Genomic DNA, 72,089 nt, shown 5'->3' with positions numbered 1-72,089 from the left:
TAGGAACTATAGAAGATAAACTTTGATTCTCAAAGAATGCACCTTGGGGCATAGATATTATAAGAGTGGCTAAAAGAGGAAGATCATGAGCTCATTTAAGATATCTTCAGGGATGACATCTGCAAGATGGTGGAATAGGAAGTCGTAGGCTCCACTTCTCCCCACAGAAAATTCAACTAGCAACTATCCAAAGACCAGAACAACTTTTTGAAAACCCCAATGCAAGGAACAAGCCTGAGACACCAGTGTGGTCCACAGAACTGAATGGAATTAAATTAGAAGGGTAAGGAGAACAGCCTCATTACAGCTGTGCTACCTCTCCCTCAATTCAGCCCAGTGCTAGACAGAGAGGATTTCCATGGGCCCACAGTTTCTACTGGGAGAAAAGATACTCAGAGACAGTTATCCAGCTTTCCTAGCATTCCAGGAAGCCCACTCCAATCTCGCCTGACCTCACAGGGAACATTGGGGATAATGGCATGGTTAGACCACCTTGGGTCACATAGAAACAAAGAAAAGAGGCAGAGGTTGTAGTGACCAGCATGCAGATCTTGGTGGTACTTCTATGTTCTGCCAGCTGTGGCACCCTATTAGAGATATCAGCCAACTTCACAGCCCACCTGCAAAGCTGAGCTGGTTGCCTTCAGAAGCATGGTGGGAGTTCAACCTAACTTGAGTCCCTAGATAGCTAGTCTCCATGCCAACCTCAGAGCCCACACTACCAACCTATACCAAGTAGGGAGATGATGCTGGCCTTTGCCTATTTTGGACAAAGCATAGGGGTTAGACTTGCTTGACATGGGAAGACAAGCAGCAGTTCCACTCAGCCAAAAGCCCACTCCTTGGTTCCACCCTGACAGGGAGGCAATCCTCACTTGTGCATTTCTAAGGAGCATAGACTCTGGTCCTGCTCATCTCAACCAGTGACTCCACCTAACCTCAGAGCCCAGTCAGCATCCCTGCCCAACTAGAAATCCCAAATAGTTGAATTACACAGTAGGGACTACATCTTGTGACCTGATTAGAAGCCATTGCCATCACCCACCCAACAGCTCCACCTCATAGCAGAGCCCACCCAGTGGTTTTGCCAGACAGAGCCCATCCAAAAGCTCCATTCCACATCAGAGCAAAGGCAGTGGCCCAGCCAACTCCTACGACAAGCTCTACCTGCTTAGGGTCATCACTAGTTGGTCCTTCAAAAACCACAGACTGAATAGTGAAGGTCTATCTCTGCTAAAGAACATCTGCAAAGGCCAGAACAGGGACTGTCTTCTTAAATGCAAAAATGCAGGTACACAAGATCATGAGGAGCCAGGGAATTGTGACACCTCCAAAATAAACTAATAATATTCCACTAATAGACCCTAAGGAAATGGAGATCTATAAATTAACTGACAAGGAATTCAGAATAATCCTCTTAAAGATGTTCAGTGAACTACAAAAACATATGGATAGAAAATTAAATACAATTTGGAAAACAATACATAAACAAAATGAGAAGTGTAACAAAGAAATAGAAACAATAAAAAATAAATAGAAATCTAGAGATAAAGAATATAATGACTGAACTGAAAAATTTGATAGAAAGCTTCACAAGCAGACTTGATCAAGCAGAAAAAAGAATTAGTGAGCTGGAAGACAAAACATTTGAAAATATCCAGTCAGAGGAGCAGTAAGACAAAGGAATGAAAAAAAAATAAAGAAATCTTGTGGGAATTATGGGACACCATCAAGAGACCAAACCTTTGCATAATGTAGTTCCAAAAGGAGAAGAAAGAGGAAAAGGGCCAGGAATCATATTTAAAGAAATAATTGTTGAAAACTTTCCTTATTTAGGGATAGATGCCAACATTTAGGTTCAGGAAGCTTAGAAGTCTGCAGTCAAATTCAACCAAAAGAGGAGTTCACCAAAGCACATATTAATAATAATCAAACTATCATGATTCAAAGACAAAGAAAAATTCTAAGAGCATCAAGAGATAAGAAATACACCACATAAAAAGTAGTGCCAATATGATTATCAGCAGATTTCTCAGCAGAAATTCTGCAGGCCACAAGAGAAATAATACAATTGACCCTTGAATAGCATGGGTTTAAGCTGAGCAGGTCCACTTATACATGAATTTTTTCAATAAAAGTTACCCAGTTTGCCTGCCTCTCCTGCTCCACCTTTCACTTCCATTTCTTCCACCTCTGCCACTCCTGAGACAGCAAGACCCACCTTCTCTCTTCCTCCTACTCTTCATACTACTCAACAGGAAGACAAAAATGTTGAAGACCTTTATGATGATCTACTTCCACTTAATAAATAGTAAATACATTTTTTCCTCTTTATGATTTTCTTAATGATATTTTCTTTTCTCTACCTTTATTGTAAGAATACAGTATATAATACACATAACATATGAAATATGGGTTAAGAGACTATGTTATTGTTAAGTTGATAGTAAGCTGACATCAAAAACAAAATGAGATGGAGGAGTAAAAGTATAGAGTTGTTGTATGCAATCAAAGTTAAGCTGTCATCAGCTTGAAATAGGCTAAGTATAAGGTGATCTATGTAAGCTTCATGGTAATCACAAAGCAAAAATCTTAGTATTTTTATTTTTATTTTTATCTTTTAGACAGAGTCTTGCTCTGTCACCCAGGCTGGAGTGCAGTTGCGTGATCTCGGCTCACTGCAACCTCTGCCTCCTGGGTTCAAGTGATCCTCCTGTCTCAGCCTACTGAGTAGCTGGGATTACAGGCGACCACCATAATGCCTGACTAATTTTTGTATTTTTAGTAGAGATGGGGTTTCACCATGTTGGCCAAGCTGGTCTTGAACTCCTGACCTCAGGTGATCCACCTGCCTCGTTATTGCAAAGTGCTAGAATTACAGGCAGGAGCCATAGTGCCTGGCCTGCAAAAATCTTTAGAAGTACAAAACAAAAATAGAAAGGATTTAAAGCATACCACTACAGAAAACCATCAAACTGCAAAGAGAGCAAGAAAGGAAGAAACAAAAACACTTTTAGAAATTCCCACAAAAATTGAGATTTGAGTAAAAGTAGGAGATACTGGAGTTGGTGGTAGATACAAGGGAAATGTGGCTTTCACCATTAACGTTGCCCCATTTGTACCCAGCCGCTAATCAAGTTAGGAGAAATATACATTAGATTGAAATAACTTTTGCAGATGGGCTTATATTTAGTTCTTCCGTACTGTGGTTAGCAGGATAATCTGTTTACATTTTAAAGTATGTTTTCCCTCCATCTCTGTCCTTTGCATATTCTATAAATTTGCATCCCTATGGTGGGTGTCCTGAAAACTTTTTGTGCCATGACCCCCTTTGGTAATCTGCTAAAATCCCTCTCAAAAAATTTTAAAATGCATAACAAAAATCAAAGAAAAACTGTAATATTAAAATGCTTTTAATATTATCAAAATATTTTAAATGTGCCATTATAAAATATATACTCCTTCATTAATGCTTTAAATAAAATCTAGTGGTGGGGGCCACTAATCATCACATTTTTAAAGTTGTTGTGGATAGAATGCTATTTTCTAGTTTCTGCAATAACTTTGACATGACATAAACTTACTATGATTCCTATTAGTATCAAAATCACAGGTACTGCTAACACTGCTGAGGTTGTTGCCCACTTTCATGATTAAATATTAAATTTTAGTTAAAGGATAGTGAAAATAAAGATGTATTTTTACAATTCAAGTTTATAGACATCCTGAATTCTATCCACAAACTCCTTAAGAACCCCTGCTAGGATCTCATCCTTTCTCTGTCTGAAACAGAAATAAAGGCAGCATGAGACTAAAATTCTCAGATGTATAGTTTCAGAGACATCTGGTCTACCTCATCCCAACTTCTCCCTTTATGCCCCAGAAGATTCTAGATGAAGAAGAATGTTCCCAGGAGGAAGAGGTAGAACTACCCCATTTTGAGGAGATTGGAAGAACATTCAAGGTGATTCCAAGAGACCCAGAGAGCCGACTCAGCTCCAGCCTTGCCTCAGAGACATGGCTGTGGAGGACACCCCGCTCCCTGGCTGCAGCATCCATGGTCAGCTTGTTGCCCACTGAACATACAGTTTGGAGACATACTCTCTGGTCAATCCCCAACAATCTCCCTTGCACCCCTTCCCCCTTCTCCCATGGAGAACCCACTAGAAGAGAGAGTTCGAACATTTTCTAGGATAATCATGACATGAAGAGAGAGTCCAAACCTTTGACTAAAGTTGCACTAAACACAATGTACATATTTAACTACTTTATACCCATGATAAGGTAAACCAGTCGCCAAGCAAAAGATGCCTGGGTTGAAAAGAAGTTGAGAGAAGAAACTAATGACAATAGTTGTAGAAAATATCTGAAAATTAATCACAAATCCTAGCCCCCAAATGTGTTCTAAGTTATTTAGAGGATTTACAGTAGCTGCATACATTTACATATTCAGATACTTCCTTCCATCTTCAGCAATATTCCAGGATTCTAGACAGTTAAGCAAGTTTTGGAAGTATTTCACAGACTCAGTAGGTGCTAAGGTTGTAGGCACAGGCCTGAAGAAAACTTGCTATATCAACAAGATGGGAGACTGGTTCTAAGGCAGCTCCCTGGGCCATATTAGGCCAAGCAGTGAATAAATGGTAGATGACACCATTTCAATGGCTTGATCTCTAGGTCACTCCTGTGATTCCAGAGAAGCCACCACTACCTGAAGGGGGAACTGTGGTTCTACCAACAAAGTTGAAAATAGTTCATATTTTAAAGCCAAAAGTCAATAAGGACAATGAAAAATATAGTTTTAAATTCATATTAGTCCCCTTAGTTATCTCTGTCCAAGTTCTGGGAGGTTCTAAGAGACAACTGGAAGATAGGGGGAGATAAGCATGATGGGCAGCAGGGTGGGGCCTCTTCTCTGGGCCTGGCCTCTTTGAGTCCCTGTGGTGACAAGGGACTGTTATAATAATAGACATTTGAGATCCTAGGCAAGAGGGAAGGACAGAAGATTCTGGCCCAACTCTTCCATTTTATGAAAACGATGACTCAGAGACTTGAAATGATTTGCTCAAAACAAGACAGTTTTAGATATATAATCTAAGACTAAATGCAGATTTTCTGACATCCGGCCATTGTGCCCTCCTAACATTAAAGAAAAATATTCTAAGTAAACGAGAGACTATTTATATCTTGGCTTTCATTGCCCTGTCTCTGCAGCAGAAGGGGAAGTGGTTGGCATGGTTTCTCAATGATGAATCTTGAAGATGAAACCTGGAATGAGTAGGACAAGATGCCAAAAGAACCCAAACCTACTAGGTAGACACTGAAAACGGGATCATTTAAAATCCACTCACATCCCATTCCATGCTTTCTTCTGTTATACTAGAAAGCTAAAACTTACCTTCCCAGACTTTTTTGCAGCTAGCAGAGATAATGGTAGATCTGATGAATGAAACAGTCTCAAGTTGGCTGGGCTTCTTCTGTTGCTTCTTTCTTCTTGACTAGAATTTGAGCTTGATGCTGGAGGTACATCAATCATCCTCAGGGCAGTAGAGCAGGAAGAAAAAATGCTCAGTTCCCAGATAGCATCCTTGAGCTACTGTTCCAGCCGTAATCTACTTTAACCCAGACTTCTTCTCACATGAGGCAGATAAATCTCTTCCTTGAGTAAGTCCATGTTCATCAGATTGTAAGGTTCTTGTATTGAACATAGCCTTACCTTATATTTCAGTCTGAATCAAAAGTGGAATCAAGAATGGCAAAGTCAGGCCAAACTGAATTTCAGCCAGGTAAAGTTCACAGGCTAATCTGAGCTCAAAGCTGACATGAGTCAGCAAAGAGGTCCAGTTGAAGAAGATAAGAAAACTGTCTAAACGAAATACTGAGTTTGTATGCGGTGCTTTTAAAGGCCCAGAATGTGATCTGTGGATGAGCCTTAGTTATTTCATTGACATTAGCCAGGACAGCGTGATTCAAGGAAGTTACTACTGTACTTCAGGCCACCTATCTTAGTTCCTCTCTTAAAAATAAAATAAAATGGCCATCAGAGGGTGTGAGAAATGGAATACTGAGGCAAAAACATACCAGCAAACCAGATTGTTCTAAGAATATTGGCACAGTGGAGCCTGGAGGCAGCTTGGGGTCTGCTGGAAGAAGCGAGGATGAGAGGCAGGCATCAGAAGCAAACTTAGAAGAGGCTGGAGAGCTTTGGTTTCTTGGCCTTGTTTCATCCCGCTGGAGACAATTATCTTGCCAGATAGTATTGCTGTAGCATTGAAATTTAAAGAATAATATTCTCATGAGTAGGCTGCACTGTGTTTCCCAGTCAGAGAGGATGCTCTCAAGATTTGGTAAAAATAGCCAAAGGTGCACACAGTATGTGCTTGATTTAATTATTCCTGAAGGCCATCTCATGTAGGTGGTTTTAAATTATCTCCCCCAGGACCTAATGAGAGAGGGAGAAAAAAAAAAAAAAGAATTTGAATTGGAAAAGAGTATTTGGGCCATGCGCAGTGGCTCATGCCTGTAATCCCAGCACTTTGGGAGGCTGAGGCAGGTGGATCCCCTGAGGTCAGGAGTTCAAGACCAGCCTGGCCAACATCACAAAACCCCATCTCTACTAAAAGTACAAAAATTAGCAGGGCATGGTGGTGGGTGCCTGGAATCCCAGCTACTCAGGAGGCTGAGGGAGAATAGCTTGAACCCAGGAAGTGGAGGTTGCAGTGAGCCAAGATTGTGCCACTGCACTCCAGCCTGGGTGACAAGAGCAAGACTCCATCTAAAAAAAAAAAAAAAAAAAAAAAAAAGAAAAAGAGTCTTTGAACAATGAAATAAATGCTTCCAAATGTAAAATCAGATACTACCTTAATTTATCAAATAAGAATAAGGGTAATAAAATAAAGAGTTATCAATATTACGCTTTGACATTCCCGGAAAGCTAACAAATTGACCCATCCTTAAGATGCCCAAATACATTTATAAAAACCTAAGTCATTACTTCCCAATAGTACAAAACCATTAGACATGTAAGGGGAAATTTTGTATTTCAAAATTTGAACTTTGAAGTTGTTTCAAAATGAAAATAACTTTCTTGAACTAACACTGAAACAATTAGACCCATGGGTATTTGGAAAAGAACTTCTGGTGAGCTCATCAGCATTTTAAAGGTCTGTAAAAAGAGGCTTCCCGTAACCCCTATAGTTTAATAGAAACAGTAGGAATTCTCCATCCTCATTATGGGTCCATTTATTAACTTGCTCTTCCTGTGGCTCAGTTAGTTTTTACTTGCCTTGGGTTCTAGTCCTATTATGGAGCAAAGATATTTTGAGCACAGACATGGATTTTTCACTTTGGAAAGGGGATCCCTTCCATCTTGTCCTGAGGCCAGATGGGGGGACGAAGAATTTAAGCAGACACATTCATCTTCCTATCTTCAGGTACCGCTGAAGAAACTCCTGTACCTCTTCCATAAAAGCACACACCCTCTTTGGGGAAACACACTCTCTCACACATTATTGATACATCTCTTGGGAGGAAAATTTGGTAAGAGCTATCAACATTTCAAATGCATGCTTTCTTTGACCAAGAAACTCCTTTTCCAGGAATTCAACAGCCACATGCACACATCAGCAAAGACAGATGTCCAAACTTACTTCTTGCTACAATTTTTGTAATAGGTGGAGACTAGGGAAAAAATTAAATGTACATCAAAAAATGACAGAGTAAATACATTTTAGAAGAATTTTCACTCCTGGCTATGCTAGAGTAGCTTCTAACAGATCGTCCCTCCCGTCAAAACAACCAGAAAAGCTGGACAATACACATAAAACATTGTTGAAGGCATTTGAATAGCTGCTAAGGCAAGCAAGGGAAAGGGGGACAGCCCAAGTAGGCAGATATCCTGGAAGTTGCTTTCCCTTCTGGGGCACTTGCTGATTCTTGGTGCTGGCAAGAGAGTGAAAGTCAAGGCGGAGGGCAGCTGTTAAGGCACAGAGAAACCTGCAGAACTTTGGGGGCTCTCAGAGAACTGAGGAGACAAAAGTTGGAATTGGGGGCCCTGTGCAGTGGCACACGCCTGTAATCCCAGCACTTTGGAAGGCCAAAGTGGACAGATCATCTGAGGTCAGAAGTTCGAGTCCAGCCTGGTCAACATGGTGAAACTCCAGCTCTACTAAAAATACAAAAATTAGCCAGACGTGGTGGCCATGCATGGTGGCTGAGTAGCCCAGCTACTTAGGAGGCTGAGGCACAAGAATTACTTGAACCTGGGAGGCAGAAGTTGCAGTGAGCTGAGATCCCACCACTGCACTCCAGCCTGGGTGACAGAGCGAGACCTTGTCTCAAAAATAAATAAATAAATAAATAAATAAATAAAATAAACAATAAAAAATAATAAAAAAATTGGAGCTGGGTGTTGCCAAGGATTTCAGTTGTTAAGATCATGGTGAAAGAGGAGATGTAGGGAAATAGCCCAAAAACAACTGGTTTCCCTCTGAATGAATTGGCAAATTTTTTGCTGCAGAGGGCAAGAGATGAAGAAGCTAAGTGGAAAGCCACTGAGAAGCAGAGCAGAGGGTTTTTGGAAGACTGCCTCACAGTCCTTAGAAAATAAAAAAAATTGGAGTCCAGGACCCACCAAAGATGTCCATTTGCCGACCTAGTATATGCTCCAGATCTCAGTTCTGAGATCCATGTGTTATCCAGGAGGAGATGGTAAAAATATAGTTTGTATTTGACTGTATTTAGTATAGAATCTCTAGGGTAAAAACCAAAACAATAGGAAAATAATATAGTAACAGCAGAAGAAGAGAATAACATAATTTTAAAATTGAATTATCCAAAGGCAAGAAATTTTTAAAAATGAACATAAAACATGATGACAAATAGAAAACAAATGGAACATGATAATTATAAAACCAAATTCGTTAGTAATTACATTAAATGTAAATGTACTAATTGGCTAAATTTAAAGACAAAGATGGTCACTCTGGGTGGGGGTGAAAGAGTTGTAGGCTGCTTATGAGAGACACATTTTTAACATAAGGACACAAAAAAGGTTGAAAGTGAAAGAACGGGGAAATAGATTCCATGAGTAGAAGACACTGTGAGTGCCCTGCTTCATCTCTTGGCATTTGTCATGACTTTCCAGATGTCTTTCAGTGGCATGTAGCACTGGGTCTTGCCTGAGGACATTCTTTAACCCTGGAAGCAGGCTGGTGGGGAATGCAAGCTGGTGGGAAATGGGACAGAGTAGAAATTCTGAGGAGCTGATGCCCTCAGGAGCAACCCTTGTCTAGTGAGGATGTGAGTTGGCAGTAAATACTCCAGCTTGCTCACCTTCAGGTGGAGAAATTCCAAGGTGTTTCCATGCAGTCTCCCAGCAAAGCCACTGAGGAGCCTAGAGGAGACTTCCAAGAGGGGAAGTGAGCCCTAGCTGTAAACAGCCAACAGCTCACTAGTGCATCCAGTGTCAGCTTCCTTCCCTTCTGTGTCTACTCAGGCGACCTTACCAGTGTTCCTAGGTTTACTTCTCACCTTCTGTACTCAAAGTCTGCTTCTCAGGGACACTGGCTTAATACACCATGCAAACATTAGCCCTCCAAAACTAGTATAATTACATCAATATACAAAGTAGAATCTAAGGCAAGAAGCATCACTAGAGAGTAAGAGGGGTGTTTCTTATATATAAAACGGCCAATCCACCAACAAGATACAATAACTTAAAAATACATGCACTTGATATTATGGCTTGAAAATATATAAAGAGAAAATTGACAGAAATAAAAAAAAGGAAATAAATCTATTACCAAAATCAAATCTATTACCAAAAAATGAATTATTACCAAAATGCAAGTTGATAAGACAGTTCTCTGAATAACTAATAGAACAGGTAGGTGGAAAAAAAAGGAAATACATATGTAGATTTGAACAACACAATTAACAATTGAATACACATTCTTCCTAAGTGCACGTGGATCATTTACTAACACTGATATTATGTTGGGCCATAAAGCAAATTTCAGAAAATCTCAAATGATTGAAATCATACACAGTATGTTTTATGACCATAGTACAAGTAAACTTAAAAAACACTATTTGGAAATTATACAATAATAATGGTAGTGCATGGGTTAAATGAGAAATTCCAATAAAAACTAGAAAATATTTTCACTTGAATAATAATGAAAATTCAATATATTAAAACTCATGGGATGTAGCTAAAGTTGCATTTGGGGGTGATTTATGCAATAAATGCATATTTTAGAAAAAAAGATGTTGAAATGGCAATTAGCTAAGTATTATCAAGAAGTTAGAAGAACAGCAAATTAAACCCAAAGTAGATGAAAGTCAATTTAAAAAATGAGAAGAAATTAATAAATAGAAAATGAGCATGAAAGAGAGGAAAAAAAGCTAAAAGTTTATCATTTGAAAAGATTAGTATGATTAATGGACAGCTACAAGGTCAGATAAAAAAAGAGACAAGTCACAAATTATCAATGTCAGAATGAAAAGGTGTACATCACTACAGACAATAGAGATATTAAAAAATAAGAGTGAGGCTGGGTGCAGTGGCTCACACCTGTAATCCCAGCAGTTTGGGAGGCTGAGTCAGGAGGATTGCTTGAGCTCAGGAGTTTGAGACCAGCCTAGGCAACATGGTGAAACCTTGTCTCTACTAAAAAAAAAAAAAAAAAAAAAAAAAAAACTTAGCTGGATGTAGTGGTGTGTGCCTGTGGTCCTAGCTACTCAGGAGGCTGAGGTGGGAGGACTGCTTGAGCCTAGCAGGTGGAGGTTACAGTGAGCTAAAATCACACCATTGCACTCCAGCCTGGGCAACAGAGCCAGACCCCATCTAAAAAAAAAAAAAAAAAAAGCAGATATGAGGAACTACTTTATGCCAATAAATTTGGAAGTGTAGGGAAAACGAGAAAATTCCTGTGAAAATAGACTTTACCAAAATTGACAAGCAGAAACACAAAACTTAAATAGTTCTATATCTAGTAAAGTAATTGAACGTATAAATTAACACTTTTCCAAAAAAATTTCCTCAGCCCAGATGACTTCACCAGTGGATTCTTCCTAAAATTCTTCAAGATAAAAGAAAAAGAAGAAACACTTCCCAACATATTTTATGATGCCAGCAAAACTTTGATATTAAATTCTGAAAAGAACATTACTCAAAAGGAAATTACTTGCCAAGCTCTCTCATGAAATATATATAAGAATTTTTGTAAAAACAGTAAATTAAATCCAGTGATATATAAAATGGTTACTACATCATGACTAAGTGACTTTTATTCCAGGAATGCGAGAGTGTTAAAATTTGAGAACGAATCAACGTAATCAGACACATTAACAAAGTGAAATAGAAAAATCACATGATTATGTCAATAGATGCAAAAAAGTATTTGATGAGAGTTAAAATCTATTTTTTTTTCTTGTCAGATGGGTAATGTGCTGATGGTGTAACAAACTTTAAGGAAGGCATATCTCACACATGAACGTGAAAAAAACCAATCATCACACTTACAAACTACAAAAGGATCTCAAAATCTATTTGTGATAAAATGTCTTAGCAAATTAGAAATAGAAAAGAATTTTGTTAATCTGGAAAAAAGTATATACAAAAAATATAAAATATGGTTAAAATAAAATTTAAAAGTTCTAAGCAAATGGAGAAAAATACTACCTACACCTTCTATATAGATATCCAATTGAATCAGTACCATTTATTTTAAAAGACCATTCTTTCCCTTCTATGTAGATATCCTACACCTTCTATATAGATATCCAATTGAATCAGTACCATTTATTCTAAAAGACCATTCTTCCCCCCTCTATACAGAAACTAAGTCATAATTGAGTCATTGGATATGAATGGATATGTTTTTATATTTCCTAGTATCAACTCTACACTGTCTTAATGACTGGAACTTTATAATAAGCCACAATGTCCTATATGTAGAGTCTCCAGTTTTTTTCTTCTTAAGGTTATCTTGGATATTATGACCTTTGCATTTTCACACAAATGTGAGAAACAAATTGTTGACTTCTTAGAAAAACTTTGCTGGGTCTTAACTGGGATTGTATTGAATCTATAATCAATTTGGGTAGAATCTTTTCAATATCAGTACTTTCAATCCATAAATATGTTATTTCCCTTCCTTTGCTTAGAATCTTAAAATTTTCTTTCATTTGCTTAGAATTTTAAATTTTTCTCTTAATGATATTTCATAATTTTTGTGTAAGTTATGGCATAAGGATGGGTAGAGAGTCTTTTTTTTTTTTTTTTTTTGCTGTAAGCCTTTTCTACTAGTTACTTTGTTTCTACTGAGCATGCTGCTTTTTCACTAAAAAAAAAAGGAAAAAATATTAAGTTTAAAACACAAAACGAAACCCACACAAACTATAACCTGGAAAGTGACCCTGTTGGTTGCCTAACAGCCATCCTCCCATTCTTCTTTGCTGTCACAGCAAATTTTTTTATTTGGGTTTACTCTCAGGGAGAAGCGAATCCATCTTGCAACCCAGGGTAAATTCTGACTGATTGAATTCAACTCCTGAGCTCCCATTCCCCTTGCTAGAGAATGGGTTAGGCAGAAGCTCAAAAGCAGGAAGGCAGGAGGAAGTGGGCACTAAGAGCATCCACACAAAGTTCTAGCATTTGTTAAAAAAAAAAAAGAAAGAAAAATCACACAGAAAAATGCACATTTTGGTACAAATATACAGTTAGAAGGAGTTAGTTCTAGTATTCAATAGTACGGAGGGAAACCATGGTTAATAATTTATTGTATACATCAAAATGGCTAGAGGAGAAGCTTTGTAATGTTTCCAACACAGGGAAAAGATACATATTTGAGGTGATGGGTATCCGAAGTACTCAGATTTAACCACTGTTCATCATATACAGGTATCAGAATATCACACGTACCCCCTAAGTATGTAAAACTATTATATATCAATAAAAAATGCAAACCTTTCTTCAAACGGATGTTGGTGTATCTGAATGAAACCAAAGTTGGGGACAAACATTTAACAACCCCTCAGGGAGCTAATCTCCAAGTCAAAGCCATCATGTCTTGATGACAGAGCAGAATGGTGGAGAGAACCTCTGCCTTGATGACATAATTGAACAGCTGAATTAACTTATAACAGAGATGCCCTATCTTTGGGCTTCTTATTTGGGGAGAGAGTTTTCCATTACTTGCAGCCAAGCCATCCTAACTGTCGTGACACTCTTGCTGTGAAGTGAGCAGCCTTGGAGCAGGAAGATTTAGTGGGAGTTCTTGGACTCTGCACGCTCCTTCATGCTTCCAGATGCCAGCTGTCCTTCCAATGGCACACATCTCTGAGAATCATGCCCTAGATCTCCACAGGACCATTTTCTTCACTCCAGCAGTTAAAACGGGCCCCTGAAAGCAGTTGGATGAGGCGTAATGCCTTATAGAGGCCTGTGTTTTCCATCTCTGAGACTCAAGAGAACCAATATAACAGTGTTTCTCCCATGGTCCTGCTATTGCTCAGAGATCTTAGTTTCAGGCCTCAGAATCTATTCTAGTTACTTGAAGCAGAAAGAGACTTATTAAAGGGTAGAGTCTGTAGGAGTGGGTGGCAAAGATGCAGGCTCTAGGTTGAGCTTCGAGAAACAACTCCGGAAACCTCACCGCAGAACCAGGCTGCCAAGAACACTGCCGATCCTGCCTCAGTCAGGAAGTTGCAGAATCTGGAAGCTTCCACCAGGGCCACCTGCTCCAGGCCACACTGCCTCTGCCTCAGTTTGGGCTAGGAAGAGGATGCCCACAGCCTGTTTCTCTCCTTATATAACTTACGCCTTTCATAACTCAGAGTTGTTAAAAACTTTTTTTAAATGCTTAATAGTGTACATGGAGAAAATGGGACATTTCATTAGTGTTATAATTCAATTTTGAATCAAATTCCCAAGCAACTGGATCTGATCTAAATCACATCTGAATTCTATCAGCAAGTGAGATTGGGAAAGTGATGGTGTCTGGAGTCCTAGGAGTCTAGAAGTACCTTTCAGCGGGTCTTGAAGGACATCCAGTCCACACTCTCCACACCAGTCTTTAAAATTAAAATGATACATCCTCATATCAGAGCCTGAACCGTCTTCAAATCCAACTTACCAGAAGAGAAGACAAGACTCTTCAATAAGCCTACAGGCTCGTCAGTGCTGTCACATGAGGTGCAGGTTGCTTTCTGCAGCATTTGTGTCATCTACATAATAGGAAGTCAGTATCTTCCTAGAAAGTCTGCCTTCAATGTGGCAAAATGAACTTGTCATTCCCAAAGTCACCTTTAATGTTTTATTCTCAGTAAAATAAGGATTATTCTATTGTATAGGTTGGTAAAACTAGAAGTATGGGACACGTGCTAATAATAATAGAAGACAAACTGTAACTGGTCAGAATAACACAAAGCCAGTCTCATTTCAGCATGATGGGTGCTATTTCAGAATCTTCAGTTTGTGCCTGCACATGCAAAGTGGAGGAGAGAATTGCAGCTATTATCAGAATATATTCAAATCTAAAAAATATATTTTTTCCTGCAATTATATGGATGTTTCAGGTAGATTTTGAGGTAATTTTGGTCCAAATAATCTTTGTAATTGCCACAGTTCTCTTGTACATGTACTTCTAGATACTGCTAAAAATACATAGCAATAGAAGCAGTGTTATCAATAAAGTCTTTCAATTTCACAGATTCTCTGTGAAAGAAAAGGCAGGATCAAGAAATTTCCCTGCTTCCAAATCTAACAAAATGCACAAAATAAGTAAGAATAGCCAAAGGGGAAAAAATGTTAGGAGCTTTCAAATTAAGGAAGGAGTACCACCATACTATAAGGGTTTAAAAATATCTACAGAGAGCAGATTCTGGAAATTGACTGTAGCTTATGCTGGACTCCTCCGGAAGCAGTACAGTGGACAAAAATATGAAGAAACAATGACTGAAAAAGCTCACTGATACCCTTTAATTTAGAAGGAAGTAGGCTAACTGAGAAATGGTAGTTGGAGAAGAAGCTCAAAAGAAAAGATTCAGAATCCCTTTAAATGATTGCCTCTCTATACCAAGAGAGAAAAGTAGATATTCATTTATTAGAGATAGGAAGAACTACTAAGAATTGGGATTGGTTTGTTTCACTAGCTGGGAAAATAAAACACAATATGCAAGCAGAAAAGGGACAATAGAGACGAACTCTTTATTCATCCATTGTTTTTCATAACCTTCCTACCTAAATCCCAGAAAGGAGCAGGAGAAGCAAGCAGGGAGAGGAGAGGGGAAAAGAATTACTGAAGACAGCTTGTCTTTGACAGAAGAAAAGGCTCTGAGTTCACCTGGGACCTGATGAACAGCCTGAAAGCCACGGGCTTTTATCACAGGATCAGAAATAGCTCCAACTCTGCAGAGTAAACCTCAGTACAGGATTTTTAACTAACTAATAGAAAAAGCAGTGTCAAAATCCCCCAACTGTGATACCTATAGCCCTGGTTCCACACTTTCTCCCAGACTTCACTCCTTGCCACCATCTCAGACAACAGAAAAGCAAATGTAACACAACTCTTGAATACAGAAGGCCTAAGTTAGCCCTTATCTTTGAGATAAGGATCCAAGGAGAGCCCAGATAGCATGGTAAGAAAACAAAGGAAAATCTATTATAAATAGAAAGGTAAAAGTAAGGCCCAAGTAGAGATTTCTTTTATTAAAAAATAAATAACTTGAAAATAAAAAAATAACAAAAGTAATAGAGGAAAAAAGTCAAGAATGAGAAGTAGCTTGTTAATTAGGAATGCTTTTGGCTGCAAGTAGCAGAAAACCCAGCTATCAGTGGCTTAAACCATATGGTCATTTATTACTTAATGAGACATCTAAAGGCTGTAAGTCCCAAGACTGGCTTGGCATCTCACTGATTTTGTCAGGCACCTAGGCCCTTTTGGTCTTTGCATTCTGCCAGCCACAGTGTACTTTCAATATTGCTCTCATGACCATAGGATGGCTACCACAGCTCTGAGCATCACCTCCAAAGTATCATCTCCAAAGCAGGAAGAGAGGGAATTATGGCAAAGGACATGCCTCTTCCTTGACAGAAAGAAAACTCTTTTTTAGAAGCCCCCAGCTGACTTATCCTAATATTTCATTGGCCAGAAACAGGTCAGAAATTCAACAGTAAACCAATCATTAGCAAAGATGAGAGAGTTACCATAATTCAGCCCCTTGGCTGGAAATACAGATATCAGGGACCTATTAACAAAGAAGAAGGCAGGAGGAGCTGGGAGCAGTGGCCCACGCCTCTAATCCCAGCACTTTGGGAGGCTGAGGTGAGTGGATCACTTGAGGTCAGGAGTTCGAGACCAGCCTGGCCAACATGGCGAAACCCCATCTCTACTAAAAATACAAAAATTAGCTTGGCTTGGTGGTGGGTGCCTGTAATTCCAGCTACTCAGGAGGCTGAGGTTGCAGTGGGCCAAGCCAAGCACTCCAGCCTGGGTGACAGAGCGAGACTCTGTCACACACACACACGCACACACACACAAAATAAATAAATAAATAAAGAAGGCAGGAGTAGCGACTAGGTGGGCAGACAAAATAACCATTGTTCAGTTCAAATTACTCAAATTTGTTAAGAGAAACACTAGCGGAAATAAAACAGATTATATGCTTTCCAATTGCCAAAATAACAAATAAAAAAAAGATCATAGATCTTAAAGGATAGAAAACAAAGGAAACACAAGACTACTAAAATAAACCAAAAAAGTAACATAAAGGAAGGTGATGAAATATTAAAAGTATATTCAGCCTAATGAAAAATTACTAGAAAATCAAAAACACTGAAAAACAAAAAAGAAAGAAAGAAAGAGACCAATGATGGCAGATGTGGAACAAGCCTTAACTACATATTAACCCATATTACTAAAGCAGTGTGGTTCTTATACCTGTATAGGCAGAAAGACCAACGGAATAAAACAGAAAATCCAGAAATCAACACACATAGGAATTTATTACTGTATATGCTAAAGGCGGCATCCCAAAGCTGGCGGTCGTGGGTGAGGGGGTGGGGGAATTATAGACTTCTCAGTAAACAGCATTGAGAAAACTAATTGTCAATATAGAGAAAAAAACCTTGAAACTTTAATGTATTCACTATATCAGGACAAATGCTAAGTTTTCTTGTAAAAAAAGAAAAAGAAAGCAAAAGGAAAGAAAAATAAATTAATCATAAAATAAAAGCACAAGAAAAAAACATGAAGAAATTTACTTTTTACCATAGAGCAAGGATTGGCAAATCTTTTTCATAAAGTGTCAAATGTTGTAAATGTTTTAGATTTGTGGGCTACCACCCTCTCCAAACATCTTTCCCCACAACATAAACTGCTCTAGAATATATAGTATTAAATAAGAAATGTTGTCTACTGTTCTATTTAGTGGTTATACATAGTTCCACCCAAAATATAGTATTTTCTCATCATTCACTGTTATACTGAAAACTTTATGTAGTATGTATTTACCACAATTTCAAAGTCACAACTACTCAATTATGCCATTGTAGTGCAAAAGCAACCATAACAAATGAGTGTGGCTGTGTTCCAATAGAACTTTATTTGCAAAAACAGGTGAGAGACTAGATTTGGTCCTTAGCCCTATTTCACAAACCTCTGCTGTAGAGTGTGGAAGGCCTTTTAAATAAACTAAGAGCTAAAATTCAGAAGCACACAAGAGAAGATTGATACATTCAACTTTAAAACTTCTGTAAGGCAAAAACAACACATTAAACAAAGTCAAAAGATGAGTGACAAACCACAAATTAATTTTTGCAACTCGTTTCACAAAAGAATAAACTCTCAAATATATAAAACCTTCTAGAAGCTCTCTCTTTCAGTGCCACTTTTTCTTTCTTCCTGATCATTCCATCCAGCAGACCAACATGCTCCCTTTTTCCCCATCTTAAAAGACATTTCTCTTGATGTCATTTCCCTCACCAGTTACTGCCCCTTTTACTACTTTCCTTTGCAGTGAAACTCCCTGAATTGTCTCCAATATCTTCTTTTTCTCTCTTCAGTCCTATCTAGTGTCTTTCCTTCTGCCACTCCACTGAAACTGCTTTTCGTCAAGACTCCCACATTGCTCAAACTGGTGGTCAATTTTAGCCAGTGGTCAATTTGACTTTACTTTTCAGCAGTTGATGCAGGAGTCCATTTCCTCTTTCTTGAAAAAACGTTTGCACATGACATCTAGAATACCAAACCTCAAACTCTTTTGGTTTTCCTCTACCTCTCTGGTCCCTCATTCTCAGGCTAATTTGCTCTTCCTTTCTCACCTTCTGGCCTCTCAATGTCAGCTCACTGCAGGACTTGATGTGGACACCTTCTTGCCTCTTTCTCCACTCAATTCTTTGGTTATCTTATCTATTGTCATATCTTTAAATGTCATCAAAAGGCAAACAACTCCTGAATTTATTTATCAAGGCCTGATCTCTCTCCTTAACTCCAGATTCAGACATACAACTGATATCTCGGGGTCTAATAGACATCCAAATCTTGACATATCTTCAACTGAGCCCCCAATGCCAACCCCAAACCTATTCCCTGTTACTGTTGGGGGCAACCCCATACTTTCAGTTACTCTGGCCAAAAAATCTGCATTCATCCTTGGCTCTCTTCCTTCTCACACATTATTTGCTCTATTTTTAAAATATATCTGGAATCCAACCATTTTTCACCCCTTCCCTGCTACCACTCTGGTCATGCCCTCCTTAGGGTCATCATGTCAGGTTTTACGTGGTCTCGGATGCTCTGCCCCCGTGATTTATGTGGCTCACTCCTTCACCTTCTTCAAGTCTTTGTGACTTTCTGCATAGCACTCATCATTGTCTCACAAACCAAGTCATTTACTTGTAAAATTGTGTCTATTATTCATTTTCTGTTTAAACTGTAAGCCTTGTATGTATTTTGCTTTTAAATATATCCCAAATGCTTGGAACAGTTCCTGGCCACAGTAAGCTCTCAAAATATTTATTAAAAGAATGAATAAAATTGATTTTAAAAAGATCACCAGCCCAGAAAAAAGGTCAAAGAATATTTTAGATATTCTTATAAAATATCTAATATTATATATAATAGAAAATTTTTAAGGAAAGGTAAAAAATGGCTTGTAAATACATGAAAAGATGCTTCATCTCATTTATAATAAAAGAAATGTAATTTAAGATACTTCAAAATACCTCTTCCCCTTCCCCCTTTTTTAACTGTCATAGTATCAGAATCCAAAATGTGACTATACTGTGGTTCAGGCTGTGGGAAAGTGACATCTTTTAGATTGTTAGTGAGAGTGGGACTTTTTAAATCCCCTATGTACAGCAATTTGGCAACTATGTATAAGATTTACAAATGTCTGTTGAACCCACAATCCCACTTTGTTTTTTTCTTTCCCACTCATCTGGGCTGGAGTGAAATGGAGTGCAGATGGCTCACTGCAAGCTCAACCTCTCAGACTGAAGCGATCCTCCCACTTCAGCCCCTCAACTAGCTAAGACTACAGGCTTGTGCCACCACACCCAGATAGTTTTTTTGTATTTTTAGTAGAGGCAGGGTTTTGCCATGTTTGCTAGCTCAGATTGGTCTTGAACTCCTGAGCTCAAGTGATCTGCCTGCCTCAGCCTCTCAAAGTGCCTGGGATTACAGGTGTGAGCCATGTTGTCCAGCCTCACAATCCCACTTTCCTACAAATATACATATAAAAAAAATGACAAATTTATAAAGTTATTAGTTTCATTACTTTTTAAAAACAAAAGACTGGAAACAAAGTGCACATTATAGAGGACTGGTAAAAAAAAAATTACAATACATCTATACAATGAAATCTTTTCTGTCAAAAATTGTTTTTAATAAAGATTGAAGATGGCTTTTAGTTCTAAAATGGAAAGATGTCCAAGAGAGAATATTAAATAATAAAATCAAGATGCCAAGCAGTGTGTATAGCATGTTGCATTTGTTTATAAGAAGAGGAGAAATATAAGAACATATATTCATTTTTGCTTTTATTTGCATAAAGAAAGTTGGGAAAGATATGCAAAAAGTTAATAAAAATGATTACCCCAGTGGGAGGTAGGAAAATGAGATAAATGTTGACAGGGATAGGAGCAAGACTTTCAAGTTCCATCTTTAAAAAAAAATTACTGCCAGGTGCGGTGGCTCATGCCTGTAATCCCAGCACTTTGGGAGGCCGAGGCGGGCGGATCACGAGGTCAGTAGATTGAGACCATCCCAACACGGTGAAACCCCACCTCTACTAAAAATACAAAAAATTAGCCAGGCGTGGTGGCAGGCGCCTGTAGTCCCAGCTACTCGGGAGGCTGAGGCAGGAGAATGGCGTGAACCTGTGAGGCGGAGCTTGCAGTGAGCCGAGATCGTGCCACTGTGCCACTGCACTCCAGCCTGGGCGACAGAGCTAGACTCTGTCTCAAAAAAAAAAAAAAAAAAAAAATTCAAATGATAATTCAAAAAATTTATCAAAAGAAATTATGTGTATGCATTAACAAATTTTAAAATAATTTTTAAAACTACATAATATTAATGTACATAGCATAAACTAAGAGAAAATATCCTCAGATTATTTCTTAAAATTAAACTATTAGATTATCATCCTTTATCATTCTTAAATTTAGTTTAATTTTTATATAATAGATAACATGTGGTCTTCTAGGTTACTAGAAAATATAAATGTTGTGTCCTTATCATCCCTTGCTTCTCTAACATCTAAATTAATTGTCCCATTTCTCTGTCTTATTTTCATAATTCCAGTTCCACTAAGAAAGTTCCCATCTCAAGAGGATGCTGTCTGATTTCTTGTTATTCGCCATCCGTGTGATCCATGGGGAAAAAAAAAAGGTATTAAAGAAGAGAAGCATATTAATATTATTACTCCTTTCTAACTTTACAGAGTGGCTACTCTTTTAAATTCTTTTGAGACAAACACCTGAAAGAAAATGTTGATATGTGAGATAAGCAATAAGCAGTGTTTGAATACATGCATATGTTAAAGGACACCATTAAAATTAAAAATAACTCTAGAAAAGAAACAAAGCATGCAAAATTGCCTTATGTGGCTTTCTAGAAGTAAAATAAATGTTGAAAAACTAGAGTTTGTTTCTTAAAAAGCAAGCAGAGCTAAAGGTATATCTTGCAGTCTATAGTTTACTAGTGACAAACCTTGTATATTGATCTCTATGTCTGACTTCTGACTATTGATCAGTTTCCATGGTGCCATGGTGGTGGCAGGGGTGGTGGTAGTTGTTATTTGTTGGACCCCTAAAATCCTAACAAACTTCAGCTACAAGTCATATATATAATGACACGCCAAGTCTCATGATCATTTAACTCATTTTTATTGAGCACCTACTAAGAGCCAAGTATCTTCCAAGTATACAAGTACGTTATTCTAAGTATGGGGAATTTAATGGTGAGCAAAACAAAACACGTATCCTTGCTCTCAGGGAGCTTACAATTATGAAATATTAGACACATCAAACTAAAAATAACACTTTGACTATATAACTAAATAGACAGTTAGAGCTATCTTTAAAGATAAAGTTCTTTAAAGGATCTTTAAAGGTAAAGTATAAGACATTGTGGGATCATACAATGAGATGAGTTGGAGAGGAACCTAATCTAGATTGAGGGATCATGGAGAAATGACATATAGAGTAAACATGAAGGATAAGTGGGAGTTTGCTGAAAGAGAAAATAGAATGAGGAAGAGCCCCGGGCAGGAAGTAGTTTGGCATGCTCAGGACCCTCAAATTGTCTATTATGTTTACTTACCTATGGTTTATGTAAAATATTTAAATTCTAAATCAACGTTCTGCACACTTTCTATAAAAAGCCAGAAAGTAAATACTTTAGACGTTGTGAGTCATACAGTGTCTGTTGTAACTTCTCAACTTTGTCATTGCAGCACGAAAGCAGCCATAAGCAATATGTAAATGAATAGGCGTGGCTGCACTCACAAAACGTTATTTACAAAAACAGGTGGTAGGGAGGTGGCCCATAGGTTACAGTTTGCCAATCCCTGTTCTATCAGGCCCTTCTAAAACTCAGTTATAAACTTCAGTTGCATAAAGATATTTATTTTGATCAATACATATTTATTGGAAATCTATTGTCTTAATTCATTTGTGTTGCTATAAAAGAATACAGGGTAATTTATAAAGAAAAGAGGTTTATTTGGCTCATGGTTCTGCAGGCTGTGCAAGAAGCATGGCACTAGCACCTGCTTCTGATGAGAGCCTCAGGCTGCTTCTACTCGTGGCAGAAGGTGAAGGGGAGCTGGTGTGTGCAGAAATCATGTGCTGAGAGAGCAAGCAAGAGAGAGAGGAGGGAGGTAGTAGGCTCTTTTAAACAACCAGCTCTCACAGGAACTAATAAAGCAAGAACTCATCCATTACTACAAGGACAACATAAAGCCATTCATAAGGGTGCTACCTCTATGACCCAAACACTTCCCATTAGGCCTCACCTCCAACATTGGGGATCAAATTTCAACATAATATTGGAGGGGGTCAAACAAACCAAACTATAGTATCTATTGAGTGCTGGGAATCATAATAGAGAGGCATTGTCCCTTCTATTAAGTTAACATAACAAAATTTATAGATATTAAACAAATACTAATACAATAACTAAAGAATACATGTAAGATTGAACTGTAAGTATATGTAACTAATGAGAAATTTAGGTCCTGTAAGAGCATATAATAGGGAACTAATCCAGGCTGGAAGACCAAGAAAATCCTCCATAGAAAAGTGATATTTCTTTTTTCTTTTTATTATACTTTAAGTTCTAGGGTACATGTGCACAACGTGCAGGTTTGTTACATATGTATACATGTGCCATGTTGGTTTGCTGCACCCATTAACTCATCATTTACATTAGGTATTTCTCCTAATGCTATCCCTTCCCCAACCCCTGATCCCACGACAGGCCCTGGTGTGTACTGTTCCCCACACCATATCCAAGTGTTCTCATTGTTCAATTCCCACCTATGAGTGAGAACATGTGGTGTTTGGTTTTCTGTCCTTGCGATAGTTTGCTCAGAATGATGGTTTCCAGCTTCATCCATGTCCCTACAAAGGACATGAACTCATCATTTTTATGGCTGCATAGTATTCCGTGGTGTATATGTGCCAAATTTTCTTAATCCAGTCTATCATTGATGGACATTTGGGTTGCTTCCAAGTCTGCTATTGTGAATAGTGCCACAGTAAATATACGTGTGCATGTGTCTTTATAGTAGCATGATTTATAATCCTTTGGGTATATACCCAGTAATGGGATGGCCGGGTCAAATGGTATTTCTTGTTCTAGATCCTTGAGGAATCGCCACACTGTCTTCCACAATGGTTGAACTAGTTTACAGTCCCACCAACAGTGTAAAAGCGTTTCTATTTCTCCACATCCTCTCTAGCACCTGTTGTTTCCTGACTTTTTAATGATCACCATTCTAACTGGTGTGAGATGCTATCTCATTGTGGTTTTGATTTGCATTTCTCTGATGACCAGTGATGATGAGCATTTTTTCGTGTATCTTTTGGCTGCATAAATGTCTTCTTTTGAAAAGTGTCTGTTCATGTACTTTGCCCACTTTTTGATGGGGTTGTTCGATTTTTTTCTTGTAAATTTGTTAAGTTCTTTGTAGATTCTGGATATTAGTCCTTTGTCAGATGAGTAGATTGCAAAAATTTTCTCCCATTCTGTTGGTTGCCTGTTCACTCTGATGGTAGTTTCTTTTGCTGTGCAGAAGCTCTTTAGTTTAATTACAACCCATTTGTCAATTTTGGCTTTTGTTGCCATTGCTTTTGGTGTTTTAGTCATTAAGTCTTTGCCCATGCCTATGTCCTGAATGGTATTGCCTAGTTATTCTTCTAGGGTTTTTACGGTTTTTGGTCTAACATTTAAGTCTTTAATCCATCTTGAATTAATTTTTGTATAAGGTGTAAGGAAGGGATCCAGTTTCAGCTTTCTACATATGGCTAGCCAGTTTCCCAGCACCATTTATTAAATAGGGAATCCTTTCCCCATTTCTTGTTTTTGTCAGGTTTGTCAAAGATCAGATGGTTGTAGATGTGTGGTGTTATTTCTGAGGCCTCTGTTCTGTTCCATTGGTCTATCTCTCTGTCTTGGTACCAGTACCATGCCGTTTTGGTTCCTGTAGCCTTGTATAGTTTGAAGTCAGGTAGTGTGATGCCTCCAGCTTTGTTCTTTTTCCTTAGGATTGTCTTGGCAATATGGGCTCTTTTTTAGTTCCATATGAACTTTAAAGTAGTTTTTCCCAATTCTGTGAAGAAAGTCATTGGTAGTTTGGTGGGGTTGGCATTGAATCTATAAATTATCTTGGGCAGTATGGCCATTTTCACAATATTGATTCTTCCTACCCATGAGCATGGAATGTTCTTCCATTTGTTTGTGTCCTCTTTTATTTAGTTGAGCAGTGGTTTGTAGTTTTCCTTGAAGAGATCCTTCACATCCCTTGTAAGTTGGATTCCTAGGTATTTTATTCTCTTTGTAGCAATTGTGAATGGGAGTTCACTCATGATTTGGCTCTCTGTCTGTCTGTTATTGGTGCATAAGAATGCTTGTGATTTTCGCACATTGATTTTGTATCCCAAGACTTTGCTGAAGTTGCTTATCAGCTTAAGGAGATTTTGGGCTGAGACAGTGGGTTTTCTAAATATACAATCATGTCATCTGCAAACAGGGACAATTTGACTTCTTCCTCTTTTCCTAACTGAATATCCTTTCTTTCTTTCTCTTGCCTGATTGCCCTGGCCATAACTTCCAACACTATGTTGAATAGGAGTGGTGAGAGAGGGCATCTCTGTCTTGTGCCAGTTTTCAAAGGGAATGCTTCCAGTTTTTATCCATTCAGTATGATACTGGCTGTGGGTTTGTCATAAATAACTCTTATTATTTTGAGGTACGTTCCATCAATACCTAGTTTATTGAGAGTTTTTAGCATGAAGAGCTGTTGAATTTTGTCTAAGGCCTTTTCTGCATCTATTGAGATACTCATGTGGTTTTTGTCATTGGTTCTGTTTATGTGATGGATTATGTTTATTGATTTGCATATGTTGAACCAGCCTTGCATCCCAGGGATGAAGCACGCTTGATCATAGTGGATAAGCTTTTTGATGTGCTGCTGGATTCGGTTTTCCAGTATTTTATTAAAGATTTTCTTATTGATGTTCATCAGGGATATTGGTCTAAAATTCTGTTTTTTTCTTGTGTCTCTGCCAGGCTTTGGTATCAGGATGATGCTGGCCTCATAAAATGAGTTAGGGAGGAGTCCCTCTTTTTCTATTGATTGGAATAGTGTCAGAAGGAATGGTACCAGCTCTTCTTTGTACTTCTGGTAGAATTTGACTGTGAATCCGTCTGGTCCTGAGCTTTTTTTGGTTGGTAAGCTATTAATTACTACCTCCATTTCAGAACTTGTTATTGGTCTATTCAGGGATTCGACTTCTTCCTGGTGTAGTCTTGGGAGGGTGTATGTGTCCAGGAATTTACCCATTTCTTCTAGATTTTCTAGTTTATTTGCATAGAAGTGTTTATAGTATTCTCTGATGGTAGTTTGTATTTCTGTGGGATCAGTGGTGATATCCCCTTTATCATTTTTTATTGTGTCTATTTGATTCTTCTCTTTTTTCTTCTTTATTAATCTTGCTAGCGGTCTATCAATTTTGTTGATCTTTTCAAAAAACAAACTGCTGGATTCACTGATTTTTTGAGAGTTTCTTGTGTCTTTATCTCCTTCAGTTCTGCTCTGATCTTAGTTATTTCTTGCCTTCTGCTAGCATTTGAATTTGTTTGCTCTTGCTTCTCCAGTTCTTTTAATTGTGATGTTAGGGTGTCGATTTTAGATCTTTCCTGCTTTCTCTTGTGGGAATTTAGTGCTATGAATTTCCCTCTACACACTGCTTTAAATGTGTCCCAGAGATTCTGGTACATTGTGTCTTTGTTCTCACTGGTTTCAAAGAACAACTTTATTTCTGCCTTCGTTTCGTTATTTACCCAGTAGTCATTCAGGAGCAGGTTGTTTAGTTTCCATGTAGTTGTGTGGTTTTGAGTGAGTTTCTTAATCCTGAGTTCAAATTTGATTTCACTGTGGTCTGCGAGACAGTTTGTTATAATTTCTATTCTTTTACACTTGCTGAGGAGTGCTTTGCTTCCAACTATGTGGTCAATTTTGGAATAAGTGTGATGTGGTGCTGAGAGTAATTTATATTCTGTTGATTTGGGGTGGAGAGTTCTGTAGATATCTATTAGGTCTGCTTCGTGCAGAGCTGAGTTCAAGTCCTGGATATCCTTGTTAACCTTCTGTCTCATTGATCTAATATTGACAGTGGGGTGTTAAAGTCTCCCATTATTATTGTGTGGGAGTTTAAGTCTCTTTGTAGGTCTCTAAGGACTTGCTTTATGAATCTGGGTTCTTATGTATTGGGTGCATATATATTTAGGATAGTTAGCTCTTCTTGTTGAATTGATCCCTTTACCATTATGTAATGCCCTTCTTTGCGTCTTTTGATCTTTGTTGGTTTAAAGTCTGTTTTATCAGAGACTAGGATCGCAACCCCTGCTTTTTTTTGCTTTCCATTTGCTTGGTAGGTCTTCCTCCATCCCTTTATTTTGAGCCTATATGTGTCTCTGCATGTGGGATGGGTCTCTTGAATACAGCACACTGACGGCTCTTGACTCTTTCCAATTTAGCAGTCTGTGTCTTTTAATTGGGGCATTTAGGCCATTTACTTTTAAGGTTAATATTGTTATGTGTGAATTTGATCCTGTGTTTATGATTTTAGCTGGTTATTTTGCCTGTTAGTTGATGCAGTTTCTTGCTGGCATCAGTGGTCTTTACAATTTGTCATGTCTTTGCAGTGGCTGGTACTGGTTGTTCCTTTCCATGTTTAGTGCTTCCTTCAGGAGCTCTTGTAAGGCAGGCCTGGTGGTAACAAAATCTTTTAGCATTTGCTTGTCTGTAAAGGATTTTATTTCTCCCTCATTTATGAAGCTTAGTTTGGCTGGATATGAAATTCTGGGTTGAAAATTCTTTCCTTTAAGAATGTTGAATATAGGCCCCCACTCTCTTCTGGCTTGTAGAGTTTCTGCCGAGATATCCTCTGTTAGTCTGATGGGCTTCCCTTTGTGGGTAACCCAACCTTTCTCTCTGGCTGCCCTTAACATTTTTTCCTTTATTTCAACCTTGGTGAATCTGACAATTATGTGTCTTGGGATTGCTCTTCTCAAGGAGTATCTTTGTGGTGTTCTCTGTATCTCCTGAATTTGAATGTTGGCCTGCCTTGCTAGGTTGGAGAAGTTCTCCTGGATAATATCCTGAAGAGTGTTTTCCAGCTTGGTTCCATTCTCCCCATCACTTTCAGGTACACCAATCAAATGTAGATTTGGTCTTTTGACATAGTCCCATATTTCTTAGAGGCTTTGTTCATTTCTTTTTATTCTGTTTTCTCTAAACTTCTCTTCTTGCTTCATTTCATTAATTTGATCTTCAATCACTGATACCCTTTCTTCCACTTGATCAAATCAGCTACTGAAGCTTGTGCATGTGTCACGTAGTTCTCTTGCCATGGTTTTCAGCTTCATCAGGTCATTTAAAGTCTTCCTTACACTGTTTATTTTAGTTAGCCATTCATCTAATCTTTTTTCAAGGTTTTTAGCTTCCTTGTGGTGGGTTCGAACATCCTCCTTTAGCTTTCTAAAGCATCCTCCTTCTGACTTTCTGAAGCCTACTTCTATCAACTTGTCAAAGTCATTCTCTGTCCAGCTTTGTTCCATTGCTGGTGAGGAGCTGCAATCCTTTGGAGGAGAAGGGGCACACTGGTTTTTATAATTTTTAGCTTTTCTGCTCTAGTTTCTCCTGATCTTTGTGGTTTTATCTACCTTTGGTCTGTAATGGTGGTGACCTACAGATGGGGTTTTGGTGTGGATGTCCTTTTTGTTGATATTGATGCTATTCCTTTCTGTTTGTTAGTTTTCCTTCTAACAGTCAGGTCCCTCAGCTGCAGGTCTGTTGGAGTTTGCTGGCGGTCCACTCCAGACCCTGTTTGCCTGGGTATCACCAGCGGAGGCTGCAGAACAGCAAATATTGCTGCCTGATCCTTCCTCTGGAAGCTTCATCTCAGAGGGGCACCTGGCTGTATGAGTTGTCAGTTGGCCCCTACTGGGAGATGTCTCCAAGTTAGGCTACACAGGGGTCAGGGACCCACTTGAGGAGGCAGTCTGTCCATTCTTAGAGCTCAAAAACCGTGCTGGGAGAACCACTGCTCTCTTCTGAGCTGTCAGACAGGGACGTTTAAGTCTGCAGAACTTTCTTCTGCCTTTTGTTCAACTATGCCCTGCCCCCAGAGGTGGAGTCTACAGAGGCAGGTGGGCCTTACTGAGCTGTGGTGGGCTCTGCCCAGTTCAAACTTCCTGGCAGCTTTGTTTACCTACTCAAGCCTCAGCAATGGTGGATGCCCCTCCCCGAGCCAGGCTTGCCACCTTGCGGTTCAATATCAGACTGCTGCACTAGCAGTGAGCAAAGCTCTGTGGGCATGGGACCTGCTGAGCTAGGTGTGGGATATAATCTCCTGGTGTGCCATTTGCTAAGACCGTCGGAACAGCACAGTATTTAGGTAGCAGTGCCCCAATTTTCCCGGTACAGTCAGTCATGGCTTCCCTTGGCTAGGAAAGGGAAATCCCCCGACTCCTTGCACTTCCTGGGTGAGGCGATGCCCACCCCTGCTTTGACTTGCCCTCCGTGGGCTGCACTCTTTGTCCAACCAGTCCCAGTGAGATGAACCAGGTACCTCAGTTGGAAATGCAGAAATCACCCATCTTCTGCGTCGATCAGCTGGGAGGTGCAGACCAGAGCTGTTCCTATTTGGCCATCTTGGAACGGACCTAAAGAACACTCGGAAAAGTGATATTTCAAGGTAAACCCAGAAGGTTGTGTAGGTGTTGGCCAGGTAAAGAGTAGGGAGAGAGAATATCTCAGAGAGCAGACACAGCACAATGAAGGCCCAAATAGGAAAGTTGATTGGCATATTTAAGGAGCAGAAACGAGGCCAATGGACAGAAATACAGGGAGTGAAGAAGAAAATTATGTTAGATGAGCCTAGGAGGTAGGGTCCAAAATATGTGGGGCCTTATAGTGCAATGGAAGAATTTTGAAAACATTTTAGACTTCATATGATATTAATTAGACATTCATGTTAGTGGAAGCTCCACTTTGATAATCTAAATTTGAGGCCCTTGATGGAGTTTTTCTGAGCTAAACTGGTTTCCAGGTATGAAATCTGAGCTGAAGGGAGAGATTTCAGGATCATAAGCTGTAGGAGTAGATGAGCTTATGTGTGGAGTGGAAAGGTTAAGGCTAAGACTAGGGGTACAGAAGGATGAGTCAGCAAAGGAGATGCTGGTACATTCAGAGAAAAAGGAGGTGAATCAGAGAGACAAGAGAAAGTAATGGTCAAGAGTTGTCAAATATCTGATAAAGATCCATGTGGTTTGCAATTAGAAGGTCTTACTGATAGCAGGTTTATAACTTGATTCAGATAGAACCTAGATCACAGTGGTTTCATGATTACACCTAAGGTGAAGAACCAGAGACAATGAATAGAAACATCTTTTTAAAGAAGCCTTGCTACAAGACTTGCTCTTCTGGCCAAGATGAAGAAACAGGAACTGGATTTACCCTCCCTGCTGAAACAACTAAAACACTAGACAAAAATATATGAAACAACACTTAAAACATTGGACGTCAGTAAAGGACAGTAATATCTTAGAGATAGAAAACAAATGACAAGAGCCATACAGTGGTCCCAGATCACTGCCTGATATGGTTTGGCTGTGTCCTCACCCAAATCCCATCTTGAAATGTAGTTTCCTTAATCCCCACGTGTTGTGGGAGGGACCTGGTGGGAGATAATTGAATCATGGGGGCGGTTACCTACATGCTGCTGTTCTCATGATAGTGAGTGAATTTTCACAAGATCTGATGGTTTTATAAGAAGTTTTTTCCCCTTTGCTCGCCACTTCTCTCTCCAGCTGCCATATGAAGAAGGACGTGTTTGCTTCCCCTTCCACCATAATTGTAAGTTTCCTGAGGGCTCTCCAGCCATACAGAACTGTGAGTCAATTAAACCTCTTTCCTTTATAAATTACCCAGTCTTGGATATTTCTTCATAGGAGCATGAGAATACACTGCCTGAAGGAGTCTTCCAGGCTACAGTGCAGAAGGAAGGATATGAATCATCCTGGCCAAGGAGCTGGGGCTGGAAGTGTAGGGAGCCAGGGCAGCCAGTGTCCACAGGAAGAGTATCAGGTAAAAGAAAGAATACTCTGAAAGTCTGAAGGGTGTCCCCCTTGAGGATTTAGTTGATTATTGATCAGATTTTACACAAGAACAAACCACCTGAGACCACGAAAAGAACCACACAAAAAGATAAGAGTAAACTGTGTCTGATGCTGACCAAGGGCTGGGAATAGTGTCTATCTCAACAGCCAGAGGGGAGAGCTGTGCAATTTGAGGTGTGTGTGTTGGGGGGAAGTCAGTTACCAGTTAAAGTAAAAAGAAGGAATTTTGCCTCAAAGTGTGGAAAGAGTAAACCTAGTCTAAAACCAGCTCTGGTCCCACCTAACAAAACTCACATCCAAGACCTGAATGGATAAAACTGTCTCTAAATTTTTAATTGTCTCAGAACAAGCTCAAGAACAGTCATAGAAATAGAAAAAAAAAAAAAAACAACAGGTAAAATCCACAATATCTGACATCCTATCAAAAATTATCAGGCATACAAAGAAGAAAAATATAAGCCATAATGTGGAGAAAAATCAATCAACCCAAAGTATACAAAAATCACACAGATGTTAGTAGTACAAAAGTTATTATTAATGTATATTCAAGAAGCTAGAGAGAAGAGTGGACGTGTTTAGATATGGAAGATATAAGAAAGATTCATTGCTTTGTATTGTCCTGTAACTTAAAAAAAAGATTCAAGTTGAAACTCTAGAGATGAAAGCTACCAGGTATAAGGTGCAAAATACACTGGATAGGATTGGCAGTAATCAGATATTACAGAAGAAAACATTAGTGAACTCACAGACATAGCAATAGAGACTATCCAAAATAAAATATAAAGGAAAAAATGAGCAAAACAGAAGCAAAAACAGATCACCAACAAACTGTGGGCCAATATACACTCACCATCTGACTCAGCCATTCTGGTTTTAAGTATTTTCCAAGAGAATTAAAGGCTTATGTCCATACAAAGACTTGCATATGAATGTCAAGGCAGCTTTATTCATAAAAGTTTCAAGTGAAAATAACCAAAAATTCATGAGCAGTAGAATTGATTAAAAATTTTGAAGTATATCATATAATGAAATACTGCCCAGCAATAAAAAAGAATAAACTATTGCTACATTTAACAATGTGAGTGGATTCAAAAATAATGATGCTAAGTGAAAGAAGTCAGACAAAGAGTACTTACTGTGGAACTATATTTATGTGCAATTCTAGAAAATGCAAACAAATCTCTAGTGATAGCAGATCAGTGGAGCAGGGGGTGAGGAAGAGGCAAAAGGAAGGAATTACAAAGGTACATGTGGAAATTTGGGGAAGTGATGTATAATCTTCATTTTCTTGGTTTCAGTGATGGCTTCCTGAGCATATAACACACATGCGTATGTGTAAGAATATATCCAGTTGAATATTTTACACATTTGTAGCTTTGTATATATTCAGCAGTATCTATTCATTGCTTCTGCTTCTTTATCTTAGGTTTAGTCATGAAACCACTGGGTTTCATGTGGTCCAGGTTCTATCTGAATCAAGCTATGGACCTGCTATCAGTAAGACCTCCTAATTGCAAACCACATGGACCTTTACCGGTTATTTGACTTCTCTCGATCATTACCTTCTCTAGTCTCCACTGATTCACCTCCTTTTGAATCTCAACAAGTTCAATAGTATCTCAATGTTATCTTAACAAAGCTGTTAGAAATAAACAACTTGACTTTGAAACAAAGGAGAGAAATGGCTCAGCAGCTAGGAGAAGATGCAGGGTTGAGTTGCAAACAGTTGGTTTTGTTTGTATTTTGGACAGGGGATGTGGCTTGGACTGGAGAGAAAGGACATAAGGATGTAAACACACATGTAGGGCATATCACCCCCTATTTTTTATTCTCTAAATCCTTAACCCTGAGAATAAGTTCTTATTCTTGATAATCAATGACATTATCTTAAGCTAAATTAATCAAGCCTCCACAGTGTTCTTCTCTCAACAGTGGTGTGGGCCTCCCTAGAAGTAATTTTTCCCAAATTCAGTGATAACTTTTAAGTTCAGATTTTAATTGATATGAATCTGTGATACACTCTAAAATAAGATTATTTTATTGAAAAGTGGACTGTAACTTTCCCTTATCTAGGAAGGGCTCTAAGTTAGAAGATGTTTTGCACTTTTACCGAAGGCTCTGTCTTGTAAGCACCCCTGAGCAACTCTGAGAGCCTTGATTTTTGTGTCCTCAGCATGTGTTTGTGTAATACAGAAAGAGAAGCAGTTGCCAAGTGAAAGTGATGTTGGGCTCCAAAATTATAGTTTGATCCCACAAATGCACAAACACATACATGCAAAGGATTGTTTGCTTCACAGTTTTTGATATTTAATTCAATGCTGTTGGAACAGCACAAAAACTAAGTGTCAGTTTAACAGAATCACTTGTCCTTTCAGCATTAAAATAACATGCAACTTAATGCTTTAATTTCCCAACATGCCTTTTTATTTAGAAAGATTCAGACTTTTATTTCATTTAGAAATAAAATGCCATTTTATTTAGAAAGATACAGGAGCATTCATTCACGGAACTTTCAGATCTCAGTCCACTGCATAAAATCTTGATCCTGTAATAATAGTTTCTGTATCTTGCATATTCATTCAACAGGTTTAGCGTGATGAGCAAATTAATGTTCATCGTTTTTAACATGTTTCATCTTAATCAGAACCCACATTCTCAATTAACATTAATTGAACGTACGTAGGACTACACAAGGGTTAGTAAATAAGACAGAAACTTGTTCATTTAACTACCGTCACTTTGGACCAAAAAAGAAAAAAATATATATTTTTAAAATTGAGCTTAAAAGAGTCTCTAGAAGCTGGAAGCGTGGCTCTTTTTCAGCAAACTGGGGGAATAGGTTTACCGTGTTCCCCCTCTGGGGAATTTTGAGTCGCCACACTCATGTCTCGACGGAGCCTGGCTCACTGCGTCTGAGCGAGTACTTGAGGAAGGCTGATCTCCTAGAAAAACGAGCCGAGAGAAGGGGCAGAAGCCCCTGAAACCACGCGCGGGGGTGGGGTGGGGAGCGCAGCTTTGGAACCCTCTAGCTGGAGACTTCTGGCAGCTGCCTCCGACTTGTTCTAAGTGCAGGAAAAATCTGCGCCCAGTTGCCTCACTCCAACAGCGCGCAGTTGTGCCCGGCGAGGATGCCGCCTAGTCCTGGAGATGCCCCACTACAGAGGATTCAGGTGCTTCCTACTCCGGCGCGCAGTGGGTTGGTAGTCCTGTTGGCAGGAGACAAGAATCGTCTGGGCTGCTCCTATCTCTGGCAGGACTAGACGGGGCGTGAAGGAAAGAAGGAAAGCAGGGATCGGGCACTGCCCGAGGGCAGATACTTGGGCTTTGGTGTTGTCCAGCGCGCTCGGAGCGCGCTGCCTCGCTCGCCCGGTCCCAGGCCCCGCTTCTTCGGGCAGTGCCTGGGGCGGGAGGGTTGGGGTGTGGGTGGCTCCCTAAGTCGACACTCGTGCGGCTGCGGTTCCAGCCCCCTCCCCCGCCACTCGGGGGCGGGAAGTGGCGGGTGGGAGTCACCCAAGCGTGACTGCCCGAGGCCCCTCCTGCCGCGGCGAGGAAGCTCCATAAAAGCCCTGTCGCGACCCGCTCTCTGCACCCCATCCGCTGGCTCTCACCCCTCGGAGACGCTCGCCCGACAGCAGAGTACTTGCCGCCCAGCCACGCCCGCGCGCCAGCCACCGTGAGTGCTACGACCCGTTTGTCTAGGGATGGGAGCGAACGGGGCGCCCGTGAACTTGCTAGAGGCGCAGCCTCCCGCTCTGTGGAGCCCTGGGGCACTGGGAGGAGAGCGCCCCACTCCCCAGCCGGGACTATGCCGGCTCCGCGCCCCGACGCGGACCAGCCGTCTTGGCGGCTAAATTCCACTTGTTCCTCTGCTCCCCTCTGATTGTCCACGGCCCTTCTCCCGGGCCCTTCCCGCTGGGCTGTTCTTCTGAGTTACCTTTTAGCAGATATGGAGGGAGAACCCGGGACCGCTATCCCAAGGCAGCTGGCGGTCTCGCTGCGGGTCGCCGCCTTGAGGCCCAGAAAGCGGTGCGCGGTAGGAAGGTTTCCCCGGCAGCGCCATCGAGTGAGGAATCCCTGGAGCTCGGGAGCCCCGCGCCCTGCCACCTCCCTGGATTCTTGGGCTCCAAATCTCTTTGGAGCAATTCTGGCCCAGGGAGCAATTCTCTTTCCCCTTCCCCACCGCAGTCGTCACCCCGAGGTGATCTCTGCTGTCAGCGTTGATCCCCTGAAGCTAGGCAGACCAAAAGTAACAGAGAAGAAAGTTTTCTTCCCAGACAAGAGTTTGGGCAAGAGGGGAGAAAAGTGACCCAGCAGGAGGAACTTTCAGTTCGATTTTGAATGTCTAAACTGGCGGGGCCCCCACCTTGCACTCTCGCCGCGCGCTTCTTGGTCCCTGAGAATTGGAACGAAGTTGCGCGAAGTTTTCAGGTGGAGCAGAGGGGCAGGTCCCGGGCAGACGGCGCCCGGAGCCCGCAAGGTGGTGCTAGCCACGCCTGGGTTCTCTCTGCGGGACTGGGACGAGAGCGGATGGGGGGTCGCGGGTAGTAGCAGGAGGAGGATCGCGGGAGGCAGAGGAGGGAGGTGCTGCGCGTGGGTGCTCTGAATCCCCAAGCCCGTCCGTTGAGCCTTCTGTGCCCGCAGATGCTAGGTAACAAGCAACTGGGGCTGTCCGGACTGACCCTCGCCCTGTCCCTGCTCGTGTGCCTGGGTGCGCTGGCCGAGGCGTACCCCTCCAAGCCGGACAACCCGGGCGAGGACGCACCAGCGGAGGACATGGCCAGATACTACTCGGCGCTGCGACACTACATCAACCTCATCACCAGACAGAGGTGGGTGGGACGGCGGGACCGACTCCGGGAGCGCCAGTGCCTGCACACCAGGAGATCCTGGGGATGTTAGGGAAAGGGATTGTTTCTTTTCCTTCCCTCTATCCCAGGGCAGGACAGTATCAGGCACTTAGTCAGCTCTAGGTAAATGTTTGTACAGGGCACACTCTACACAAAATGGGTACCTTCCATTTTGTGCAACTACAGTCACAGAGTCTTGATCCCCAGATTCAGGTTCCCCAGGCTGGTAGGCTGGCAATCTCCTCTCACTCACCTCTTATGGTTTTTTGTGGTTCTTACAGCAGTGAGGCTCTGTCCAGAAATCTCGAAAGTACCCAGTGAAAGGGGCAAGAATGCGCCAGAGAAATGTTGTAGGGAGAAACGCTAGCAAGGTGTCTAGGAAAAACAGAACGACCACCAAAGAAAACCAAACCAAGGAGTAAACTGCAGGGTTGCCACAGACATTGTCAGACTTTCCGGCCTGCCCAGGGCTAATTGAATGACAATATTTAGAAAAAGACAAATAGAGCTATTTTCTTTTCTTCTGTACTGTGTTTTTTTGCAGTCTCACTCCCATATTTGAAAATCCTAGTCCCAATAATTAGAGATTTAGCCTGAAAACAGTTTATCTAAAATGCAGAGATCTCCCTATTTTATAGCTATGAATTCTGAAAAGAAAGTGCCCACTTGGTATTTCATTAAGAAGAAACTTACGTTGGTCCAGTAACTTTAGGATGAATTCAGGGATTACATGGAATCTGAGCAATTGTAAACTTTATTCTGAACATTCAGAAAGTCAAAATGAAATGCCATATTTTCACTCTCAACAATGACAATTAAGGGAAAAATCAAATCCAAACCATTTTACAAATTACATAGGATTTGAATTTTGTTTTCAAAATTGGTTGATCTTAGTTCTAAATCATTTAATATCTTATTTTAATTACTGAGATTAAATGATTTTAGTCATTTGACCATATCTAAAGGATAAGCCCTTTAGAAGCATTAATGGTAGTTAACATGTTTAAATTATACGTTTAAAGTATTGTGGGGTTTATTTATTTATTTATTTAGACCATATTTTTACTGTTTACAAGTCAGGGAGTAGTTGGAAACAATCCAAAAGGGGGAGGGTTTATACTTTTAAAATAAAGTTTGCTTTTTCCTGTTTCATCAAAAACGTATTTAACATCCTAAAAAACTTTTGAAAAAGCCCCAATTTATATAGAATCTGAAAAACATGAAAATGCCGGAATTAAATAGTATTTATTTGTGATCCCTTGAAATCTGATCATTTTAATTAGCAAAAAGCAATAATATTTTATATTCCATACTTCCCAGAAAGTTAATTGATTCAAATTCTTGCTACGCTATGCTGTCATGCAGATCAAAGAGAACTTGTACAAACAAAAAGATATTTTTTCTAGAAAAACCTGTTAGTTATTTAGCTATAGCATTATATACAGTAGAACTCATTTTTCCGAAGATGATTGCTATAAAGCTTTACCATTTTACAAAGCTCTAGCATTTTAAAATGTTTTCCTAGGCATTATCTCATTCAGTCTTTACCTCAAAGATTTGAAGGGAATATAATTATGTCCATTTCACAAATCATGAAGCTAAGGACATTTCATGAAAGCTATTTTTATAGGAATTATGGAATTGGAGCCCTCCTTTGAGTTTCTTTGGATGTTGTCACCACCATCAACAGGCAGTGTTATCTCCAACATGTTTGATGAGAAAAAAACATAAGGGAAAGGGACTTGGGTTTCATGGCAAGAGATTCAGCTTAGATGGCAATGAGCTGGTCTCTGAAGCAGAGTTTCCTGTCTCATCTTCGTATAAACTCCTTCTTAGAAACCAGCAGAGGCTCTTAATGTACATCCATCTTCTCCTTCCCAGCACAGACACCCACTCCTATGTGTGTTTCTGAAAATTACAGGGTCATTTGTGGATGTGCTTTAATTTAGTATAGATATAATCTGATATCATTATCTTTCTTTCCCCCCCACCCCCTTTCCCCCTGCACTCAATTTGTGCTTAATTCCTGTTGCTGTATATATACCCCTGGCTCATTGCTTCTGGAAGCTGCATTACTTATTCTAGAGTGTGGGTCTCCTACGATTTACTTATATAGCCCCCTAAATTAGTGGTTCTCAACTGGGGGTGATTTTATGCTCCCCAGGTGTGATTTGGCAGTGTCCAGAGATATTTTTGGTTTTCACAACTGGAGGTGTGCACTGCTGGTATCTAGGTGTCTAGATGCCAAGGAGGCTGCTAAATATCCTACCATACCCAGGACAGCCCCCATTACACAGAATAGCCAGTCCCGGAGAAACTCAGCCTTAGATTAGTGTTTCTCCTTCCTGGCTGCCCATTAAAATCATCAGGGGAGCTTTTAAAGTACACTGATGCTGGGATCCACCCCTGACCAATTAAATCAGACCCTCTGGGATGGGGCCTGGGCTTTAGAGTGTGTTTTTAACACTCCCCAGGTGATTCTAATGTGCAGCCAGGTTTGAGAATCTTTACTCCAAGGACTCAATCTTTGAAAGTTACAGCATTATAGAGAGGAAGGATGATCCAGAATTAATTAAAGAAGGAAGAAGAGTGAACAATGCTGAACTGGATGCAAGATTATCACTGTGCAAATCCTCCTATTTCAGATTTAGGTTCTTTACTGGTAAATTGGAGAAAACAGTTGGCAGTTCTTTTACTCACTGGAGCATGATGAAGATAAATGAGTTACAGTTGCCCTAGACTTTTATGATTAGTAAAACCAATGGATGGACAGAATAAATAAGTATAAGCAGGTGCCTATAGTCTAATATCGCAACTCCAGAAAACCTTTGAGGAAATCTCACACATGATGGGAGTGGGACAGGGGATTGTTTTGTTTTTGCTTCCCTTGAGTCTCAGCAAAAGAACAGTAATAGAAAATATTTCCAAAAAATTTAGATATAATTTTGCTGGGCAATTAGAATATACCCTCTGTCAGCTTTGTTCAGTTGTTGGACCTATTAACCAATCCATACCAGGCTAATTTATTTCTAAACAAAGTGGCAAATGGTGTCCAATGCCTTTTCTGAGAAAGGCAAAAATGGCCTCTTCAAAAGATGCAATTTGGTATAGACTTGTCTGACCCTTTTGTAGTGTTCTGGAGTGGGGAGCATATACTACCCTCACAGGTAAACGAAACCTTACCTGTATGTATTGTCTCACCCATATCCTGCTACAGGAGAAAAAAAAAAAAAAGAACATTTCCATGGATCAGTTAGATTCCTTTAGACTTACAGGGGGGCTAAAATCACAGCATCAGGAAAGACTTTAGCATTTGGCACCTTGAATGAATATGGAAAATATAAGACCCAGGGTCTGTTGGTAGCCAGAAGAATGGATGCATTTCAACAGCAGTAATTTGCATGTGTGTATCACTTTGTCACTTTGAAAGCATTGTGACTCACATTTCACACTGGGTGTTCACAAAAACTCTGATTTAAGCAGGGGTTGTTTTACAAATGAGAAAATTGGGATTCAAAGACACAGGTGGGTCTTAGATGGCAATCTGCTGATTTTTTTTTCTAGGACTGTCTTTGAAATATCATCTGGTCTCCTTGTTAAGATTTAAACTGCTGTGTATCATCAGAACAATAGCCAATTAACTACTTGTGGAAACATTTACAATCATGCTTCCATGTTTTCAAATTTCCTGTCACCTAGTTATAAAAGTATGTATCTCTATACATATTATTTGTGGTTGTTTAAAAAGGCAGGAATTTGACTAGGAATTTTGGTTTGGTTTAAATAACCTCCTAGATTATTTATTGAGTATTTGAGCAAAATTTAAATATATATATATAAATAATTTGAAATAATATTTATGATAATGTTTCTGATAATATATGCTTCGTACACCTAGCTTGCTTGTTACAGATGAACAACTGACAGTAATGTTTAGTTTTCATATCCCAAATAGGAGACTATCTTCCTTTTTCCTGAAGGTTTTTATGCCTATTCCAAACTTGCTTTAAAAGACTGTTTTTTTTCCAGATATGGAAAACGATCTAGCCCAGAGACACTGATTTCAGACCTCTTGATGAGAGAAAGCACAGAAAATGTTCCCAGAACTCGGTATGACAAGGCTTGTGATGGGGATATTGTTGCAGAGCTCAAGGTGCCCAGGGGAGGGAAGTCAGAGACAGGTGCCTGGTGGGAGCCACCGCCAAGCTTCTAGACTAGGGGAGATTTCGGCAGAAATGAGGATGAAGAAGCAGGCAGAGGAGACCTCTCTTTTCATGTACTCATTGTCAAATCTCTAAACTTCTCTGGAATAATATTTTTTAGCCCAGGTTATTTGGTGCTCCTTTGACAATTTTAAAAATAATTGATTTTTAACTTAGAAATTATATAGAATTTCTAACATTGTTGGAGTCAGGGGAGTATAGAGTGAGTCCCTGACTCTAAATTGAAATGACCAACTGTCCCTCTCTGGCTGGGAAGATCTGTAGTTTTTATACATGTGGAGTGTCCAGATATCCTAGGAAATGTCCCACGTGGTTTTTACTCCAACTTTCCCAGTTTTACATGAAGCTGTAGGTAAATTAGGTGCTCTGGATTACTTTTTGACATATTTTAGTTCAACTTGTGTCACATAGTGATTTATTATATTCAATGAATGCACGTTGAATGACAGTATTCTTAGGAGTTTATCTGTAGTCTCAGGACTTTCTTGTAGTTTGGGTCTGTCTTGGAAAGAAGTGCCCACCAATGTCTAAGTGTTAAACATTGAGCTAAGATTTTCTGGTGCCTCCTGGACAAGGAGTGCTGCTGAAGAGGAGCCTGGTCCTCTTCCATCTTCATAACCTTCTGGCTCTTCAGTCCTTGCTTCCTGTCTCTAACCACAGTAAGATCATAGTTCACAGGGTCCACCCACGTCTGTGGCAGCTTGGCTGCCTTAAACCCAGAGTTCTACAATGTCAAGAACCAAGTTCCCCAGAAGAGGTCACTAGAACACTTGCTCAGTGAGTGTGACTGACATGTGGCTCTCCATCAAGTTCTCCCTAGAGACTCAGCAGGGTGACCCGCTGGGCCACCCACCTTCCCTTCTAACCTCCCTCAGTTCTCTTGTGAAATGGCCAGCCAGCACGAAGGGTGTTAGTATAGAGCTGTGAGATTTGTTTTCTCTAAAGGGAACAACGATTTGAACTGAGATAAAACTCCAGTGCTCCTGTCCCTGGAGGAACCAGCCCAGACTTAAATAGCAAATGCAAGGGAAACAGGCAGAAAATTTGTAAGGGTTACCTTTTTTTAATTAAAAAATTATTATTATTATTATTATTCAGAGACAAGGTCTCCTTCTGTCACTCAGGCCAGAGTGCAGTGGTGCAATCATAGCTCACTGCAGCCTCGAGCTCCTGGCCTCAAGAGATCCTCCTGCCTCAGCCTGCCCAAGTGCTAGGATTACAGTTGTGAGCCATAATGCCTGGCGAGGGTTGTCTTTAATACGAAGCAGTAAATGTCTTTCCATGTTTCACTGACATGCATATGATGTTTGCCACAGTAAAAAGTTTAAGGTAGACTATATCGACTTACTGTTAGAAAAATAACAGCGCAGACCTACTTAGAACCTTGGTTTTTTGTCTTTGTTTTGTGGCCCAAGGTCACACAGTTAGTGCATGAAGGAAAATTAATTGCACCCTGATTGACAGACTCCATCATGTGCAGTTAGAAGGAGACAAAACTTGACAGTCTTGAAGTTGCCTATGAGTGCTATTTTATTAAAAAGGTCTTATTACAGTCTAACAAGTAGCATCTTACTACATAATAAAGCTGGCAGGAAACGGAAGCATATTTAGAGTTGAGGAACAATAACTTTCCTGTTACAGCTTCATGTGATTTCTGTAATTTTGATTTTCAAAAGATTGTGGTGTTCTTCAGCTCCTTTGATACATACAGAGCCTTTCAAATGCTCCCTCTGATGTTTGCCCGAGACGCCTGTCAACATCGTGGAATGCTGCTCAGCTGGGGCTGTGCATATTGTGCCTCCGCCCCGCGATCTGATATTCCACATGGCTTCTTATTTAGAATGCCAACAGGAGACTTTTCAACAGTTCCCGGTCATCTTTCACTTCAGATCTAAATGTCTCACCCTTGCTAATACCTCAGGAAGTTGGGCAGCTTCCCTTACATGCTTTGCTTCTTATGTTTTACAGGCTTGAAGACCCTTCAATGTGGTGATGGGAAATGAGACTTGCTCTCTGGCCTTTTCCTGTTTTCAGCCCATATTTCATCATGTAAAATGAGAATCCACTCATCCTACCAATGCATGCAGCCATTGTGCTGAATTCTGCAATGTTTTCCTTTGTCATCATTGTATATATGTGCGTTTAAATAAAGTATCATGCATTCAAAAGTGTATCCTCCTCAATGAAAAATCTATTACAATAGTGAGGATTATTTTCATTAAACTTATTATTAACAATTAGTCATTATAGTCTCCCTCAACTAGCAGATTCAGGGTTTGTTTCGCTAATATTAAAACAGTGGCTATGAAGATATGATTATTCATGATAACCAAGATCAGCTGTGTGGGTGTGTGTGTATGTGTGTATGTGTGTAAAACATATAGATGCATTTGAAGATATTGATCAAAGGAATGCTAATTTGGGAAATTTTTCTGAGCTCTCCCCCCATTAACATGGAACCCTTGCTAACCTTGTTAACCAGTGCTGTCAGCAGAAGGACTTCCTGACTAACTAGAGCTTCCTGTGGAATGTCCTTTATCCCTCTGTCTAATATGGCAGCCACTAGCCGCATGTGGCTTTTGAGCCCCTGAATGTAGTTAGTGCAAATAAAGAGATGAGTTTTAAATTTTATTTAATTTTAATGAATTTTAACTCAAATGGCCATTAAGTCTCTAGTGGCTACCATATCAGACTGCTGAGGTCTATACATCTATTTTGGTCACTACTGTTAGAATTTGAGTCAGAAATACAATGAGTGGGATGATTATCTTTTCACACAACATGGGGTGTGTTAATTAATTTAGCTGAAACTTATTAAACTTCCTCCTTCAAGTACCTATTTGCATGGGCTTACTTTAGAATGAATGTTATTATATTTTTACATGTCATTTCTAAATCAAAGAAAATGAGTCTCATCCCATAGTGGTACTTCATACCACACTGTAAAAAATATGTATAAATGTGTTTATGTGACATCTTAAAACTTTACCAAAAAATGCATGAATAGCAATATTCATCATGACCTAGGGAATCTTGTAGAATATACAATATTCTCTGCATATAAAAAATTATAACTTTTTTTCAGGCAATGGAGTCAGTGTTGCTGCAAAGTGTAATTTCCTTTAATGAAACTAAGATAAAATTGTTCCACGATTTCCCTAAAATTTCCTTTATTTTTATTTCTTTATTCTTGGAACTAAATACCAATATGTAAAGCATTTTTAAGATCTAAAAAGTTAAGTAAGTCATAATTTATTACACATCAAAGCTATTAACCTAGTATATCTGGGAATTTTCTTTATTAAAATTAGTAATACACAAAGAAAGTTGACGGAAAAGTCCATCTTTCAGCATGAATAAGCTGAGTACTCATTACCACGCATATAGTCATATACCACTTCACTACATTTTGGTCAATGATGGCCCACACACATAGCAGTGGTCCCATAAGATTATGATACTGAATGTTTTCTGTACCTTTTCTATGTTTAGATACACAAATACTTACCATTATGTCACAATTGCCTATAGTATTCAGTACAGTCACTTGCTGTATAGGTTTGTAACCTAGAAGCAATAGGCCATATCATATACCCTAGGAGTATAGAAAGCCATACCATCCAGGTTTGTGTAAGTACATTCATTCTATGATGTTTGCCCAACAACAAGATCACCTAACAATGCATTTCTAAGAAAGTACCCCTATTGATAATTGATGCATGACTGTAGAACTCTTGATTACATGCAGAAGAGCAAACAGGAATAATGTATATGATCCATTCAGAGAGAATCCAGGAATTCGATTTTAAACAAAAATTTTAATCTCTTACCTCATCAAACCTAAATGCCTAGAAAACTTAGCATTAAACAACCGCATTTTACTTAAACTCAACCCAGGCCTTGATCCCTCTGCTTCTTCACCTCATCTTATTAGAAGGAGGACTTAACCTTCACACCGTGTGGGCCCCATGAACCTGACTCAGTGACTTTCAAGCTCTCTGACCTTCAAATTCACTACATGGCTGAGTTCTCATCCATGAGATGGGGATAATTTTTCCTGCCTAAATTTCCATGTATACCTTTATGGGAATCAAAATTCAGGTTAAGATAATGTTACAAGTAATAGAAAAGAAGTGGGTAAAAATGAAGTTCTTGATGACTCCTGTGTTGAATTCTAAATCCCTAATGAACCAGAATTAGCTTTCAGAAATAAAATGATAGCAAACTTTTAAAAAACTGCAAAACTGCATTTCAGGAGATTCTCTATAGTAACATTTCTCAAACGTTTTCAGGTTTAGAATGGGAATAGGTTTGAAATAGGTTTAAATAGGTTTTAGAATAGGTTTAAAGGCACTGGATCACTCAGCTGTCATTGCAAACAATAATAATGATAATGCTTACTAGAGTTATAGTAAGAACAATCTAGCCTTCATTAATGAGATCCCTATGAGCAACATAATCATTATTAAGTAAATCCATCAGCACTTATTAAGGTCTCCTCTCACCCTAGCTCTAGTCCATCATCTATGAGGTATAATGTATGCATAATTTTTTGCAAGTGTCATGTTTTTATTTTGATTCCTGCAATACCCAAGACATACTCAAGCAGATGAATACTCCCTCAATTTTCACAGAAAGGTCTATAGGAAGTAAGTGACTTATCCTACCTCATTCAAGTTAGTGGGACAAGACAGCAGCTCCTCTTTACTTGAAAACTTTGCCCTGCTTGACAATGTCTTCCAGAAGTGAATGCAAGTGGAGATCAGGTTGTGTATGATCTAGTTAAGAGCATAACTCTGGTGTACCACACTGAAAACAAATTAGAGAGTAACGAAGTACTAAACAAATTGTGTGAGAAGTATTTAGAAAAGGAAATTAGTGTGGGCTGACTAGTTGAAAAATGCTTACTAGAGAATGTGGATTGACCTGAGAATAGTAGGTTTTGGGTCTGGGCTAAAAACTGTGTGGATTAGCACAGCTTGTGAAGGGAACCTTCAGAGCTCTACTTGACAGGAACAGAGAGAGAGTAGCAGAGGCTAGATTGATGAACTAGGTCTAAGAATGGCCAAACTCATTCATTCACTTAACATGTTTTCATCACCTAATATGTATTGGTACTAAGCACTGAGGATACAATTGTACTAAGCACTGAGGATACAAAGATTAGTTTCTCAGGGAATTTACCATCTAATGAGGGAGGCAAATAATTACAGTACATTGTTGGAAGTGCGGAGATGTGTCAGAGGTTTGAGAAGTAGTTAGGTGCTAGAACCTTCCCACTCATCATGCTTCCCTTTGCAGTTTCCTAACAAGGGAGCTGTACATACAAGAGTCAGTTGCCAACTAGGAAACAGAGCCAGGTGAACAAGCATCCAATGAGGCCCAAATGTAGGGCTGCCTGGTAAGCTGAGTCAGGGTGCCTGGCTGCCGCCCAAGCCTCTAGAGCACCCCTGTTTCCAAACCAAATCTCAGCAGCCTAGTGAAGAGTGACAGGAAAAGTAAGGTTTCTGGGGAAGATTCCCAAATTCACTTACACAAATAGCCACATAGATCAGAAAGGCTAGCCTGTCACTTCTAGCAGCAGATGGAAAAAGAGAAGCGCCACTTGTGACTGCTCATTACCTTTCAATTGTGTCCCTGCCTGTTAAGACAATGTGGCCTAATGGATCAGTCAGAATAGCAACTGTCTCCCATGCAGAGGGAGACAGGAAAAGAGAAAGAAGAGAGGCCAGAGGTCTTATGGGTTAAGGCTAAAATGTGGACATCCTATAGACCATTCAAATTCAATATGTTGGCTGGGCACAGTGGCTCACAGCTGTAATCCCAGCACTTTAAGAGGCCAAGGCAGGCGGATCTCCTGAGATCAGGAGTTTGAGACCAGCCTGGCCAACATGGTGAAACCCCATCTCCACTAAAAATACAAAAATTGCCGGGGTATGGTGGCACGTGCCTGTAGTCCCAGGTACTTGGGAGGCTGAGACAGGAGAATCACTTGAACCTGGGAGGTGAAGATTGCAGTGAGCCAAGATCACGCCATTGCACTCCAGCCTGGGCGACAGAGTGAGATCTTGTCTCAAAAAAAAAAAAGTTCAGTATGTCCAAAATTGGTATTTCCTATTTCAGGGTAGCAATATCTCCTTCCCTAACAAGAAGTGGGCTGTGCTTTTACTGGGGTAGTGAAGGGCACTCACCCCAGGCTGAGGATAGTGCAGGAGTAGGACAGAATTCCTAGGGCAGCTGACTGATGCTTGAGCTGAGGTTTGAAGAATGAGCAGCAATTGCCAAATGAAGAATGCCAGATAGGAGGTAGAGAACATGCAGATATGACACAGTAATGCATATTTTGATTACTTTTTAATTATTTGTGATTCCCATACTTTGAATTTGATAGTGGTAGGCCTGGATAACTGGGTTATGTTCCAAGGAGAAAACCTCATTTAGGATAAAATCAAGTCTAATCTCACAGTCATCTCAAACTCTTTTCTCCCAGGCATTCCTTATTTTTTATTTTTATTTTTTAAAAAAAAACATCCCATCTGCTCTTCCTACAGACTTGACTCCAGGGCATACTGAGGCCTCTCTACCAATATTTTTCCTTCAGCCAAATTAGGATTAGACTTCTCAGACTGAGATCTCTTAACCATAATCTTATGGACAAATTAACAAATTCAGAGAATAAATGGTGTAGGGGTGGTTCCACACCCAGGGTCAGGAAGGCAAGGATTCACAATTTCTTTGGAATATTTTATCTTGCATCCTCTTTCCCCTGCCTAGACAAGGGTCAGAACAGAAAAACAGATTTAAAGAGAAGGAAAAAACAGCACTGGCTTGGAGTTTGCACACCATCGTGTGATGCTTCCCATTAGGTGAAGTAAAGATGATGGATGCGGCCAGGCGCGGTGGCTCACGCCTGTAATCCCAGCACTTTGGGAGGCCGAGGCAGGCGGATCACGAGGTCAGGAGATCGAGACCATCCTGGCTAACATGGTGAAACCCCCGTCTCTACTAAAAATACAAAAAATTAGCCGGGCGTGGTGGCGGGCGCCTGTGGTCCCAGCTACTAGGGAGGCTGAGGTAGGGGAATGGCGTGAACCAGGGAGGCAGAGCTTGCAGTGAGCCAAGATCGTGCCACCGCACTCCAGCCTGGGCGACAGAGCAAGACTCTGTCTTAAAAAAAAAAAAAAGATGGTGGATGCAAGTGCTCAATATTATTAGATGGGTGCAAAAGTAACTGTGGTTTTTGCCATTGAAAGTAATAGCAAAACCAATTTCTTTTCACCAACTTAGCACACCCATGTGCAGGTCCCACATGTGCTACTGATGACGGGAAGGTAAACATGATGGCAGTTAATTATCTCCTCTCTTTCTAATGCACAAACATTATGCTTATATGGTTACATATTAATATGTATACAATAGAAAATTGCTCTTTTCTCCTCCATGCAGAACATTGGAATCATTTACAATGTCATCAGAACTAAACAAATACCTTTTCTATCATCATAAAGGAAAACAACCTTTTGAATGAGGTGTTTCAGTGGGATATTCTTTTATCATGGTTCTGGGTAGGAGGAATGTAATATTGTCACAATAAAATTATTGCCTTTTCTTCTGCCTATTAGAAAAATTAGCACAGTGTGAAATCACACAGAATCTTTTTCGCTTTTTAAAATCAGAATGGAATAACATATAATTAATCATATGTGTCATCCGGGCTCATTTTTTTAATGTGCTAAGTAATAGCTATCAATTTAAACTCATTCAAATGCTGCAGTATTCAAATGCTGTGCAATTATGGGAAGGGTGGTATGGATATGTTGATACTGCCCTTGTTGCCTGATGCATAGGAGATTCTCAACGAGAGCTGGTTCAGTCTGAAGTTGATTGTAAATACTGAGAATGATCCCAGAGGAGCCAGAACAAGTGCAATGTTTGTTGAACAGCCTCACAAAGGTTTTTTGTGGTTCTTTCAGGAGGTACAGTTAGCATTTATGCAGGGTCTTGAGAAAAATATGAGTTTATTTAACCATAGCTTCGTGGATCTCTGAAAGTTACTGGTTGAATACACAGTTCTTTTCTGTCATCTTAGAAGTTTGATTTACCTGGCATTACCTTTAATATCAAGTTCTTTAAAAATCTTTTTTTTTTTTTTCCAAAAAGTCTTGAATATTGAAGTACCAAAATTCTGTGAAATGCTTTTTGGGTCACTGATAATTTTTTCCTGGCTTTGAATTTAGTGAAGATTTTGGAGTTTTCACCAATTGTTACCACTTATATTGCATACTAATGTATTGGCTCTATTTAGGGAGTATATTTTACAACTGTTTATGTCCTTGGGTAAATTATTTTGATATTTAAACATAAAGAATTTGTTTTTTTTTCCAAACTGTTTTATCTATAAGACATGGATTCCTTTGATTCCCAATCTATTCCTAATTTCAGAATTCTTTGCTTTTCCAGAATTTAATTGAATTTTAAACTTGATTTGTTCAGTGTATTTATCTGAAATTTGACTTCGCTCAGTTTGGCTGCTTTACTATGGTATTATGAAGCAATTTAAGTTGAAATGAGAATCTTTCTACAAAATATAAAAGTCACATTTTACCCTTTCTTCCCACTAAATAACACCTTACTATTTGGGAATTATCTATTAGAGAGAATAACATTATTCAAATAAGTTTTCAATTAAAGCTTGCCTAGAATAATTTGAATTTTATTTATTCTAATACCTGTATCTTTTCTATCACTGCCAAGTCTTCTCAAACCAGAACGGCCTACTGAATTAACTGGTCATGAAATTTAATGCAAGAATAAGCAGTGTTGGCAGAACATATTTAATACAGTCACTCTTTCTAACAGGCTGGATTATTGATCAAGTTAAAATGGAACCAGCTGATCTCTAATGGGTTTCTAGAGTCCCAAGGATGTTATCAATTTCTGAAATATTCATTGAATAGTCTCTCTGTGACTGGTACTCTGCTAGGTTCTAGGGGTGATATAAAATGAGTGAGACAGTTTCCCTGCTCTTAAAAGACCTAACAATTTATAAAGGAGATAGACACATGTTTAAGAAACTATAATGCAAGGCAGATCATGATCAATGTTTAAATAGACGCATAAAGTAAGTGCTATGGGAGAACAGGGGAGGCTGAAATCATTTCCACTAGTGTATGTGAGGAATGGGAAGTGTCATTTGAATTGGTCCTTGGTGGATGACAGTTGTTCAATAGCCTGTGCTTTACTTTTGTGGATGTCAAGGTCATTATTAACAACATCATATTCCTAGAAAAATGGCTGTGCAGTGCTTAATCAAGCTCCAACTGGGATTCTGAAATCACTGTCTGGGGAAGTGGTGATGGACCATGCATCTCAGAGTGAGCATCTCTTGTCTGAGTTGATATGTGTGGGTGGTGGGATGAGAGAATAAGGACCGTGGAGGAGATATGACAGCATCTTATCCTCTTTTGCTGCTTATACCTCCACCCTGAACATGGGGGCCTCATTTTGGGCAACAATAAGAGAAGAGCATGTGATCAGAGCTAAAAATATCATGTTTTTGAAAGATGTGTTTTCTAGGCATAGGATAAGGCACACTGGGGTCTAAGGGATAAAATGTAACAGAGAGGAAATGCTTATTTTATCTCCCTACACAGACACCAGAGCTATTCATCCCTGGGGGCTCAGGTGACTGTCAGAGATCAAGTGTTGTGCCCAGCCGTACAACAGGAGGAACTTCGGCCCCTGGCAGAGCAGGGTTCCGATGAAGCAGCAATGGCTGAGGCAGGCAGATCAGTTTTGGGGTGTTGGCCTGGCAAGTTGACAAACCATTCTGGTTGTCCCAGGACTGTCCTAGACTTAGCACTGAAAGTCTTGCATCCTGGGAAATTGCTCCATTTTAGGCAAACCTGGACGAGTTGGTCACCCAACTTGAGAAACAAACTGGCATTTATGATCTTGTTTTAAGGGAAAACATGCTTGAGTGTCAAGCTGCTTACAAGTGAGCATCTCAACCAGCAGTCAGCATTTACACACCTGAATATAAATTTTCAACTGCATGCTATTTTCCTAAGTAACCTTACAGTACATTATTCCCATTAGATAATTGTAAAAGGTAATGTAAAAATATTCCCATGATGGAGAAACATCAGCTGTGAAGACATTAAAACATCTTATAATTTCTAGACCAGCCACTTTCATATTGTAACATTACAGATACGTTGGTTCTATGAATGCATAAATATTTAATTTCATGGATAATTAACTCTTCATAAGAAAAATGTTTTCTGCTTGAAATCCTAAATAGCTATTTGCCTTCTAAAGTTATAAGTAAGTTTTGCAGGTTTTGTTTGGTGAAAAGAAATAGGGCATGAGGGAACTAACATGTATTTAGAAACTAGTATAAATTGGCCCTTTATTTACTTGAATTATTTTAATTATCACTCAAACCATGAGAGGCAGATACACTGGCCACATTTCACAGATGAGGAAATAGGCTCAGAGAGGTGAAATGAAACAAGACAACAAACGTGGTGGTTGGCGAGGCTGGAACTTTAACCAAGGCCAGTCTGACTATATACCAATGTTCCTTAAGTTATACCTTTTTACCCACAGGTAATTTAAATCATTGTGTGACATCATGCACTATGGTCACAAGGGAGAGGCAGCACTGAGAATTGCTAAGATGTCAGAAAGACCTGGGATCCTTATTATCATGTACCAACCATCCTTAACCTCAAAAACGCATTTCATCTAGAAGTCTAGTGTGTCTAATACTCATAACAGCTATGCTAGCTTTAAAAAATTGATATTTACCTATTTCTTTTATCTATTCACCTTCAACCTTTAGGAGCCATTAAGTTCTAGTTGTATCTTTTGTAACACAATATAGCTATTTGAAAAATGTAAACAAAAAGTTCTCTTAACTAGTAAATTTAGACTATTTACATTTATTATGATTACTGAATATATATGGATCTATTTCTACAACTTATTTTGTTCTTTCTCTTTGCAATGCTTTTTTTTTCTTCTTTTTTCTTTTTCTTGCCTTCTATTGAATAAATCAAATTTCCTAATTCCACTTCATATCTCTGCTAGTTTGGATACTATATTTTCTACCTAAACAAAGTAAGTGCATTAAAATCTGTTCAATTACAATAACCCACTCTAGACATTTTGTTTGTTTGTCCTCCCAAGCTAGAAAGGCATTATTTTTTTAAATGTATAGTCAAGGTTTATTTATATTTACTCGTGTTTACCAATGTTTTGTTGTTCGTTGTTCATTATTACTTCTTTCAATGCATTCCTTCTTTCTGGGTTCAAATTCCTTCTTCCTGGAGTATATCCTTCAGTAGTTTTTCAAGATAGGGTCTTTAAATGCTAAACTATTTTAATCATTTCTGCAAATATATGTTTTTCACGCTGACTCTTGAATGACACTTTAGCTGCATACAGTGTTCTACATCTCCAATTTTCTGTTAACACTCTGCAGCTAGTATTTCAATGACTCCCAGCCTCCATTGTTGATCTTGAGAAGTCTATAGTCACTCATAACTGATTTTCTATCTTTTTTTATCTTTCCACTATGATTGCTTTTCATCTTTTCCTCTATGGTTGATTGTAAGAATTTATCTTCATCTTGGTGGCCTGAATTTCAGGATGATGATGTGTTCAGATGTGGGATTTCTTTTTATTATCCTTGTAGAGATTTATTGTGGTTTTAAATATATGAATTTATGCCTTTTATCTATTCACAGCCACCTCTTTAAATATTGTCTCTCTCTTACTTTCTATATTCTTTTGTTCTTCAAATTCTATTGAGTAAACTTTCTTATTCTATGTTGCAAATCTCTTAATTTCTTTCTATTTCCCATCTATTTTTTACAATCTATGCTGCATGCTGAATAATTTATTCAAATCTTTCTTCTAGTTTCTGAATTTCTCTTCAGCACGTCCTTGAGCCCTTACTACACCTCAGTGTAGTAAGTGTACCCATCTATCTTTTGTGTTCTGCTTCCCTGTGGAAACTCCATATAACTTGGATTGTAGGAATGTTCCTTCAGAGCAGCTTCGTGTTTATATTTGCCAAGTGTGCCAGGGGAATCACCAACCATCTCATATTAATTTCTTGGCTTGGTGAATTTTGGATTATGGCGGTAATAGAAATCTAACTCCCAAACCACCATGATGTTCAGCTAGGGTTTTAGATCCCTATGAAGACACCCTCCCCACTTTTATAGCACAGGCATGGACAGGCAAGCTAAGCCATGGGCATAGTTTTTTCTAGTCCATCCTTTCATTATTTGTTATATCCGTAATAAACCACTATTTGAGGGCTATTTGTATTTATGCTGAAAGATCAGTTCCACCTTCCCACTTAGCTTGGGCTGGAGGCCTAATTTATTACCCTCATGTAAGCATTAAAATCTAAGTTCCTAGTTTACTTGAACTTATTCCTGGTACTATCTTAGAAAGGCTGAAGCATGAGCACAGTTGCTTAGATCTTTGATTTTTTAGTTTTAATTTTAATTTCTGGCACTGTTATTCTTTTTGTGAGCTCTATTTTACATTTTCAACATTGTATATTCTAGTCAGCATTTCTAATTTGTTTGCATCATCTTAGTACTTGAATTTTACTCAACTGGATCTTACAGTCACAGATTCCCCACTCATTACTACGTCCTGTGTGTCCACAAAATGGCAGTCATTCCTTATGTCTCCTGCACGTACACGAGACAGTTACACAACTGTATTCAGGCAAATGTATCAGTAAGGCTACCAACAAAGAGAAACGAAGATGCACATAAATTTATACCATAAATAGTTAAGGAAACCACAGAATAGTGAGAAAATCAGCTCCTATCAAAGAAGTATGGAATAGAAGAAAGAATAGGCACTTTCTTATAACAGGAGTTATAATCTTGCTCCATCACTTACTGCTTGGATGATCTCAGCCAAGTCACATTCTCTGTCTCCCTTAGTTTCAGCTTCTGAAAACATGATTAACACAACCTTGCACAATTGCTAGGATTAAATGAGGAAATGAATAAGATACTTGACAAAATACCTGGCATATAGTGAGTGTTCACTAAATTCTTGTTCTCTCCCTCCGCTAAGACATAGCAAATAGGTGTGTATGTTGTCATACCATTAATTAGGGATGGTTTTACAAAAAGGGATTTCAATAGCTAATTTAGTTATATCATCAACCTGGCCTTTAGAAATCTAGAGTCCTATGGATTCAATAGGGAAAGAAAGGGCCAATAAAGATGCAAATCCTAACTTGTCCCTTACTCACAGCACCTACCACATTGATGACCTATAGCCTCTGAGTGCCAGATTGCGGGATCTCTCTAACAAAGTTGGCAATTAATATCTTTGAAAGATCTGAATGGGGTCATTGCTTTAAATTCTTATTGCATCTGATCTTATCAAGAAGAAATGACTTCGGTATAACTTTATCTATGCATAACTGTAGAATGTTTCCCCGTTGATGTAGCATTCATTCTCCCACATCTCAGCTACTAAAGGGTGAGGGGAGGCAGTAAGTGGGAAAGACAGCCACATCCCAGGCCACTTCTTCATAATGCCAAAATCGATGTCAGTGTTTCACAAGGATCAAGAGATAGAAGGAACTTTAAAAATCATTAACTTGTTGGAAATTGTCAAACCTTGTTCCTGGTGTCAGTCCCTAGCAGCCTTGGTTGGTAGTTTTTCATAACAGAATGATGAATAGTAATTACATCCTGAAAGATTACAATGCAGTTGCTCTAGAGGAACAACTTATACTAGAGAACTAAAAATTGTCTTCTACATTGTTAACATGGTATTTTCTAAGGTTGGGATTTGCCAGAATGTTAAAGATGGACTGTTTATTCATTTATAGCACGGGCATTTATTTGTGGTTCATACTATATCTCGAAAAATTTTTTTGAAAGTAACTTTCCTTGGGAATAAGTTGTCATGGTTTGATCACTATTTATTATATATATCGAAAAAAGTAACTTTTTAAATTTCAACCTTGTGGAACTGAATTTTCTTGCAAGGTACCTTTCATGTTGATGGTGAGAAGAGTTAAACTTACCCATTAAATGTAACTCAATCTCCTCTGACTCATTTTAGGTATATAATAAATTTAAATTTCAAACTCTATATCTGGATTGTTTGTTTCCTTCAAAAGTTTCCCTTCCTTTTTCCAACATATAATCTAAGTGCAAGGAGAAGCTTGGTGTTGGGGGAAGGATTTTTGACCTAAGTGTTGCCCTCCAGGTACTTCTTAACCCCAAAGAAGCAGCAATTTATTGCTACTCATGTCTGGGCAGCAGTAGCCTCTGCCCTCATTCTACCCATTGTTGAAGTGCTCTTGGCTGTGATTCCTTCTCTCAGGGTGGTCCAAGCACGATGTGTCCTGTCTAACTGGGCCTTCACATTGCCTCTCATTATGCTGTTGATCCACTAATCTCTGGCTGTGAATCACGTCCATCTAAGAGGTTGAACACTTACTCTCAATCCTCTGCTAGAGGGACACTGTGCCCTTCAACTGAGCACATGTGGTCCAGCCAGCACTCTGAGCTGCCTCCCGTGCCATACACACAGGAAAGCAGAGGGAATTGTCTTATCCTTTTATCCACCTAAATATTCCATATTGCCATTTTTTTCCTACTCTGGACACCTGTGTTGGAGAAGAGCATCCTACAAACCCCTTCCCTTTTTCTGGGTTTTCTATGTTCTTATTTCTCCTCCATTCCCCATACACACTGAGCTAACCCCAAAGAGCAGCAGCATTTGAACCATAGTCTTATCATGTCTATATGTTGTTTTCTGTCTGGCAAAAGGGCCTCTACTTGTCCTTTCCACCTGATGCCTCTATACCATATCGCTTCTTTTTTCCCACCTTCTTTGTTCTGGGCAGTAATCACCTTCCTCTTTCCTAGAGCCATAAAACAGCATTAATGGTGGAGGGGGCATTAGAAACTAAATTGCTGAGAGGAGATATGCCTAATGAGGTATTTTAATGATATCATCTCTGTTACATACTCAAGGACAAGCCAAAGTAAAACATGTAAAAACAGCAGTGGTACAGGGAAGACAGAGTGTCAAGTAGCAGCTAATGGCAGAGCTCAGCTCAGCCTTGCAGCTCATGTGTTTCAGGAGAGCCTCCTGGGACCCCAGTGGCTGGTGGTGTGAGGCCCATGGAGCAGTGAGATCTTGGTCTCATTCTTGCATCATCTCCAGTACAAGTTCTTCTAGTCCTGGAGCTTTGATAAAATTTCTGTTTTAGGTAATTCTGAGATTTTTGTGTCATTGGTCACTCCAATCACCTTGCAAAGTGAAACATTAATCCAATCTTCACATTTCAGAGGTGAGGAGGCTGAGGACAGCAAAGTTAAGTACCTGTCCAAGAGCAGGGACTCAAATTCAAGGGACTTTTGATTCCAAGTCCAGTGCTCTATATGATTAATGCTTTGCAGGTAGAGCAGTAAAATAACATGAATGGGATGAGGAGGGGGTAGGTGGGAAGGCCCTCTCCAAAATATCTTTCTAATTAATCTGCTCCATACTTCAACACCATATGGTCCTGTTAAAAAGCGGATAACATATACCTGGGTGGGGGTAGAGGGCAGTTTTTACATCATTGTTGAACATTAATAGTTTGGTGTGAATAGTTTATGAGTCCCTTTCCCAGGGACAGCCATCTGAGAGCAGATTTTAATGCATAGACACAGATAAAGCAGGACATGGGTCCTTCCCAAGGAGGGATCTTGGCTGGGGAGTGTAGGTGTTTTGGGTGGAACAACAGATAATGAGCATGAGCGAGGGCAGAGTGGAGCTGGGGAGAAGATTGAGGAAGGGGAGGTAGGAGGACTCCAGAGACAAACCAGACCTGCAGCGGCCATAGGCTATTGCTGGTGCTGGACTGAGGCATGGGTTACTTGGCCTCTGTAAGCCTCAGTTCATAATCATTTCTGCCTCTCATAAGACTCAAGCAAGTTGGTGATCTGAAAGTACTCTGTAAGCACTAAAGCACCATACAAATGATAGCCATTATGACTATTGATGTTGTTATTATTACTGAAGACCACAGGAATCATTTTGCAATATATTTTTTGATGTATTGCAAAATGTCCTTGTAATCTGTAAACTTTTTCATTTGCTGTACATTTAAAAAAAGTGACACGAGAACATGCTAGTTCAATGACTATATAAAATTTTCTTTTTTAAAAAAAAGTGAATATATTTTCCCCATTTATTTGAATAACATATTTTGAGATTTTGGTAAAAACATAATTCTGCAGCCTTTGTTCCCTGCTATTTGGCTTATGAATCTGGTGATGTGTTTAGGAGAAACAAAATGTTACCTGCATGTGACATGAGAAATTTACATGAAAGGCTAAGTACCAAAGCTAATCAATGCACCCAAAAGTTGTTGAGTTTTCAGCTCACAGGTAAGCTGAGTGGCGGGAGGAAAGGTGAAGAGCTCCCTGGAGTGGATGCTGTGGTGTGCTGCCCAGATTTCCCCTTCAGGTGTGAGGCACTCACTTCCCTAAGTCCTGGGGGTGTTGACTCTCGGCTGAGTCTCCCTCTGGGAATTACCCTCAGCTGAGGATGGCTGGTTCACTCAAGGTCAAATCCCCTCTCTAGTGGCAGCCCCCACCCAAGTCTTCTCAGTGCAGAGGTATAAAGACCAAGCCCCCTTGCCCTAATTTGGGACAATTCTCCAGAATGTGAGACAGGACTGTGGGGTCCTTTTCTATGATTGTATAGTAGTTCAGTTTTTCTCTCTCCAATCACAAGAGCACTCCCCAGGGAACTTTCTGACCTCAAATCTCCATCCAGAAGCTGTTTATCTGGAATCCAAACAGAGACAATCCCCCTGCTGAGGCTGATGGAAGCTCAAGAGAGCAGGGAAGCAGGGCTAGTTATTCCAGGTGAGACAGAGAGAAGCTGGGAATGAAGCCACTCTCTGCCGTCCTTCGTGGGGCTTGCTTGTATAAGGAGAGGATTATTTGTACTTGTTCACTCAACATGTAGCTGATTAAAAATTAATTTAGGCAACAGAAATAATAATGGAGCCTTTTGGAGCAGCAATGTTGAGTCAATAGGGAAGATGTTTGCTAAAGATCTTATTTTAGGGATCAATGTCTTTCAATTGACCAGTCCTTAAAACTGTTTTTTGCAGCATAGGAAACTGCAAGGCTGGCAATGTGGTAGAATTCCTGTTTTACATATTTATTAATTGCAGCGTTTCCTCATCTTAATATATAGTAAGAAAACGCTGAGAAAAAATAAACAATAAGCTAAAAATACCTACTTTATCCATTGTAGATTATTAGATTAAAACACTCTTATTATCTGCCCATTGGCAAAGGTGAAAAAAATAATATTTAGTGTGGGTGAGGCCATGAGGAAACGGTCACTGTTATAAAATATTGCAAAGATTTCAATTCTCTCTCAAACTAAAGTAAATAAAATACTGATTATAAACCCCACTGAAATCTTTACAAGCAGATTCTAAAATTCATCTGAAAGAGAGAATGAAAAAACACAAAAAGCTTTAAGGACAATATACCAAACATAAACACTTAAACTATAAAACTATTGGAGAAAAAAAAACTATAAAACTGAAGAAATGACGTGCATGGCACTGATTGACAAAAAGAGCAATTAATCGTTGATACAGAATAGAGCCTGAAGCAGAATTTGTTAGATGACTCATTTTATGTCAGTAGGAAAAAGAGGAACCTTTCATTGAATGGTTTTATGTCAACCGAGAAGATAAAGTTAAGTTCCTGCCTCACAAAAACAAATAAACAATAAAATAAATTCTAAGCATTAGCTGGACAACATCTTCTAGAAGGGGTCAGATGGTAAATATTTTCAGCTTTGGGGGCAATATAATTTCTGGCAAGTATTCACCTCTGCTATTGTAGCACAAAAGCAGTCATCAACAATACGTAAACCAATAGGTATAGCTGTGTTCCAGTAACACTTTATTCACAAAGATAGGCTACTTGGTGGTCCCTGGATAAAAAACTATCAGCATTAAAAAAGCAAACTATAATACAAAATTTTGGAAAATTTGTTATAACATTGGCATGAGGAAGTCCTCACAAGACACAAATAAAATGAATTTACTGGAACTATGTAATTTGGGCAAGAATGTAAGGAAAGGCTTTAAAATGTATTCCTTTGAGGCATTAATTTCATTACAAGGAACTCATCCTGTAGAATAGATTGCATCCATACACATTGATATATCTACATCTCCATAAACCTGTGTACAGAAAAAGTTGAAAATAAACCACATGTACATTAACAGAGGATTAATTAAATTATGGTCCATGGGTACCAGGTCTAGCATTTAAAAAGAAAAAGTTCTACATGTACTGATATGGAAAGATATCCTTGATACAGTTTTAAGAAAAGCAATTACCTTATGAAGTGCATAGTAAAATTTCAGTTTCGTTATACATGATGTATATTGTATATATGTGTAGAAACAAATCTAGAAAGATAGACATCAAATTGGTTACCTCTGAGAGCAGGGTGGGGGTGGAGTGAGCACTGGACTTCCTATAGTATATCTTCTCACTGTATAACCTTCTATATGGTTTGAATGCATTATTGTGAGCACGTATTAGCTAAAAATAGGAAAGAAAGACCTTCTAAGAAGCAGCACTCAGAATTCTGAGAAGTGCAGCATGGAATTAGATGACTCTGGCCAATTTTTTAGAGACAGAGATGAGAAGAAGGAGAGGGTGTAGCTGTCTTACGTGTTGTTGTGGAAACATTCACAGTGTATGACACGCATACAGCCATGTCACAGACATCTGGGAGTGGGACGAGGCAGATGCCCACATGAGGTATGTTATCTCATGGACAGGAAGTAGTGAGGATGAAATGGGAAGAACACACCTTAGACTATAGGTGTAGTCCTTGTCACTGCTTGGCTTCCTGCCCCGGCACTTGGCCTTCAGGCTACTGAAAAGATTTGTGGCCAGGGTTAATGATACAGCAGGTGTGTAACCCAAATATAACTATCACCCTCCTGGCTCATGCTCAATGCAGCATCTCATTCAAACAAACAGTGATCCAATTAAGAAGCCTTGAGAAACACCAGAGCCCTTTTACTGTGGTTGTCCATAAAGTGGTGGCTTAAGGGTTTTACAAAACAAACAAACAAAAAAGACTTCCCAGAAAGCCTCTTTCCTCATCCTCTTTTACTGATGGCAGCTGCTAAAACCTCTGTCTCATTCATGTAGCCTCTTCACAGACACATGATTCCCACATTTTCTTTGTCTTTCCCCAAACAATTTAGCTTACACATGACACCTATGCACAGGTCCTGGAAACATGTAATCTGTCTTCAGCCAAGTCTGCATTTCCTATGAGAATCATATTCCCATGGAATGTGGTGAATAAAAGAAAAAATTGAAATTTTCAAGTGGCTTCATGACTAGGATCCTCTTTATTCCTCCAGCTTTATCTCTCCTTCCCTCAGGCAACTCAGAAATTCTCCAAGTTCACCATGCTGGCCTCTCAATTTTGAACATCATTCCTCCTTCATCTGACTAACTTCCATTCAGTTGACAGGTCATAGCTTACTTGGTATCTCTTCCAGGAAACCTTTTGGGATACTCCTAGAGCTGGTTAGGTGCCCCTTCTCTATAGCACCTTCCCTGGCACCTCTGTTGACATCAATGACCCTGCTTTACAGCTGCCTTTTGTGCCTACAAGTCACTCCAACAGAAAGCAAGTTCCATGAGGATCAAGATCATGTTTGTCTTGTTCACAATCTCATCCCCAGCAACTGGCACAAAGCCTGCACCTAGAAGACAATTGACAAGTGTTTGCTGAATGCTTGAAAACAGAGACAGGCTGGACGTGGTGGCTGATGCCTGTAATCCCAGCACTTTGGGAAGCCAAGGCAGGCGCATCACTTGAGGTCAGGAGTTCCAGACCAGCCTGGCCAACATGGTGAAACTCTGTCTCTACTAAAAATACAAAAATTAGCCAGGCATGGTGGTGTGTGCCTGTAATCCCAGCTACTTGGGAGGCTTAGGCAGGAGAATTACTGGAATCCAGGAGGCAAAGGTTGTAGTGAGCCGAGATTGCGCCACTGCACTGCAGCCTGGGTGACAGAGTGAGACTCTGTCTCGAAAAAAAAAAAAAAAAAAGGAAAAGAAAACAGAGAAGCCTAGCTTGAATAGCTCAGGCAATCTGAGTTATGTATCTTTTGAGGCCCTTTTTTATGTTGAAAAATACTCTCAAATATCAGCCTTTTTAAATTCAGTCTATGATTCACATTCAAGACCAAAAAAATTATTTTCACAGTGGGAGCCCTCTAATTTAGCCTCTGTGAAAAACAGAAAACATATTGAATGTCAATCAATAGAAAAATGATTGGATAAGACATGGAGCATTTGTATTTTGGAATATCCTGCAACTTCGAAAGAAAATAAATTAGAACTGCATGTGCTGACCTGAAGAGATATCTATGATACATTAAGTGAAAAAGACAGGTTGCAAAGCAATCTTGTGTATTACAATGTGATCTCATTTTTTGAACAACAACAACAACAAAAAAGGAAGGAATGAAAAGGAAAAAACACATATAGGAGTATATATATTTGTATATGTGTGAATAAACATAGACTGATGTGAATGAATTCCTGTCACACTATTAAATTTGCTTCCCTTCAAAGAGTGGGAATGGAGATGAGAAAATGATGAACTTTACACATCTTTGTAACATCTGATGTGTAAAAATGAATATGTATTTTTAATATCCAGTAATTTAATCCAGTGGCAAATATGGAGATCACCATAGATCCCCCAACTTTCAAAATATTGTACATCTGTGCTTTATAAACTTGAGTATGCATAAGGATCACCTGGAGGTTTGTTAAACCTCATATTGGTGGGCCAGTCTCTGGACTGAGATTAGAGCAATTTTCAAGTGTAGTGCTTGAGTACCGTTAGTGATGGGGAAAATGTACTCATTCTGTTCAATGGCACTTACCAACTCCTCAGAATCTGCACTGTGACTCTGGGATCAGAAGTCGTCCTACATGTTCAAGGACATTATGAGTGTGGGGCTATTGTTGGTTATCGTTATTCTGAGCCTTGCCGTATCTTTCCCACCATATTCTTATAGTAGGCAGTTGCTTCCCTGCTGGCTGCTTGAAATAAGGCTTTGCCATTATTGAAGATGGAAATACTGTGGACATACTGGAAGGCAACAGCATGCTGGATCCATCCAGCCACTCGGTGAAGGGTTTAGGACAATCAGAAAAGGAGAGTGGAGTACCTTTGGGCCAGAAGAGCAGGGAGCAGTTACTACTCCTTCACTTCGTGGGACAAGGAGAAGGAATGCTTATTAGGCCCGCAAGAGGGTAACTGTATAGAAGGGTAGCTGTAGCCTTTGGTAGAGGGAAAAGACCTGGAAGGGAGGAAGCTGGGGGAATAAATACCCCACCCTAAGACTTTCTACCCTCTGATCTCCCTCTGTTGCTCCCCAGTGGTTGAACCAACCAGAAGCCAAAAGGCAAGAAGCCTTTTCATAGAGTCCATGCAGGTCAGCCTCCTGGAGCACATAGCAGGACTAAAAAGCATGGAAGAGGAATTACAGGGTCAAGCAGTGGATACCCACGCACTAACCAATTAATTGCTTATATTTTTCTTTTTATGAATACATAAGAGTCATATACGATTCAAAAATCTCTGTAAATACATCTAAAATATCTCATTTATCAGGTATACAATGAGAATTCTAAATGATAGCAAAGTTCTGTTTAAAATGAAAATTGTAAATGATAGAAAGCAAAGCTCTGTTTAACTGTAGGCGCTCTAAAGCCTGGTAAAGCTTCCAAAATCCAACCTCACATCATACTCTCAAATCAATTCCAAGTAGCACATAGAACTAAATGTAAAAGGTGAACCGATACAGCTTTTAGAAGCTAACGCTGGAAAATACTTTCTTGATTTGGGGCAATCAAAGACGTCTTTAACAGGACATAAAGAACAATAACAACAAATTAAAATATTGATAAATGGAACTACATTAAAATTAAGAACTTTGGTTTATCAAAAAGGATATGAAGAGTGAAAAGGAAGCCACATAGTAAGAGGAGTTATATGCAACACAAATAACATATGCAGAACATAAAGAATCCTACAAAACAACAGACCAGGCAAATCACCCAACAGAAGAAATGGGCAAGAGACTCCAAGAAGTAGCCAATATACATATTAAATGTGTTCAACCTCCTTAATTATCCAGAAAATGCAAATTAAACTCACAACAAAATACTAGAACAAACCCACTAGAATAGCTAAAATTAAAAATATGGACAAGACCAAGCATTAGCAGGAACATAGCACTATGGGAATGTTTATATACTACTGATAAAGTATAAAGAGCTTAACCACTTTGGAAAACTGGTTGGCATCACATTGTTATGTTGAATACAAACATACAATATGATCCTGCAATTTTATTTCTAGATATATATCCAACAGAAAAGTGTGCATATGTAAATCAAGACATGAACAGAATTATTCAAAGCAGAAGGATCATAATGCCCCCAAACTGGAAATAAGTCTAACGCCCATCAATAGGAGCATACTATTCAGCAATTAAATGAATGATCTACAGCCACGCATAACCACATGATGCATAAATTTGCATTCAAAATCAGGCAAAATTATTCTGTGGTGTAGAAGTCAGAAGAGTGGTTATTTTTGGGGAGAAATAAAGGGGCCACTGATTGGGAGGAGGTATGAGGAGCTCATGCAGTACCAGTAACGTTCTATGTTTTGATCCGGGTGGTAGTTACATGGGTGTGTTTGCTTTGAGTTAATTAATTGAACTGTACAATTATTATTTGTACATTTTTTTTCTGTTTGCAGATCCCAAGTTAATAAAAAGTTTAAAAACAAAGAGCTTTATAAAAGCTTGTAAGAATTGGATATAAAAGAACATGAGGTAAGACCTGATTTGGGAAAGAGAAAGTCTGGGATGGATGTAAATGACTGAGATTCTATTTTAACCCCCGTAAGCACTGACTATAATAGATCATCATGTGTTGCCTCCCAACCCAAATCTGGAAAATCATGTCCTAAAAAGAAATTGTTGTAGACTTTAAATTTCACCCTATCATCCCTGCCCATTTCCAACCAGGCTGAAATTATAGCTCTATTTAAAAGTGAGTTCATTTAATATAACTTAAATTGACTAGCTTATCTGTCGAAGCCAGCACTACATTTCACAGCCCTTCACATACCAGCAAATGCATACATAACACTTTGTTCTTTCCTGTTCCCAAGGTCTAAAGAGTCTGCACATGAACAAAACAAATCCATAATACAAATTATGGGTATGGATAATATAAAAGCAATGGACCAAAATTATGCATTTTAACAATTTCTAAATAATGTTTTATACCTAATAGCATAATTTGAGGAACTCAATAAAGCAATAAAAATCTATTAACATTTCTATTAGTCCAACACCATCTCCATTTCTTCAGGACACCTAGCACATCTCAGCAGAATTTAAGTCACTGCAGTGTGAAGGGCAAAGATCCCCAAACTCTAGCTACCAACCCGAGTCATATCAAGATTCAACTCAGTCAGGGGCCTCATGTACTGATAGGAATTTGCTCTTATGTTTCTACATGGGCGTGACAATTAACCCCCCCAGCACACTCGAATCAGTCAGCAAAATAAACACAGTTGATGTTGTCTAAAACTTGGCTGCAATCACACGGAACTAAGGACTGTGCCATTTGAGCCTGTGGTCATTGAATATTGCAGACCATTCTCTGGGTCAACAACCACTTCTGAGTGAGTGCCCATTTGTAGCTGGCACCAGTCTGGGTGCTGCAATTACAAAGAAGAATGAGACCTAGTTCTTGTCTTGAGAGTTCATGATCAATTTATTCTAGGGAATTTAGATATTATGTATAAGCAACTTGAATAAAGCTAAAATCCTCTCCATTTTACCACCTAGAGAGAACATCTTGATAAATAAGCTTCCATTTACAAACACCCAAACAGTTTTTTCTTTTTTAAAATCCCAACATGCTTATACTGTACATACCATTGTGTGACCTGCTTTTTTTTTTTCATTAGGATTTTGGAAACATCTTCCTACTTTCAGAGAAGCTGCATGTGGGTGAACCATGTCTATCCTGCTCGTTCCTGAATTGAATCCCTAGCACCTGAAAGGAGTTCCTCCATCAATAGTCATTCCCTCCAATCTCTCTCTCTTTTTAACAGATGCTTCACAATCAAAATGGGAAAGCTTGTATGTTTGACTTCCACTAGAAGTAAAATGAGGGAAACTTTACAGTTTGCACAGAAGCTTTTTATTGTTCCAACATCCCTTAATAATGGTCTTTAAATTTACGTATAAAAATATATTTTCCTAAATACTTATTTAAATTTAAAAAAGAGACTGGATGCAGCAGCTCATGGCTGTAATCTCAGCACTTTGGGAGGCTAAGGTGGGATGCGTTCGAGGCCAGGAGTTTGAGACCAGCCTGGTCAATATAGTGAGACTCTGTCTCTCAAAAAAAAAAAAAAAAATTAGCCAGGTGCTGTGTCATGTGCCTGTAGTCCCAGCTGCTCGGGAGGCTGAAGCAGGAGGATCACTTGAGCCCATGAATTCCAGGCTACAGTGAACTATGATGGCATCACTGCACTCTCCAGCTTGGGTGACAAAGTGAGACCCTGTCTCAAGCTAACAAACAAAAACAAAAACAAAACAAAACCCAAACAAAATGGGTTTTGGATGGCAGATGAGCAGCCTCATCTGCTCCAAGATGCTTGTGGCTTGGTTAAGACCAGGCTCTGCACTGGAGGCAGAGAGGCTGGACTCCTATTCCAGCTTTACCCTCAGGAGCTCTGGGATCCTCTTTTCTACATCTTAAAAAAAAAAAAAAAAAAGGATTAGGCCAGGTGCAGTGGTTTGGGAGGCCAAGGTAGACAGATCACTTAAGGTCAGGGGTTTGAGACCAGCCTGGCCAACATGGTGAAACCCCATCTCTATTTAAAATACAAATATTAGCTGGGCGTGGTGGCAGGTGCCTGTAATCTCACCTACTTGGAAGGCTGAAGCAGGAGAATGACTTGAACTTGGGAAGTGGAGGTTGTACCACTGCACTCCAGTCTGGGCAACAGAGCAAGATTCCCTCTCAAAAAAACAAACAAAAAAAGGACTAAAAGTTGGGACTGCTTCATAGGGCTGTGATAACCTTAAGTGAGCTAATACAATAGACCTAACAGTGCCTGATATAGATAACTACTCAATATCTTCCAGATTTTTTTTTTCTTAGCTCTTGCCACCATAACTGAAGAGACTAAAATTCTCAGCAGCAATGTCTGAGCCAAGGCTGATTTTATACAAAAGAGCTTTGCTCTAAAAGCATTTCCTTTTGAGTTATCTCTGTATTTCAAAATTCTGTCCAGTGAAATGTATAGAATAGTTGCACAGTAGGTGCTTGGTATTCTCTGATTTATCACTTGACATCCAATCAGCCTGGTAGGACTCCCAGGGGCCATGGCAGTCTGTCCTTGTGAATGGGCTCCTCAGACAGCAAGGAGGGTCTGCGGGCTGAGTGGCCGAGTGGCTGAGTGGAGAGGACACTTAGCTGACCACTAGGCTTCTGCTCCTGAATGTGCTGGGTTGCCCTTTCCTTGTCATTACACACAGAGTGACGCCTATGAAATGTTAGAAGTGTTGTTTTTTTGAGAAAAAAAAAAAAAAAAAGAAGGAAGGAAAGAAAGAAAGAAGGAAGGAAGGAAGAAAGAAAGAAAAGAAAAGGTGTGTATCAAGTGTGTATGGAAGAATAAGGTTATATGCTCCTTATTTCACTATTATTAGTAAAATTTCATTTTGCCCATTTCTGTCAATAAAACAGAGCCCTACCAGCTAGTTTGTTTTGTTTATACTACTAACTAATGGAATTTCAGAGCCTGGCCTTAAAAACGCACGCCTTCATAATTAACAAAAGGAACCTCAGAAAGACATGGAAGAGATGCCGTCTTCTCCCCTTCTACAGAGGGAGAGGAATCTTTTTCCCATAAAACTAGTTCCAGTAATCTAATTTGATAAAACACTAAATTGAGAGCAGTCAGACAAGTATCAGTCTTGCTTTTGTGTGTGAATGACTGTTACCAACTTATTTTCTTCCTTTATCAAAAATCTGTCCTTGAAAACTAATATGAACAAAGCGATCTTGTAAAAGCCCTAAAACTAGAAATTGTTGCCATGGCCTGCAAAATAACAGTGCTTGTTATTTTCCATTATTCTTCCCTGCTCCCAAGATCCATTCTCTTCTTTTCTAAGCCTTGTACTGCACAGAACGCATCACCCAGCACCCCACTCCGACCCCGCCCTGCCCTGTGTGCATGCGCCTGGCTGACTTTGACCAATGGGAGGGCCTCACGAGACTTGGGGGAAGCAAGCAAAATACTCATGCAAAATCTAAGGAGGTCTTCACTCTCAGGTTCCACCCTGGGCAGCATGAGCCTGAGAATGAGCACCTTCCTTCCTCACTCGGGAATTACGGGGCAGGGTATTCATTCCTACTCTCTCTCTATTTTGGGCTATGTTTCTACTTATAGCACCAGCTCCCCTGCCCAGGAAAGGACTAGAGGTGACAGGGGAAACTTCTTCAGGGATCCACTTCTCCTTGGGCTCCCCTTGCCCCTCCAGCCCTGCAGATAGAGATGGTTTCCCACTGTTACTGGTCTCTGGGTACCCCAGCTTCCCTTAACCCTACTCATACCTTTATAAGTAATCCCTTGAACCATCTGAGTTCGAAGTTATTTCTCACAAGAACCAATAATCTTTTAAAAGAGGTAATTCTGAGTATTGATCTTACTTGATAGTTTATTGTTCCGGTAATAATGTGATGGATAGCTCAGTATTCTGTGAAAGGAAAATAAATCTTGGGGCCCCCAAATCACTAAGCTAAAGGGAAAAGTCAAGCTGGGAACTGCTTAGAGCAAACCTGCCTCCCATTCAATTCGAAGTCACCCCTCTGCTCACTGAGATAGATGCGTATCTGATTGCTTCCTTTGGAAAGGCTAATCAGAAACTCAAAAGAATGCAACTGTTCCTCTCTCACCTGTCTATGACCTGGAAGCCCCCTCCCCGCTTCCAGTCTTCCTGACTTTGCTTCACGTTGTCCTGCCTTTCCAGACTGAACCGATGCACTTCTTATGTATATTGATTGATGTCTCACGTTTCCCTAAAATGTATAAAACCAAGCTGTGCCCCAACCACCTTGGGCACATGTCATCAGGACTTCCTGAGGCTGCGTCATGGGCGTGTCCTCAACCTTGGCAAAATAAACTTTTTCAATTAACTGAGACCTGTCTCATATTTCGGGGGTTCACAATTCTTAACTAGTGAAATTAATGAAAATATCACTCTGTCAAACCAGAAAAGAACTGGAAAAGAACTTGAAGTCCATGCATTTGTGTAATTTCTTATATTAACTGAAAAATCAAGAGTTTTGTCCCATTTACATAAACATAGGAGAGTGAAAACTTTAGTGAATGTTGGAAAGCATAGATGGAGGAAGTGTTTAGAAAGCAAGTCTACCACAGCCTACAAAGACATGGTCATAGTGGCAAAATTTTTTTTTTTTTTTTTTTTTTAAGAGTATCTAGCTCTATCCTAATTTTCCAGCATGTAATCTATAATAAAGGGACAGAGAGCCATCCTGAGCCCCATAAATTCAGGTGTGCATCTTCAGCTAATGCTGCACAAAGCATGTATGGGAAGATGGCTTATGTGGCTGCACAGAAATTCCTACGGCTGGCACAGCAATTTCTTTTCTTTTTTTTTTTTTTGTTTTTTTGATGGAGTCTCCCTCTGTCACCAAGCTGGAGTGCAGTGGTGCGATCTTGGCTCACTGTAACCTCCACTTCCCCGGTTCAAGCAATTCTCCTGCCTCAGCCTCCAGAGTAGCTGGGACTATGGGCGCGTGCCACCACACCCAGCTAATTTTTGTATTTTTAGTAAACACAGGATTTCACCATGTTGGCGAGGATAGTCCCAATCTCCTGACCTCGTGATCCGCCCACCTCGACCTCCCAAAGTGCTAGGATTACAGGCATGAGCCACCGCATCCGGCCAGCAATTTCTTTACCAACACAACTTCTTTCCCTGAGCGTTCAGAGCCGCCCAATTGCTTTGTCCTCAGGGGAGTTGTTCAACAAGTTGTGACTATCTTCCAGCAAAGCACAGAAAATCCAGCTTGCCCACATTTTGAAAAGGTACAGCTTTAGTTTCCTGGGACTGAAAGAGGGAGGGGGAAGAGGTAAAGAAGTCGCCGCTCAAGTTCTGGGGTTGTCACCTCAGTCCTGCAGGGGAGGCTATTGTGTCATCATTCCATCCACTGCTTGCCAACCAAAGGATGGGCCACGATGAAGCTCAAAGTTATTGCTCATCTATCAGAGCATGGTATCGACCTATTTGGACACTGTGTTAGACGAAGAGGCTTTTAGAAGCCACCATTTCCACGCTTCTCAGTTCTGCTTTGATAGTGAAGTAATTGCAATTTTCCAGTGTGAAGTTCTGTAGGCAGCAGAGACACTGATGTCTTGATTTACACATGTACAGAACTGGACTAGCTATTATTATGAAAATGTTAATTAGTGTTATAACTGCTCTTTAATTTGCATATTCTGTTAATTAACTTTCTCTTAAGAGTGACCAGATTTAGAAAATGGGAGTGAGAAAACTATGGAAAATCAGAGGCAGGAAAAATTGTAAAGAACTTTTTCCCTCTTCTGATACTAAATCTTCACCTTGTTCTTACCCGGGGTTCTTTCTACTTTGGCCTGCACACTTCCTAGTGATTTCATTGCAGGGGAGAGGAGGGGATGGGTACCATTATCCAATCATTGCTGGGTATTATGTGCTAGGCACTTCACATTTTCTCCTTTATTCCCCACAATCACCATAGAAGGTAGATATTGTTACATCCAGTTACAAATGTTGAAACTGAGGTTCAGAGAGTTTTTAAGAAACCCAGTTTTAGAAACAAGTATGTAGACTTCTGGTTTCAGTTCCAACACATAAGAACTTGGAAGTCACCACTTTTATCCTAACAACAAGAAAAAGCTGGACAAACTTTTTCCAGTTTGGGAAGGGAAAATCAATGACTTGTACTTGTATAGGACAAATTTTCACCTCAAAATCTGGAGAGACAGAGAATATAGCAGAGGTCTGCTTACCTGGAACAGAAGCAACTGGAGCCATAGACTGGCAAGAGCATGCAAGTGGTCACTTCGACAAATTGTTGGAAGTTGCCAGTGGAGTAGCTGGAGAGTGAGAAACTGCTGGGGCCACAGTTTTCATGGCCACTGGAAACAAGGGTAAGAATTACAGCAGAATTCTTGTCAGAAACCATGCAAAAGTCAAGCAGGGTGAAATCTTTGAATCATTGAAAAAAGATAACTGCCAACTTAGAATTCTAAATCCAGAGAAATTATCCTTCAAAAGTGAAGGAGAAATAGACTTTCTCGGAAAAACAGTCTGAGGGAATTTCTCACTAGCAGACTTGTTCTGCAAGAAATATTAAAAGTTCTTCATGCAGAAGGAAAAGGATATAGGTCAAAAACTTGGATCTACAAAGGAGGAGCATCAGAGAATTGGTTGATCTAAAAGATAACTTTTTGATTAAAGCAATAGTAGTAATAACGTACTGAGTGATTAGAGCATATTGATAAGCGGAACAAATGTCACAATGGATGGGAGGAAGGAATTGAAAATATTTTAAATAAGATACTTGCACTATATGTGAAAAGGCACAATGGTATTATTTGCAAGTGGACTTAGATGAATTAAAAGTTTATATTACAAACCCTAGGGCAACCACTGGAAAAGTTTAAAAAAATGTATATAGTTGAAATGCTAAAAGAAGAGGTAAAATAAATAATATAAAATATCAAAAAATCTATAAATGAAAACTAAACAAGGCAAAGAAAGAGGGGGAAATCAAGCATGTATATAGCACTGTTCTAACCATTAAACTAATGTTAACTCTTTTAATCTTTGTTACAATCTTATGAGGCAAGTAGTATCATTATCCTCATTTTTCTGGGTGAGGAAACTAAGGTATAGAGGGTTAAGTGGCTGGTGCAAAGTCACACACCCAGTAAACAGTGGAGCTGGGATTCAAATCCCAGGCAACCCTTGCTCTTAAGCCTCAAGCTAAATAGCCTTATTAATGTTACAGCCAGAATTTCAAATAAAATCTCTCTGACTCCAATTGCTGTGCCCTTATCCACTATGCTAGGAATAAACTCTGCTGTTTCAATTTGTAAATCATTTTATCTTCTAGTCACTTTGGTTTTTATTTTATTTTATTTTTGAGATGGAGTCTCACAGCCCAGGCTAAAGTGCAGTGGCGCTATCTCGGCTCACTGCAACCTCCACCTCCCAGGTTCAAACGATTCTCCCACCTCAGCTTCCTGAGTAGCTGGGATTGCAGGCATGCACCACCATGCCCGACTAATTTTTGTATTTTTAGTAGAGATAGGGTTTCGCCACGTTGGTCAGGCTGGTCTTGAACTCCTGACCTCAGGTGATCTACCTGCCTCAGCTTCCCAAACTGCTGAGATTACACGAGTGAGCCACCACGCCCAGCCTCTTCTGGTCACGTTGAACTTATATTTTTAAAGATTTTTTTCTACATTATTAAGATAACATGGGTTCCCAACAAAAAAAGAGAAATTAGTACAAAATATGTAAGGAAAAATGCAAAAATAATTCTATTATCCAGAGTAAATCACTGTTAATATTTCAGTAACTGTGCATTTATACATCTTTCTATACATATATGCAAATATGTAAATAAAACTATACTAATAGGACATTATACATATATTTCTATTATAAACACATTTGTTTTCTTCTAGTCTTTACTTTTTCTTCTGTGTTCATTCCCTCAGCCTCTCCTCAGCCCCACCTGCCCCAAATGGGGAAATCAATTTTAACCTAAAATTATAAATATATATTAACATTTATAGAAATTTTGTATTTGTTTTTAAAAAGGAGATTCCTGGCCGGGTATGGTGGCTGACGCCTGTAGTCTCAGCATTTTGGGAGGTCGAGGCAGGCAGATCACGATGTCAGGAGATTGAGACCATCCTGGCCAACATGGTGAAACCCCGTCTCTACTAAAAGTACAAAAATTAGCTGGGCGTGGTGGCACAGGCCTGTGATCCCAGCTACTCGGGAGGCTGAGGCAGGAGAAATGCTTGAACCCAGGAGATGGAGGCTGCAGTGAGCTGAAATCGTACCACTGCACTCGAGCCTGGGCAACAGAGAGAGACTCTGTCTCAAATAAATAAATAAATAAATAAATAAATAGATAGATAAATAGATAAATAAAGTAGAATCCTATTTTACACATTTATCTGGCCCTTGCTTTCCACTTAACAATATATGATTGAAATCCTTCAAGTAAACTGTTATAGATATTACACCTTCATTCTAGCGACTGTCTAGTACTCCAAGGTAGGGGATGAACCATAGTGATTTCCAAAATTTATTTAACTGAAGTGCCTTCTTGTGGTATTTAGTTTTTTGCCTTTCCAAAGTGCTGCAATAAAAACTGTACACAGATCTTCTTCTTAAACAGTCAGATTTAACTTCGATTTTCTTGCCAAATTCCACTAAATTACAGTAAATGGATTGTTTTAAAGGCATAAACCCAGAAAGAGAATAGAAGAAACAGCAGCGACACAGTGAAATGGCATCTAACTTAGCAGACTTTGGAAAGTTGCAGGAAAGCCAAGATGCAGTCTGGTATACATCGCAGAACCCCAAGAAGCTCAGGAGCTGGTGTTGTCAGGTGCCTCTGGACATGGGAGGAAAAGTGGAACTGAAAAGAACAGAATTGATTTAGTTTCCGTTTGAGAAGCAGTTAGACTCCTGGATCCCCTCTCCAATTTGATGCAGCTAGGTGACTGCCAACCCCAGCCATGAAGTTTCAAAGTTTATTTTCTGGAGTGGGTAAATCAGAGGGTCTCTAGACTGAGAGAAATGAAACAATTGAGGGCAGAGGTATATATTGAAAACAAAAGAATTCAATATACAAAAAAGTTTACATACTAAATACCCTGTTTCTCCTCTAGGTTCTGATAATGCTGGAAGCCAAATGTATTCTTATTAGTCAGGCAACTAGAAGTGTCCTCTCTGGGGAATGTAGTCAGCCTGAAGATAAGACCTAAAGATACTGATATCAATTGTTTCCCAAATGAAATAGCCCTGCCATACCGTCCTACTAAGAAGACCACAATGGTAAGGTCGAATGAAGAAAGCTTTGAATTAGCTTCTAAATATCTCAATGTTACATATGAGCTAATAGCCAAAAATCATTAACTATTTGAGGAAAATCTCTAATATGAGAAAGTGACCAAAAGCAACTGGGATGAAACAGATATTAGAGATTTTAAAAAGTTGAAAACAAATAAAACCTATCCTCAGGTACAGAAAATACATTGCACTCATGAAATAATAACAGAATACTTGAAATAAAAAGATCATTCAGAGAACACAAAAAAGAAGCTCCTAGAAA

General features: G+C 39.5%; 1 protein-coding gene and 1 non-coding gene across 2 annotated transcripts; one reads left to right on the top strand and one right to left on the bottom strand.

Moving 5' to 3' along the window:
• Positions 1–11,436: 11,436 nt before the first annotated feature.
• On the bottom strand, positions 11,437–11,542 carry LOC112134517 (small nucleolar RNA U13). Its single transcript, XR_002915932.2, has one exon. It is a non-coding gene; the product is annotated as a small nucleolar RNA U13 (small nucleolar RNA).
• A 21,962-nt stretch (positions 11,543–33,504) lies between these two features.
• NPY (neuropeptide Y) lies at positions 33,505–41,654 on the top strand. Its single transcript, XM_002818138.6, has 4 exons — positions 33,505–34,089; positions 35,058–35,245; positions 39,293–39,373; positions 41,455–41,654. Exons 2-4 carry the CDS (start codon positions 35,058–35,060, stop codon positions 41,477–41,479), a joined length of 294 nt encoding a protein of 97 aa, XP_002818184.1. The 5' UTR covers positions 33,505–34,089; the 3' UTR covers positions 41,480–41,654.
• The last annotated feature ends 30,435 nt before the right edge of the window (positions 41,655–72,089 follow it).

The sequence above is a fragment of the Pongo abelii genome, chromosome 6, assembly GCF_028885655.2.
Source record: "Pongo abelii isolate AG06213 chromosome 6, NHGRI_mPonAbe1-v2.0_pri, whole genome shotgun sequence".
Taxonomy (NCBI): Eukaryota; Metazoa; Chordata; class Mammalia; order Primates; family Hominidae; genus Pongo; species Pongo abelii.
This window is presented reverse-complemented; position numbering and strand designations above follow the sequence as displayed.

What these genes read in the sequence shown, in the direction of transcription:
- NPY (XM_002818138.6), top strand. Translation starts at nt 35,058, where the DNA reads ATGCTAGGTAACAAGCAACTGGGGCTGTCCGGACTGACCCTCGCCCTG. An exon ending in AACCTCATCACCAGACAGAG is followed by an intron (nt 35,246 to 39,292) that starts GTGGGTGGGACG and finishes TTTTTTTTCCAG; the next exon opens with ATATGGAAAACGATCTAGCC. An exon ending in GAAAATGTTCCCAGAACTCG is followed by an intron (nt 39,374 to 41,454) that starts GTATGACAAGGC and finishes TATGTTTTACAG; the next exon opens with GCTTGAAGACCCTTCAATGT.